Below are 72,089 nucleotides of genomic sequence, written 5' to 3'. Positions count from 1 at the left end.
TTGAAAGGGGATTTTCTATACAAAGGAAATGCACTAAAAATGATGCAAAATTAGTTTTGTTAAATTTAAAAGCTATTATTATAATATGTTGTGGACTATGTCGCAATGCTTTTGATAAAATTTCATCATGTACAAATGCAAAACATATTTGGACTAATTTTGAAAAATTTTATAAGAAAAATGATAGTCTCTCTTCAAATGATAAAAATATTGCTTTTGAACAAAAAGAGACGTTACAAAAATCTTTTGCAAAGGAAACTTCTTTCAAACATTCAATTTCAGATTTGGAAAAATAAATTGAAATTTTGAAATCGGAAGTTAATGAAAGTTTGGAAAGAAATGAAAAATTAAGTCATTTGAGCAAAATCTTGATAAACAAAAACGATGACTTAATTAAACAGTACAATATCCTTGGAAAAGAAAAGGAAAGCCTTACAAGCACAAACAATGATTTAAATGAAAATTACACACTTGTTTGTGAGAATGAAGAAAAATTAAAAGCTAATTTATCTCAACAAACAAATTGCCTTGAAAGTCAATTAAATGAGATTAAATTAGTTAATAAAGAACTCCCATTAAACAACCATAGATTACAAGAAGATAAAGACAAACACATATGTTCACATATGTATTCTTGTGGTTTTAGTTGCTCCTCATCTACCCACACTTATTCATGTTCATATTGTGGTAGTTAGGGCATCACAAATCTAGGTGCAAGCTTAGATTTGTGAAATCAAACAAGTTTGTTTGGGTAAGAAAAGATATACTCCCACAAATAAACTTAGTTGGAACCAAAGTAATTTGGGTTCCAAAATTCCCCATTCAAGCTATTTATTGAAAATGCGAATATAATGGGTTGTGCTTTAATTGCTATATCATATGAATCTTCTCTCTAGATACTATGGTTCAAATATTAAACTTCTTGTATATAGACTGTCTGTGCTTAAATGATACATTATTTTAATTAATAAACTTGGATACATACATTTGTATTTGTTCACTAAAGGTTGTATCCATGCTTTTATGTACTTAATGAGAACATCATATGCATGCTATAGTCTAAAAGTAAATCACTTTTGTATCTACATTAGACTATATTCTGTGCTATATTGAAAATCTTTTAGAAAAACCGATCTAAGTGCAAGAACACACACATATATGCACTTAGCATCCACAACTAGATGAGCTAACATGTCAAATATTGCTAGACATAGATCTAACAAGTGTCACATTTTGTATGTAGCAAAATTCATCAAAAACACATCCAGAAAGAACTTCATTGAAAACACATGTCCATCCATTATCTTGAGCTTAAATGTTAGAAAAATGGAAATGATTTTTTGATATCCTCACATAGCCTAGGGATCGGGTTTACATGTCCATTAGAATCCCATAAATGCAAGAAAAATAGGAGAAAATCGATTTGTCCACAAAATCCTTTTACAAATATCAAGAAATTGAAAACAGGGATGTGGCGGTCGACCGACCCTTGGAGGGCGACCGCGGCAGACAAATAGGAGAAAAATAAATTGAAACAGGTTAGTCGCGGCGGACGACCGCATGAACCCGGTCGACCGCGGGTAGTCGAGATGGAAAAAATAAAAAGAGATAGTCGTATCGCGGCGGGCGGGCGACCGCAATAGCCAGGTCGACCGCAACGGTCAGAAACTGAGTTTTAAAGGGAGACCGCGAGTCATTTCTAACTTCCGCCGCTCATTTCTTCTCCTAGGGTTTTCTTCCCTCTTTGCTCCCAAACCATGTTTTGTTGAAGATCATCAAGATTAAGGGTATTGAGTAAGATTAATCCATTTCCCTTCCGTCATTTCACATTTTCTCTTCCACTTTTTAGTTTCTCCCCATAGCTCATTGTCTCCACATTTCTCCTCGTATCTCACTCAAATCTTTCATTTTCTTTTGTTTCCACTCTTCTTCCATCCTCCATCATCCTTTACCTAATCCCTCATCTTTCACCTCGATTTCTCTCATCTCTCTCAAAACCCTAGAAACCAAAATATCTACCTCGGAGAACGAAGAACCTGAAAGAACAGAAGGAGAAAATAATAAAGAAGAAGTAGTACAAAATGATGAAGAATCAGAAAGTGATGAAGAGGACGAAGAAGATGAAGATGAAGAAACTGAAGATTCTGAGGAAGAAGAACAAAAGAGAAGGGAACTCGCTCAACAAAATATGGAAAGAGAAGAAGCAGGAGAAGAGGATGATGACGATGAGGATGAGGAACCCGTAACAGAAAGTGAAAAAGATAGTTTTAATTTTATCATCCGATACAACCGTCGAAAAAGGGAATCAACTCCTAGCTCCTTCGACTCATAAGTCTGTTCTATCCTATGGAGACGAAGACGCTCTCCTTAGTTCGCTTGAGAATGAAAAGCCTTCTTCTTTTTGCTCGTCGGAGAAGGAGTACCTCTTTACTTCTCATTACCTCGTCTTGCTGGGAAGAAAAACTTTTCCACTCTTCAGTCCTAATTTTGGAGTTGCATTATTATAATATTTTTTAGATCCTCTTTCATCCATTATGGGCCTCTTGGACTATTTTTCTATTTTCTGATGTTGTATGCCCGATGTGGGGTTTATATTTGATTGGCATGCCCAGAATGGGCTTATAACTATGTGGATGTTGCCCCAGATGGGCTTTTGAATATTATGGATGGTGGCCAGAGAGGCCTTGTGAGTTATTTTTCTTTTTTTTTTGGTTCATGATTCAGAGATTATATGACTCCATCCATTGTAGTGGTGATGAGTTCATGTCTCTCACACCCACCTGTGAATCTCTGATATTGTGGTAAGATGTGAAGATGGTGTGTCTCTTTCATCTCATTTTCATGTATATGGTGGCACATCTTGCCTTATATATATATATATATATGATCTGTTGATTGCCATGGATGTGCTCTTACCTGTTGATTCATTATTATGCATTCATGTGATTATTGGAATGTGTTCTATTCTTTATCATTCTATTGATAAAGTGATTTGTCAAATAATCATCCATTCATACTCAAATTGTAAATATCTTGTGAATGGAGCTTTGATTGATTGGTTAAAGGTGATTACATTCGTATCATAGGTTTTATGTGCCTTGCTATTACAGTTAGAATAGATGCACATAGTTAAGGGTGGCATGTCTTGTTTGGACATTAATATCTTATACCCCTAGAAGTCATACAATATAACCCAAGCATTCAACTCATTCACCTTTTTGCACCAATGTACTCTGTTATGCCCTATCACACAAGCTTTATCTAGGGCCACTAACAAATAGAAAGGGGGAGAGCTATATGATTTTATATCCATGTTTATATGGGCCCTTGTGATGTGCCCATATGTTTGACTACCCCCATATCTAGTATTCATCTATATGGGACATCTTCTTGTCTCATCTTTATATATACATGAATTCTCGTGGTTGTCATGGATGTGTACTTCTCTTGTCTGTCAGTTGTTCTATAATCCATGTATTTATTAGACTGTATTTGCTTCAACTTTATAATCCTATGTCTAATAATCATCCATTCACATTCAAATTGTGATTATTAAGTTGTGAATGTAGCATCTATTGAATGGTTTATAAGTGATTACATTCAAATCACTGGACCGATGTGCTTGATTTTTTTTTACATTTAGATTAGATGCACATAGTCAGTGGGAGTTTTCACTTGCAAATGTATAATCATCTAGGGTCAAACAACCTAAACTCAAAAGTTATTTTATAGTTCTGAGCATGTTCATGCCCAGGAAGAGACGTGTCTCCCTTATGACAAGAAAACCCCTACGTAATGCAACTTATGAACTTAAAAAGTTAAGTCATAAATCTGAGCATATCTTTGCTCAGGTAGATACTTATTTGCTTCAAAAAGTTGCAAATGAAGCCCAAGTATTCAAATCATTCACTTTTTTGCATCACTTTACCTTGTCATGCCCTACAACATAGGTTTCACCTAGGGCCAATGACAAATTCATAGGAGGAGAGCTCAATGATTTTATATTCATGATTATATAGACCAATGTGATATGTTCATATGGTTTATTGCCCCTATTTTTGTGCTTAACTTGCGTATCATTTGATAAAAAAATGGCTTATCATGCATTTCACTTTTATTTTCTCTTTGATAAGCATTACTAGAGCTTGAATGGTATATCATATACAAGGCACATAGCTTAGACAAGCTATTATTCATCTTGACACCCCACTTGGACTCTCACTTGTTTATCCCTACCTTTTTTGTTGCTGCCAAAAGGGGGAGAATTTTGGAAATTGGTTAGGTTGTCTAATTGTATATACACCATATGCTTTGCAGTCATTAATTTTATTTGTGCATATAGTGAGGGGGAGCTATGCACTATTATGTATATCATATCATGCTTATTCATTTATTTGTTTGATATATTCTTCCTCCCTAATCAATTTGTTTGCCATCATAAAAAAGGGGCAGAATGTAAGTTCTAAAAATATGAATGTAAGGCACAACTAATGGGCAATAGATCTTGTGAGCACATCACAATGATCTATATAGACATGAATATATAACTATTTAGCTCTCCCCCTATGTATTTGTCATTGGCCCTAAATGAAACCTATGTAATAGGGCATGACAAGGCACTATGGTTGAGAAGGTGATTGATTTGAACTTTTGGGCTATATTCTTATAAGGGTTCTCTTGATGAAATACAGATAAGTTTCTTCCAGAGTATGGATATACTCTGAACTATAATATAACTTTCGACTTTGCAGGTCGCTTACCCCTAGAATGCAAGAGCTCCCCCTGACTATGTGCAAGAATACTAAATGTAACATTATAAGGCACATAGGACAATTGATTTGAGGCTAACACCTTTAACCATTCAATTTTGCTCCATCAAAATTAGAAGAGTTACTTTAGAATACAGATGGATGATTATTAGATAAAGGATAATGACATTGTAGAGATTTCAGTCTAATAAACACATGGATACAAGAATGAAATGAAAGGATCATGTATATATAGGTAGAAGAGACAAAATACAGCTCCATATACATGAAATAAGATGGAAGAGACACACCCTCTTCTCATCTTAACAACATGTCAGAGATACACAGATGAGTGTGAGAGCCTAGTGCTACTCATCACCACTACACAACTAAAACACATGATACTCTGAACATGATACTAAAATGAAACATAGAGCCCCTCTGGGCAAACATCCTGTACATCCATAATATCCATGACCATGCCATACATGGCATGTCCATCCATAACTATCGAAAGATAAAAGCCCCTATTGGGCATGTACATCCATCAACATAAAGTCCACACTGGGCAACCTCCATCATAACATCCAAAAGCCCATCTAGGGCAAGATCAACATCTATGAAGAAAGAGGAATAATACAGTCCAAAAGCCCATGCTGGGCAAGAAGAAGTTGAATAAAAACTAGATGACCTAGCAGCAGCAAAATAAACTCTCTCTGGCATATCACTGCTATAAAAAAGATGCTGGACCATCTGTCACTCCTGAGGAGGGCCATGGTCACAAGGTGGAGTCCCTCTGTAGTATCTGCTGCCCAGTCTGCTCTATAGGCCTGTAGCATCTCAGCAGGCTGCTCATATCTGGCTCTCCTATCTGCCCTCAGGAAGTCCATCATCTTAGTGTGATATGTGGCTCTGTGACTCTCAGTTGTCGCAAAGCCAGTAGTGAGGTTCTCCAATCCGGTCCTGATGACCCCTATATCTCTGGCAAGCTCCTCATATGATCCAGTGGCGGGAACCTGGCGTTGTTGCTCCTCACGTGCTCGTATCTCAGCCTGTATCCTGGCCACCTCTTCCGGTTCTGCCATGGCCGCGTCTACCTCATCCACACCAACGGCACTAGGGCTACTGCCCCCTAGATTCTCATCTGAGTAATGGTAGTGTGATTGAGAATAGGATCTGGGTTTGTAGCAAACTCTTCTGACAGGTTGATCTTCTTAAGCCTCATAAGCTTAGGATTTGCATCCCATATGGTAGACCACCCTTTCCTCTTTTGACAGCCTCATCCATATAACATAGAATGATGAATCCTAGGTTTAACTTGATCTTTTTCATGATGCAATGGATTGGAGGGCTTCAAAAGGCTTTACAGCATCAAAATTTCCTGCCCTAGGGGTAATGTTGTAGGTTACTACCTTGTGAATGACTCGAGCGGTAGGATTCATCGAGTTGGCATTGATGTTCAGTTTATCTTGAGGAAGGGGGTGGTTTCTAAGGTTTTATAAACATCTGTCCTTGTAAAATATTCTTCAATCTTATCCTTTTCCCAAAAATAAATCCTCTTCCCATTGTTGGGCACATCAAGCCAATTGCAAAAATCCTTCAAGTTTAAGCCAAACTCCCCCTTAATGTAGGTGTTCATCACCACTCCACCATGAGCTATATCCAGATTTGCATAAAAGTATCTAACTAATTCTGGATAAACTAATGAGCTGAAAGAAAGGAAGAAAGTCCAACCTTGGAACTCGAACAGTGATAAGAGATCAAAATTCTTGAAGTCCTGAAAGATGACTATTCTCCGGGAAATGATGGCTCGACTCATGTAGACTTGGTAACAGTCCTTTGCCCTTTTGTTAAAGAAGTGTTCGGTAGGGAACACCTCCTCTTCCGGTTCATTACTCACACGTTTGCCCTTTTGTGTAGAAGTTTTTCTTAATGTCGACATTCTAGAGATAGGGTTTTATGAGAAAGATGAAGAAGTCAAGAAGAAAATGAGGGATTAAGTAAAGGATGATGGAAAATGGTGGAGAATATGGAAACAAGGGAAATTAAGAGATTTATGGGAGAGATGGCAAGAGAAATTCAGAAGATGAACTATGGAGTGATTTAATGGAGAAAACAAATGAGGACGATGAGGAAATGAGAAATGGAGGAAGGGGAATGAATCAATCTTAGCTAATACCCTTAATCTTGAAAGATCTTGACCGAAAATGGCTTTAGGCACGAAGAAACGCAAAAGCCCTAGGAGAAAACCGAGTTGCGGAAGATAGAAAATGAATGGCGGAAGGTGTTTAAAAAGTAGTTTTTGACAACCGCGGTCGACCGGGCTATCGCGGTCGTCCGCCGAGACCCTTTTGTCCATTTTGTTTTTTGCCTTCGCGACCATCTGCGATCGCCCGCCGAAGGTCGGTCGCCTGTCGCGATTAACCTGTTTCTTTTTATTTTTCTCCTATTTGCCTACCGCGGTCGCCTGCCGAGGCTCGATTGACCGCCACACACCTATTTCTAATTTGTTAATATTTTTCAAGGGATTTTTTGATCAATCGAATTTCTCATATTTTTCTTTCTTCTATGGGATTATGATGGACATGTAAACTTGATCCCTAGGCTATGTGGGGACATCTAAAAATTTATTTCTATTTTTCTTCCATGTTAAGCTCAAGTGAATGTTTGGACATATGTTTCTATTAAGATCTATGTAGATGTGATTGTGATGGATTTTGCTAGATGAAGATAATGACATAAGTTTGATCTATGTCTAGCAAAGTGTTGACATGACAATTCTTCTATTTGTGGATGTTAAGTGCATGAAGATGTGGTTTTGCACTTAGATGGATTTTTCAAAAAAAATAATCATTAAAGCACAATGATAGTCTATAGAGATATTTCCTTGTTTTCTTAATAGACTAATAATAGCAAATGATGTGATCATGAAGCACAAGTGAGCATGGATACATTCTTTCCTAAACATGTACAACAATATGTATCCAAGTTTACCAATCGAAATGATATATCATTTAAGCTCATGTGATCAAGATACAATGAATGCAACATTAAAATATAATATATAGAAAGAAATTCATATGAGATAACAATTAGAGCACAACCCCACGAATAAACATGTTCAATGAATTATTTGGATGGGGAATTTTGGAATCCAAATCACTTTGATTCCACTCAAGTTTGTTTGTGGGAGTGTATCTTTTCTTACCCAAACAAACTTGTTTGACTTCACAAATCTAAGTCTACACCTAGATTTGTGATGTCCTAATCTACCACAATAAGTTCAATAATAATGATTGGTAGATGAGGTGCAAATAGAATCACAAGACTTTGAATATAAACAAACATGTTTATCTTTTTCATCTTGTAGTCTTTGATTCTTTAAAGAGAGTTCTTTATTTATTAATTCAATCTCATTTACTTGATTCTTACGATGATCTATTGGATGAGAAAAATTAATTTTTGATTGTTCTTCTTTTTCACAAACACGTTTATATTTTTCATTTAATTCCATGTTTGTGTTTTCAAGGCTTTTATTTTCTTTCTCAATGGCATTACATCTTTGGATTAAGTCATCATTTTTATTTATAAAAAATTTTCTCAATTGACTTAATTTTTCATTTCTTTTCAAACTTTCATTTACTTCCAATTTCAAATTATCTATTTGACTTTCTAAATCAGAGATTAAATGTTTGAAAATGTTTTCATTTGCAAAAGATTTTTGTGAAGTCTCTCTTTATTCAAGAATTTTATCATTTGAAAAGTGACAAACATTTTTCTCAAAAATATTTTCTAATGTGGTACAAATATCTTTTGCATTTTTACATGTAGAAATTTTCTCAAAAATATTTGGAGTTAAACCACAACACATTAAAATCATTGCCATTGAGTTCAAGGAACATAATTTTAATTCATTTTTAGTACATTTCCATGATAAAGAAAACCCATTTTCAATGACATCTAACATGTCATAATCTATGAACTTGAGATAGCTAGCATTTGCACTTTTCAAGCTCCATAATTTGTTCCATCAAATAATGGAGGAATTAGAGCGAATCGGCCTTTCTCAAAATCCATTTGGATTGTCACAGATCTTTTCTCTTGTAGATTTTGAAATTAAAAAAAAAATCTCTTTAAGAGCCTAAGCTCTGATACCAAATGAAATTCAAGTGTGACAACCCAAGAGGGGGGCTGAATTGGCTATTTAAAAAATCTTGGCTTAATTAGGTGGATTATTAAAATTAATTTACTAATTAAGTAACTATTAGTCTAACCCTTGTTCAAATATGCATGATGATAAAAGCTAGGGTTTAGATATTACTTTAATCTTTATATGCCCTAACCCTTGTTCAGTAAAACATAAACATAAGTGAGGTTAGAGATTACCAATCACCACAAGTGTGTGGACCCCGATCCGAGAGAGGCAGGGGACGAGCCCCACACGAAGTCTCCCTCTCTACAAATCATCCACGTGAATGGAGAGCTCTACCAAGGAACTCTCGAAAGAAGTGCCCCTCACAGCATGAGTGGCGATATAAGGTGAGATACCTCTCGATTCAGGGTCTAGCCCGGATTCGAGGCATACCTTAAACAAAGAAGAGTCGACATCCAAGGAAGTGGGCCCTGGATCCCATACTATGCTCTGTTGCAACGGATAACCAGAGATATAAAAAGAAGGTTTGTGCCTGGTTACGAATTTGGAAGGTCCGAAGAGCACCTCGTCCGCCCAAGTGGAAGCACCTGGTCTCTTATGCCATTTAATTATTGATTTTGAAGAGTTTTGGGTGAAAGTCATATGAAATGGGAACGAATATCTCCGAGAAGACGTCTATCTAATCATGCATGTCTCGGAGATGATTAATAAACACACACAAAATAAATAAAAGAAGTGTCGCCTGAGAATAGCTAGGTTATGAGTGTCATACCTAATTGGTGTCTAAGTTCTGGTGTGCAAACACATGCATGCTACAGCTAAAGGTATAGGATCTGTACATGAAAGTAAGAAAACACAACAAAACACACAACACAATTCAATTCTTGAAATTCCAAGGGTGGTCCCGAGTACGGCAACTATGAGGAGTGAGAATTAATTAGGTTTCTAACAAGTTTTAATCTTTTGAAAACTCAAACCTAAATTGGAAATTAAGAGATCAAAATAAAATTCAAGCACACAAGTTAAATCTAGAGGTGCAATGCAAAATAAAGAGCTAGAGTTCAAGAGAGAGTGCACCCGAGATTTAAAGTGGTTCGGTCCTCAAAACGCGAGGCCTACTCCACTCCACCAACAAAGACCCGTTGATGGCTTCACTAAGTGATCTTCTTAACTTCGGCGAAGATCGGTGCCGATTACAAATTCCGATCACCTTTAACCTTGGTGGCAATCTTCACCACGGAGAGTGGGCTACGCTTCTCCGAACACTCGCCCGAATACAATTTCTTGAATAAGAAAGAAAGAACAAAAATCCCTCACAAGGGTTTACAACTTTGTAGAAGATGTACAAATATAGCCTATAGATCCGAATCCTAATCTTAGATGATGAGAGGCATAAACAAGTTTGATTCACTCTAAGGATGTTCAAGTAGGTTTTTAGAGTGTTAGGATTCATGGTTTGGAAGTTTAGAATGCCCATATATATAGGAAAACCAAAATATGACCGTTCAATGGTATTGTGGTAATTCCAGCAAAATTCCCAACGGCTCAAAATATGACCGTTATAGTGTTCTCGGAGTTCCGAGAATATTTCTCGGAGTTCCGAGAAAAAATCCCAGAGTTCCGAGAATACAAACAGAAGATGAAAAAAAGTCTACTGGACCATTTCTCGGAGTTCCGAGAAGCCTATGAAGAGCAGATTTTCACTTCATGTTTTTGGGCTTCCAACTTAACACCAAGTTGGGATTGCTATGAGGGTTCCAAGGTGTTGGAACACCACAAAGACAATCACATATAAATTTAGGGTGTGTGTTTATTTATTATGCCTCTAAAATCTAAAACTAAGATTGGATCTTTTACAATCTAAATATAACTTGATCTTCAATGGATTCTTCAAGTCTTCATTTGTCTTGGACTTCGTTGTCTTTGGCCTTCATGATGTGGTCCAATGAGTGCTTCTTGGCCTCAATCCAAGCAATGTTGTCTTAGCACCAATGTGATCTACAACTTAGACAATCAAACACATTAGTGATCATAAATCACTTGTGTATTGGAATCATCAAAATAAGATGGGAATGCCAAGGTGGAAACCATTGGGCTTACAATTTCCCCCTTTTTGATGATGACAAGCACAAGAGATTTTCCAATAAAAGCATTCATATTCTCCTTACACTAGAATTCTCTCCCCCTTTGGCATCAATCAAAAAGATTGGGGTAAAAGAGAAACAAAGGGATGAAATATTCAATTAAAAGCTCCCCCTTTTTCAAGGAAAAAGACAAACCTAGAACTCCCCCTATTGGAAAAATAATTTCAATACAAGAGGGGATAACTATAAAAAGATATTCAATTTTAGAGCATGCCCCTAATCTAAGCACATATGATGAAAATCATATGGGGGCTTTGGGAACCCAAGATTTCTTGGTTCCATGATTATCCCTAATCTTAGATGCACATTGGAATTGGTAATGACCATTAATTCCACAATAATGGCATCTAACATGAGGGTTAGATATGCTAGTCCTATCATATGCATGTTTAGGTTTTTGACTAGTCTTCCTCAAGATTATGTCAATAATTTTATCACCATTTAGGAAACCATGGAGACATAATCTTAACCTTTCATTTTCATTATGAAGATGGGTTATTTGATTTAGAAAATCATTAAATTCATCTTCATAAGATTTGGAAGAGCTTGCCACATCTTGGAGTTTTGCAATTTGGCAAGATTTCTCATCCAAACAACCCTTAAGGGTTTCAATCTCAAGTTTAAAATTTTCAAGTTGTATTTGAGATTTGGAAGAAAATTCAATTTTCAAAAAATTAAGTTGATTTTCTAATTTTGAAATGGATTTCTTTTGAACTTTATTTTTAGAAATTTGAGAGTGCAAGGTTGAGCACAATTCATCATATGATATTTTTTCACTATCACTACTAGATGAATAACACGAAGGGTTAGAGTTTACCTCGTCTTCATGGGTGAGTGCCATGAAGCAAAGATCGTCTTTCTTTTCTTCCCCTTCGCTTGAACTCTTTTCCGAGGTGCTAGTAGCATCCCATCCGGCGGCAAGAGCTTTATGTTTCTTCCATTCCTTCTTTCCCTTGTATTTTGAGGAAGATGACTTGAGAAGTGGACAATCCAGTCTTTTGTGTCCGGCCTTCTTGCAATTATAGCACCTTATTCCTCCTTCTACTTCACTTTCTTCTTTCTTCTTCGTTTTATCCTTTTTATGTTTCTTTCTCCATAAGCTTTTAAATTTCCTTAAAGCATCTTCTTCATCGCTATCCGCCTCGCTAGAGGATGATGAGTTTGCTTTGAAGGCTTTTAGAGCTAGAGATCGACTCTCTTTCTCTTTCTCTTTCTCTTTCGGCTTCTTCTCCTCTTGTCGGCTAGTGAGGAGCATCTCATGGGTGATGAGAGATCCTACAAGCTCCTCCATGGTTAGCGTTTTGATATTCTTTGATTCTTGTATGGCGGTCACCTTTGGATCCCAATATGGAGGAAGAGACCTAAGCAACTTACTCACAAGCTCATCAGTAGGATAAGATTTACCAAGATTTGCTAATTCATTAGAAATTTTAGAAAAACGGGTATACATTTCGGAAATGCTTTCGTTTTGATCCATTCTAAACATTTCATATTTGCTCTTTAACAAGTTTATTTTGGAATCCTTAACTTGAGATGTTCCCTCATGGGTAACGGCAAGTGTATCCCAAATAACCTTGGCGGAATCAAAAAGAGCAACTCGATTTAACTCCTCCGTAGATAAGGCGCAAAACAAAGAATTTATAGCTTTGTAATTTAAATTTGCATGCCTTTTTCTACGACATTCCATTCTTCAAATGGTTTGGAAGGCAACATGTATCCATTTTCAACAATGTGCCAAAGTTCCACATCTATCGAAAGAAGATAGATGCGCATCCTTGTCTTCCAATGTCCATAGTTGGACCCATTAAAGAAGGGAGGTCTAGTTGTGGAATGGCCTTTCAGAAGTCCGGTTCCATTTCTATCCGCCATTTCACAATTAGAAAGTTGCCAAAGATCTTATGATCTTTCCCTTGTTGAAATTTTTAAAGAAAAATTTTCCAAAGATTTATAGAAAAGAAAATCTATTAAGAGCCTTCGCTCTGATACCAAGTGAAATTCCAAGGGTGGTCCCGAGTACGGCAACTATGAGGAGTGAGAATTAATTAGGTTTCTAACAAGTTTTAATCTTTTGAAAACTCAAACCTAAATTGGAAATTAAGAGATCAAAATGAAATTCAAGCACACAAGTTAAATCTAGAGGTGCAATGCAAAATAAAGAGCTAGAGTTTAAGAGAGAGTGCACCCGAGATTTAAAGTGGTTCGGTCCTCAAAACGCGAGGCCTACTCCACTCCACCAACAAAGACCCGTTGATGGCTTCACTGAGTGATCTTTTTAACTTCGGCGAAGATCGGTGCCGATTACAAATTCCGATCACCTTTAACCTTGGTGGCAATCTTCACCACGGAGAGTGGGCTATGCTTCTCCGAACACTCGCCCGAATACAATTTCTTGAATAAGAAAGAAAGAACAAAAATCCCTCACAAGGGTTTACAACTTTGTAGAAGATGTACAAATATATAGATCCGAATCCTAATCTTAGATGATGAGAGGCATAAACAAGTTTGATTCACTCTAAGGATGTTCAAGTAGGTTTTTAGAGTGTTAGGATTCATGGTTTGGAAGTTTAGAATGCCCATATATATAGGAAAACCAAAATATGACCGTTCAATGGCATTGTGGTAATTCCAGCAAAATTCCCAACGGCTCAAAATATGACCGTTATAGTGTTCTCGGAGTTCCGAGAAAAAATCTCGGAGTTCCGGGAATACAAACAGAAGATGGAAAAAAGTCTACTGGACCATTTCTCGGAGTTCCGAGAATTTCTCTCGGAGTTCCGAGAAGCCTATGAAGAGCAGATTTTCACTTCATGTTTTTGGGCTTCCAACTTAACACCAAGTTGGGATTGCTATGAGGGTTCCAAGGTGTTGGAACACCACAAAGACAATCACATATAAATTTAGGGTGTGTGTTTATTTATTATGCCTCTAAAATCTAAAACTAAGATTGGATCTTTTACAATCTAAATATAACTTGATCTTCAATGGATTCTTCAAGTCTTCATTTGTCTTGGACTTCGTTGTCTTTGGCCTTCATGATGTGGTCCAATGAGTGCTTCTTGGCCTCAATCCAAGCAATGTTGTCTTAGCACCAATGTGATCTACAACTTAGACAATCAAACACATTAGTGATCATAAATCAGCTGTGTATTGGAATCATCAAAATAAGATGGGAATGGCAAGGTGGAAACCATTGGGCTTACAATTCTATACACGACTCGACAAGACAAATCTTAAAACTCTAATGCAAGACTTGACTCGGACCAGAATGGCCATCCATCCTGGCTGCTCTACGTATCCCGGCCTCGGGAAGAATCGGAGTCAACGTAGTTCGATGACCTATTCTAAACTACGATGCCTAACCATCTAGAACCACTATCCTAGACTCGATCCACTAAACTCGACTGATTCTTAAAGCTTTTGTTACGATTGCTTAAGTTCATGTGAATAGTAATTTTTAGGACTCTTTATATGCCCTAACTAATGCAAGTTGATTAGCCTTAAGCTAATGCAGGTGGGCCCTACATCCTATGTGTATTTAGGCTGTGCATTCTAAGGAAAACCATGGGCTGACTATATGCTTCCTAGTCTAGCCATCGGTTCGATTAAATGTCTAACCGACTAACTCGAGGCCTCCTAACTCTGGGGACACTCACACGACAGGACACACCATATCAATACAAATCAGGACAGACTCCTAACTCTAAGACACCTCAAATACCTAGGTTAGACTCCTAACTCTAAAGGGAGATCTTTTTAAAAAGGTTTTGAAGAATTTTTATATTTTGGAAGTTTTGAAATGCTTATTTTGAAAGGTTTGGCTGGACCTGGGATGTGGATCCCAAGCTGCACTACGTACCTCATGGAAGAGGATCATGCCAACGTAGTTCGGAAGAGATTCTCCTAACTACTCTGAATGACTCAAGATTTTTAAGATTTTTGGTTTTTGGATGTTTTTGAATTTTCAAGTGTTTTTGACTCGAGGACAAATTCCTATCATCATAAGAGTTGGACAGACTCTTGATATCCCGCGAAGGTTGGACAACATCCTATACTTTGCGGGGGAAAAGAACAGAATCACAGCTCTACAAGGGTTGGATAGCATCCTATACCTTGCAAGGAACTGGATAAAATCACATGACTTGACGAGAGGTTGGACAGAACCCTAACCCCTATGATGATAGGACAGACTCCTGAAAGATTGACTCTCTAACTAAAGACAGACTCTCTAGCTAAAGACTGACTCGTATACAAAAGGACTGACTCCTAGTACACAACCCTAAGAGGGGAGTGCTAATGAGACTAGGTTAGTCTCCTAAAAGAAATGGAGATAAAGAAGGGTGCTAGTGAGACTGGAAAAGTTTCCTCGAAGAGAGAATACTATGACCAAAGAGACAAAGCCTGTCTCCAGAAGGTTTGACCTCTCTGCTGAGACATAGCTTGTCTCCCTAAAGATGTGACTTTCTATGAGACAAAGCATGTCTCTCTAAAGGGTGTGACTTTTTTACATAAGACATAGCTTGTCTCCTAAAAAGGTTTTATTTTTCTGCATGGGACATAGCTTGTCTCCTAAAAGAGGGCTCTAGATGACTCTTTCATCGCCTTTGTAATGAACAAGGACAAATTCTAAGGGTTTCTAAAGACTATGCAAGTCTATAGAGAGAAAAGAAGAAAGAAGGGAGTACTACCACGACTAAGTAAGTCTCTCTAAAGATAGACTTGGGCTAACGCCTTCATCACCCTTTACCTTTACACTGAAAGGAAATATTTTGCTGCTAATTGAATACCCAAAAATATATTGTCTGATGTCTTGAATTGAACCCTATTTCATCACTTGTGAATCATCCATTTATTTAGGACCTGGGGTTTTCCTTTTCATCATATGTGTCCAAGCCCACAATTTTCTATACACAACAAGAGAAGCAAATCAAGTATTACATTGATAGGAAGCAAAAGTCAGATCGATTGCCAAATTAATTCAAGTGCTTTTTTTTTATTATCATTTTTCTTTTACTCATATTTTTTCGAGCCGAACAAGATGAGGGACCGAAAGACCAAAATTTGATTTCTAACCACTAGTGATTTGAAAACTTGACAGAGAAAAGAGAATGCAGTGTAAAGGATCCAACATATGATGAACAAAGAATATCAAGGATAATCGACAACGATTAACATCAGCAACTATTCAAGGTACTAACTATCAATGATAACTTCTAGTGCTAATATCAACTATTCCTTTTTGAAATAAACAATGAACATCAAAGGAGCAAATGTTTAAGATGGTTCAATAAATGGTCTATAGAATGAATGAATGCAGCCATTGGATCATAGATTGATGGGACTATTTAATCCCAAACCCAAACTTAGTAAAGGCATTCTATTTAATTAACAAAATAGAACAGTCAAGCCATAAAACTGATAGGAGTACTCAATTTTAATTCTAAGCTTAACAGGACAGTCCATAAAATGAAAGAATGAGACCATCGAATTGTGAAATGATGAGTTTACTCAATTTCCATCAAAAGCTTGATGCAGATAAACCATATAGTACGAATGCATTTGTTAGATCCCAAAGCTAATAGGATTAAACTAGAGACATCCATGTCCTTTATCTAAAAAGAAAGACAAAGGACAGTAGAACAACTGGGAACTTGACATTTTTTTTTTATATCTCATGGTCACTTAAGCAGTTGCCAAAATGGTTTACACATGAAGAAAATTCACTTGAATCATGGTCTCCTCTCTTCCTTTTTTTTTAAAAGAAAAATTGTTTGCATCATGCCATTGAACACCACAAGAACTGCTAAATCTAAATAAAAGTGAAGCTATGGACTTAGGCCTACCACCATATTACTCAAATGAACATAAACAAAACACATCATAAAAATAACATGAAACATATTTCGTGAATTTTATTTGAAAAATAAATTCGAAGACATGATTCGAAACAAGGATCAAAGGCCCAAATAGTCTATTACACAGCTGATTAGATGATCTGATATGATATTATCATATGTTTACCAAAAAGCTAAAAGCAAGCTGCTTATCAAAATCTAATGGAATCATATTAGCAAGAAGGAAAATTATTTTGATAGCACATCTAGAAACTTAGGAACAATGGTTACAGGCATATAAAGAAGGGGAATGGGCTCAAAAATTCAAGTCATGACAATGGAAGTTGAAAACTTATGTTCTCCATTTTCCGATGCAAAAACCAAAAATAAGAGAGCAGCAACAAACGAATTTGTGGACTCTTATTTTTTTTTTAAATGACTCAAAACTTCAAGCACTTGGGTATTAAAATCATAAAGGGAGGTAAAAAGGCTGGGTTCTAAATTGAAACTTCATGTCTTTACTTTATTCGAGTCATGTATTCGAAACCATGGGTTCCAGGCAAATTTGGATTTAAAAACATACTCCACACTTCGAGCCATATATCCAAACAATTCAAAGAGAAAATCTCGATTGGTTTACAAATACCCCAAATTTTACAAAATCAGTCATGACATTATCACTTCCTTGCTGAAAACAAACCAAAGAAAATATGGACTTTGAAATCTATGGAAGTTCTATTGAGAACCCTTGTTTATCTAGCGATTTTTACTCAAATTCAACATAGAACACATAAATATTGCAGCAAATGAGTTGATAGCCTATATTGACGTGCAGGATCACTTCAACTATAGCCACAACAAACAACAAGATCAATTTAGAACTATACAAATGACAGAGAGTTGAGGTATTGGTACTATTTCCCTCGTTCGAAACACAATAACAACCTTCAAGCATAGAAATTTTGAGAATCTTATTGCTATAAAAAAAAACTGATTGTACCAAAAATCTGTAGTAACAAATTGTAATAAAAGTTTTGTATATATAGCCACCTGCTAATTGAATCCCTAAAGTTAATGAAAGGAAATCCCAATTCAATTGTAAACATAGCAACACATGGATCAAAGCATCATAAACACAGAACTTTAATGGATCTCTAAAAAAAAAAATTTTGTAAACCATAAGTAGCAATAACCATTTAAAGAATCCGTAGGTCAAACTAGAAATCCATACCTACTGGGAATTGTTGATTTCTTTAATTCCTGTTGATTGAGATTTTCTCAGGAAATGAACAAATAATAATGGTTGCACGGTCAGATTGATGCCAAATTCCGACAAGATTTTCTCTGGAGAAGACGAAAGCTCTCCTTTGCTCGGCCAATTTTCTCCCTCTCTGTCTGAATTTCTATTATCTCTACTGATCTCTCCCTCTCTACAATTTTCCTATGAAAACCTTAAAAATTGTTCTAATGCCTTGGATCTCTGGAATCTAGAGAATCATGAGCTTTAAGAGATTTCAAAGAAAGAAAAATTGGCAATGGCAAAGGAGTAATCGGATTCCGGTAAAAATTGCCGGAATCAATGAAGGTTAGGGCTAGAGATCATAGATCTAAGGTCCAAGAGTATAGATCTAGGGTTTAAAGCTTTGGGATCTGAGGTTTGTAGGTCGAACATAGGACAGATCTAGCAAAAGAGCAGCTGGCCGGAGGAGAAATGTTGGCCGGAGGATTGCCGGAGACAATCGGAGCATGATCGGAACAAAAAATGGAAGAGCCAAGGTTAGGGTTTCGAATGAGGAATTAGGGCTTAGATTTGGGATTTGGAGATGATAGGGTTTGAGATGGAATAACACAAGAGGAACAATTAGAAGATCAAAACGTCTGATCAAAGAAGAACCTGGCTGGAAAATTGCCGGAATCCGATCGGATCTTGGCCAAAGAAGGAAAAGGGAGAGAGTTAGGGTTTGGTTTTTTCCTTTTGCTTTCTCTTTCTTTCTCTCCCTGATCTCTCCTTTTACAGGTGATAATGAGGCTGATATTAACACCCCTTAAGGTTGGTAATTGCACCCCTTGCTATCTTTTCTCTTTTAGATGGATTTTGCCTTCTTATTGGTATGATCACACCTCCTACTCAATAATGCACTCTCCTGATTTTTTTCAACGAGAGATTCTCCCCCCTTTTGTAGAATCCTTCATCAGGCCATATAAAGGGAATGACATATTCAGCCCCCCTCTTTCTTCCCTAGTCAACCCCTTGTTATGATATTTGGCCTCCCATTTCTCTCCTTGGACAACCCCTCTATTGTGTATTTTATGACTTCTCTTTTTACACTACATGGAGTGTAGCTTGGGTGAGAAAAATGGAAATGATACATTCAACCTCTCTTTTATCTAGGACAACCCCCATTTATGATAAATCACTCCCCCATTTCACATTTCTTTATGTTATGCTCAACTTGAACCCAAGACATGGGTTGGGGTGCGACTTGGGTCGATTCATAGGGTTCGGGCTTCAAGAATTTATTCCATTTTGGGAAATTAGGGTCCGGTCAAAATGAGGTGTCTACAAAGTGCAAGAGGGAAAGAAAGCACACCACAAGAACACACAATTTTTATAGTAGTTCGGTCTATCACAAGACCTACTGCACTCTTCTAAGTTTTCCTCCTTGGGTGCTTCACTAAAGTTGAGATTCTTCAATGGCGAATCTCCACGCCATACAAACTCCTTCTCCAACTCCAAAGGGGACAAACCCTTTCTGCACGAAGCATTGTGAGAGGATACGCCCGCTTTATAATGATTCTCCTTTCTTACCGGGCCGAATCGAAGACCCTCAATACAAATGAAGAAAAAATGAAAAGAACTCTCTCTTTCCCTCTTGATAGGCAGATTACAAACTTTGTAGGTCACAAACTCTGAAAAGAAAGATAAAATGTAAAAGCCTAATGGAGATCCTCTTGATATAATGTAAAATTACAAGTTCAAAGAGGTCAAACTTTTGATATGAAGGTTTTAGCTCAAAAGGATGGAATTTGTTCAAAAGGTTCAAAAGCGATATTACAAAGGTTTGGATAGTGTATATATAGCCCATTTGAAAATATGACCGTTTGGGGGTAAAACTGTAAAAAACTGGGTTGAAATAGTTAAGCCTCGCAAGCCCCAACGGCTAGTTTTTCAGGCCGCTGTCGACCGAGGTACGGTGGTGGCCCGCCCTTATCGGGCTCTCCTTTTTATTTTCAAAAATCAAACCGTCGCGGTCGACCGGCCCATGGAGGTCCCCCGACGAGAGCAATCTGTTTGAATTAAATTTCCGCTCAAAACATTATCCGCGGTCGACCGAACAATGGCGGTCGCCCGCTCCAAACCATGTCGGAATGATTCTGTTTCAACAGAACCATTTCCACGGTCGCCCGGCTCACCCCGGTCGACCGGCCCACCTTTGGAATGCAAATGCTGGATTTCCAGCACTGCTTCCGCAATCGCTCGGGACACACCCGGTCGACCGGCCCTGTTTGAAATTCCTTTTTAAAATTGAAACTTCAAGGGCTTTGGGCCATGGTCTTTGGGCTTTAATCCTACGTTTTCAAACACATTTTTGAGTCTGTGTATGGTTTCCAAAGATGTAAAAGTTTAAGTATGAAAACCATTTGAAAACTTATTGAAAGTGCAATTTACATAAAATCAAGAGGACTCTAAATACAATCTAAAAGTGTAAACCTTGAGTCTTCGTGGAATGTATTTGCTCCTTAGCACTTTCTTGGACTCCCTTGCTTGTGAGTGAACTTCTTGAACTTGTTTTGGCTCTTGTGACTCCCTCCAATCCTCAAAGCGTGTTGAAAGGTACACGAGGTGTTATCATGGCATGTTCATCTCCAAGCTTCTTACTTAACACTTGATAGGCAACTTGTGGAATCTTCATCTTGAGCTTCTTGACTTGAACATTCTCCAAATGATGATGTCTTCACTGTGAGTCCAAGCTTTTTGATCGTTGTGTGTGTGGATCTGCAAGCCATGTGTTGGATGAGTTGTGTAATGGTGATATAACATATCAAATTCTTGTATAGAGCACAACACCTCAAAGCAACATAGCAGTCCATAAATGATAATCAATTTGGATTTGCTAGCATCAAAATAAGAAGGTAAGGTGTATGTTCGAACCCATGGGAACCCTTGGGCTTACAGGACTGTCAGAATCAGAAATCAGAATCAACATCATATTCCAATTCCTAATTCAATTTGCCCTTAATGGAATGAGAAAAAAAATAAAAAATTTAATTTAAAAATTTGTAGAAATATTCCATTCCGAGTGACTGGTGTGGAATCAGAAAACACCTCTGAGGTGGGAAACAGATTCCAGCATTTTTCCTCCTCTAATTCCACATAAAATCAATTCCACCATCTTGATTTCGTACTTTTTTTAACCAAATGCCGAAATCAGATTGTTGGAATCTGATCCCAATTCCTGCGTCTGATACAGAATCCAAACGTGCAGCATAAATCAAAGAGAGATGCCAATGTCACAAATAGATTGGGAATATATTTTCCAATGTTTTTCATAGCTATTAATCGTATAAATGGAAGAGACAAAAGTGTCATTATCAAATTAGGGTTTGGAAATCTTTTGTAACAGTAATTGTATTAAGACAGTTAATATGTGGTGCCCACCTGAGTCAGCTGTTTTGGTTGCATCCAAATGCAGGTCCCACAATAACGGCATCTATCACATACGTGCAGTCCGTGTTACACGACCCTCTCTTTTAGTAATTACATACCCAATTTCATAAAAGAAAAACCCAGGTGTCAATTCCATTTCTACACCCGTTATATATCCATTGAAAACTAGAAATAGAACCTCCCCCGGGGCATTATACTAATTTCACTCGTCCTCCACACCCTACACTTTGCCCGAGACACGCTCGTCACCCGCCACCACAGCAAATTTTCTCGTTTATCCTTCAAAAACTACTGGCATCATCCGTAAAATTTTCAAATAGCAAGGGTGTTTCTTTCCTCCACCCAGTCCTTCATAAAAACTCTCCCCCCTTCAAAACCCCTCGAGAGTCGAGAGAAATCTAGAGAGACAAATGACGGTGCCGGAAAGATCCAGGGTCCGACTAAAGAGAATCCTCCGGGTAGCCTCACTGGGCTGTGGGGTCCAGTTTGGGTGGTCCCTACAACTCTCTCTCTTAACTCCATACGTGCAAGAACTCGGAATCCCCCACGCGTGGGCCAGCCTAGTCTGGCTCTGTGGGCCCATCTCCGGCCTCTTAGTCCAGCCTCTGACCGGACACATGAGCGACCGGTGCACCAGCCGGTTCGGTCGTCGTACCCCGTTCATAGTCGCCGGAGCCGTTTTGATCATAGTCGCGGTTCTGATCATCGGACACTCAGCCGACATCGGAGGTATGCTGGGGGACGCCGGAGATGGCTCTTTCCGGCCCCGTGCAGTGGTGGCTTTCGTGCTCGGGTTTTGGATTCTTGACGTTTCTAATAACATGATGATGTCGCCTTGTAGAGCTCTCCTAGCCGATCTTACCGGTATGCTCTCTCTGTTATTTTTTGGGCGCTTTTTTTATGTGGACACCCCTTATCTTTTCTTTAGTTGGAAAACTAGTCGCTTGCTTCCTGTCAAAGGCTGACCTTGGACAAACTACATCACACTTGGCATTCACGTTGAATGATCTGAGCAGTTGTTGTTGTAGTTTTTTGTAGGAAAATAATCATCGTATGGCATAGACATGCCAGGTGGACGTGGTTAAGTCGATGAATATGTAGGCCATACGAAGACCTGTGAGTCTTTAAGCCGTTGATTTTTATACACTTTAATTAATATGCTGCCAGTGAGATCATGGACTTAGACCTGGCAAAAGCGACCCGTGCCCGTGGGTCGACCCGGCCCACCCGCAAATTTGCGGGCACGGGTCTGAGTGACCCGTCAAAACTAACCTGCGGGTGACCCAACCCGCAAAAACATGGGTCGGGTCGGGTCATCCCGTGGGCACCCGCAAGTCACTTGACTTTTTTAAGAGTGGTGATTTTGTTATGCTAATCTAGTTAGATGGCTTTTTTTTCTAATGCAAAGGATGGTGATTTTGTCATACTAATCTATTTTTTAAGGGTTTGATGCCTGAATAGGTTATGGCTAGCACCATAGGTTGATCCCAACCCTCCGATTTGAATGTTAGAGGGTTGATCACTTGATCCTAACCCTCTATAGATCGGAGGGTTGGGATCAACCTATTGAAATGATTTTTGGGGCACAACCTATTTAGGCTGTGGGCCATCTAATGGACGGTTTGGATCATCCCACAGTGCCGGCCATACCCTACTTTTAAGTTTTAACATTTTCCTAAATTAAAAAAATCATTTGAATTTAACCACTGTTTGAATTTGCGGGTGACCTGCGGGTTGACCCGGCCCACCCGCAGGCTGCGCGGGTCACGTAAATTCTGACCCGCAAAAATACGGGTCATTTCCTGACCCGACCCGTGTGACCCGCACCTGCATCACCCCGGGTTGACCCGGCCCGGCCCACCCGTTTGCCAGGTCTAATCATTGTTTCGATACTTGGGCCCACTGATTGCCCTACAATGGCCGGTCATGATCAACGGTCCCGATTACAATGCTGACCGTCTTGCTAGTAGATTAGTGGATCCAATGACTTCCAACGTTTGTACACGTGAAAGTATGCATTCTTCGTGTGCGCATGGTTGTAGTTGTTTCTTAAGCATATTTCTCATGAGTCATGACTCCCCCTTTTTTATAACTGAAATTATATTAAACAAAATAAAAAAATTTGCCAGATTTGGACATTTTTTTGGTAGATAAGGTGGGCTGTGGTGGATCCCAGCTTGAGAAATTTGCAATAAAAATAGGCCGCTGATATTCGCACTAACTTATTATGATAATGGCACTTCTCACATTGTTTTATACTTTTCAAATTAGATGTTGATATAATCTTGAGCATTATAACTGCAGGTTAAAAGTTAATTAAAAAGGTAATTAAAAAGGTGTAAAATAAACAGTAGTGCTATTATCAAATGATAGTAGTGCGGATAAGAGTCCCCTAAAAATATAGCGAGTTTTTTTGTTTTGAAAAACTTGAGATCTTCTTTGGTCCTAGCTAGAACTGACTTATTTTTTGCAAGTTAATCGGGATTGTGCACACCACAATGAAGTCGAAAAGGACGTAGGCCTTTACAGATGACCGGGTTTGTAGTGGGTCGAACTCCCCTAGGTCCACTGACCAATTAACTTGATGTCGTGAAGTATTTGGCTTCCGAAGGACCCTCCTTAGTGGTTGATCAGCCAAAACATTGATGATGTGAGCTTGGAAATATGGCCTCAGCTTTCGAGCTACCATCACCACAACGTAATCTAGCTAGCTTCTCGATCCTCTAATATCTTGTTTTGATGTCGTTCAGGACCTGCTCACATAGTAGATCAACCCTCTCCTCTTCTTAGACTAGAACCATGCCCAAAGCTACTGGGCTTATTGCCAGATACAAGTATAGTTCCTCCTTGGCGTCTTGATTTGTGAGGGGCCGTGATGAGCCGAGGTAATGCTTTAGTTACTCGAAGAGTTCTAGCATTCATCCATCCGTTGAAACTCCCTTACATCCTATAACGCTTTAATAAATGGCAGGCACTTCTTGACCAATTTTAACACGAAGCGGCCTAGTGCTGCTATTAAACTATTGAGCTTCTACACTTCCTTGGTAGTTAGGGGAGGTAACACTACAACAAAACTGGGCTTTCCCTACGGAAAAATCCGTAGGAAAAAGTGTAAAAATCCATAGGGACAAACCTTTCCCTACGGATTTTGTTGTTCCCTCCTTCCGTAGTGTAGGTGGGGATAGGGAAAGCCTTTTCCCTACAGATTTTATGTTCCGTAGGGATAAACTACTTTTACCTACAGAATAATCCATAGGGAAAGTGTTGAACATTCCCTACGGATATTCATAACTCTGTAGGTAAAGGTGTGGTTATGCCTACTAAATATCCAGAAAATCCGTAGGGATAATGTGTTTTTCCCTATGGTGTTTCATAAAATCCGTAGTTAAAATGATGTTTCTCCATACGGAATGTCTAAAAACTGTAGGTAAAAGGTTTTTTCCAATTAGTTTTCCTTACTAAAATTTAAAAAACCGTAGGGTAAAGAGGGATTTCCCTACGGATTGGTAAAAAACAAGTAGGCAAAAGGAGTTTTTCCCTACATATTTTCAGGAAAAAAGTAGGAAAAAGGCACTTTTCCCTACAGACAAGTTAAACTCAGCCGTAGATAAAAGGTTCTTTCCCTGCATAGATGCAAAATAAAATTTGTAGGGATAGACTTTTCAATTTTTTTTTAAAATCCATTATAAATAACCATTTCCTGTGACCTATGATACCTGTACTTTCCACAAACAATCTAAACATATTATCAAAATTTCATCAACAAAATACTACAATGTTCCGAACCACATTTCAAAACAAAATACTATATTATTCCCATCCACATCAAAACAAAGTGCCCAACCACATCAAAACAAAATAGTAGCTACATTGTTCCCAACCATATCAAAACAAAATATTATATTGGTTAACATTCTTTATCTTCTCCTCTCTTCATCATCTTCTTCATCTCCTCTTCTTCATCTCCTCAATTCCCATTATCATTTGTGATTTAACAATTTAACCTACAAACACATACCATGTATAAATTAATGATAAATGAACAGATGCATATAAAGTAAACCCATTTTAAGAATTTAAATTGCCTTTCAAAACAAATTATACACTTACAAATGCACGAGGCCAAGCAACATTACTTCCTAAGACATCGCCGACGACTTGAAGTTTTCCATTCGATCTTGGCAACTTTGCTTTTCGGGATATACCTCCATTGATCGTTACTTCACACCATCCCTCACCCAATTTTTCCCCCCTACAATTTGGTTGGGATCTTCACTTTTGAGGAACCCTTTTGCCACAGCATCGCCTTCAAAATTCATCAACTTACAGGGAATACATACATGAATCTGAAAACAATTAAGTCATAAATATGGTGCCCATAAGAACTTCATTCATTCACTAATAAGAACTACCATATATTTAAACTTGGACAACAAAAAATATAAATACCTGGTTATTACGATCCTTAGTCTGAGGTGAAGCACGAGGAGTCTTAGCAGCAACATGAGTGTTATGCTGAATCTGAAAATAATTAAATCATAAATATAGTGCCCATAAGAACTTCATTTATTCACTAATAAGAACTATATCATGTACTTAAACTTGCACCCAAAAAAATATAAATACCTGGTTATTACGAGCCTTAGTCTGAGGTGAAGAACGAGGAGCCTTAGCAGCAACAGGAGTGGTATGCTGAATCTGGAAACAATTAAATCATAAATATGGTGCTCATAAGAACTTCATTCAATCACTAATAAGAACTATCATGTACTTAAACTTGCACAACAAAAAATATAAATACCTGGTTATTATGAGCCTTAGTCCGAGGTGAAGCACGAGGAGTGTTAGCACCAACAAGAGTGGTATGCTGAGCAATAGGAACATGAAGATTGGTAGGAAGAGCAATTGGAGAATTAGTAGTAGCAGCAACAAAAATAGGCCTTTGAAGAACAGAGGGAATACTAGAATCAATAGGAGCGGAAAGGGGAGCAATGTGAGTAGGAAGAACAATATGAGGAGTAATAGGAGGACTGCCCATAGCATTAGGCTGATCAATGCGACTTGCAACAGACGAGTGCACTTGATTCGGTGAATTATGTTCCCCTCCAATAATACCCTACCATTAATTAATAAAAAAATCATACATTTGTATGCCATATACATAAAACAAATATATATATATATATATATATATATATATATATATATATATATGCTTCATATATAAACAAATAGGTAAGTGATATGTCCGCCCCCTTTGATTACTTAGACACCAGGGACAGTGTACGTGGCAATCAGCCCCATTGACGAAGTACATCAGCCCCTCTGCAATTATTGATACACTACTATATACTGGGTGTCCCAAGTAATCAAAAGGGGCGTATATATCACTTCCCAACAAATATAAACCATAATATAACTATGAATACTTACATTTTGCATGAATATGTCTTTCATCTGCCTCATCTCCTCTTTCATCACGGCTAATTCCTTCTCTAATACCTCACATCTAGACTTACTTGTCTCACGATGGGGTTTTTTCCCCCATAGAGAAGATGGGGTTGGGCTCAGCCCTAAACAACGAACACGGCCATGTTTATCTGGACCCAAAGCTTTGCTGAGGATGTCGTCTTTGGAAGCCAGGTTACACTGCGAGCTCTCCATTGGTTGTGTTTCCTGAAGCTCGCGCATTTTTGCCTACAATAAGAATGCAAATAAATTGTTAAAGACTGTCTTATCAACAAGTGAGGAATGAAAGTGAACCGTTTGGTATACACATTATTAACATACAATATCATCTCTTGAATTTTCAACAAAGGTCCCATCACTCTGAGTACGGGTCATGATCCATAATTCATCCCGCCCATATGGTTTCTTCGTCTTTTCCTCCTATTATCAACATAGAAGAAAAATTAAGGTTTATTAATTAAGATCAATTGCAAATTCAAGAAAGAACAAATATTCAAATTAAAAGTTACCATTTCCTCGGTAATAACAGCGGATGCCTTAGACCCCCGGTATGTGGTGTCCAAGACTGATTGCGATTTGAAGTGTTTTTTGTGCTTTGAGCCTGCAATATCGAGTTCATAGTCTAATTAGTTGGGAAGGTCACCTTTCCAATATCATTAAGAAAATCACCCTTCCAATAGTTAACTAAGAACTACATAAATACCTTGAACTCATCACTCTTCCAATGTTCCCACAACTTAATGTATTGTGACTCGACAATCTTATTAGGCTGAGGTGGAAAAATCACTTCATCACTTGTTTCATTGAAGTATTTTCTTCTTAGTTGGTACTTGTGGTCCTTCCATTTTTCATTTAATCGCCCAATCTTTTCCATCTTTTGGAACATCAAACTTTTCCTACATATATCAAAATTAAAAGTGGCATGGTTAAGATATAGTTACAGCATAAGATAAAATAATATATTCACTATAGAAGGATAATCAACTTTATCTCCTAATACATACCAATAATGTACTCCATGCATCCTCTTTATTAGATTCCAGCATATTTTTCCAAGAAAACACGTCAATAGGTAGTAAAGTCCCAATCTTAGCAATAATACCCAAGAACTTTCCACATTTGCCAGTATTTTTTCCAACCACTTGGTTGTATGCATTTAGTGTCACAGTTAAGCGACCTTTCATCTTGTATAAATAGTCCAATTTTGTGGGTCCTCTCTTTTTCTTACTTTTCGATGAGGTCTCCTCTTGGGGTTCGGATGCCACCTGTTGCAAGTCCATTGAGTCATGCTGATGGGAGCCCTAGGCTTTGATGACCCCCTCTTCTTGATCCTGTGACATATTTAACTCCCTGCCTCTTTTCATACTGTGAAGCTGTAGTGGACAAAATTCATCATAACAATATGCATGCTCATTTATCATAATAATGAACCAAGATAACCATAAGAATAAAGAAAAATACGATAATATGTTTTTAAATCACTTACATAAAATGTGGATGGGGATATGAAATGCCTGCTTCCTCTTTGATTATTTTTGTCAATGTAATTGGCCAGGATTCAGTGGTCGAAATCTGTACTAAAAAATCTCAATAGTTCAGTAAAATTGGCTCAAAGGGAAAAGAAAATGCAAACAATCGACATATTGCCATAATAAAAAGTGTGCTTAAGTATTCCAATCAATTCCAACAATCAAAACAAGGCAAAAATCATAGCGTGAATGGGGTTCATTATTAAAAAACATTGCATGAAGCAAATATCGAAAAATCACAAAAAACATCATATTAGAACCAACTGTCATAAACATGTCTTAAGTATCAAACAAGTGTCTTCATTACAAAAGGATATAAACATCGCAACAATATATGCCCCATCTTCACTCCTACGTTTACCAAATATCTATAAGATCATTAGTAAGTGGTGCCTCGCTCGCATCGACAGTCTCAAAATCATCCCTACAGTCTTCCTCTTCTGTATCAAAGAAGTCCGTAGGTGTCGTCTTCTTAACCACATACCAATCTATATTTGTGGGATCTTGTACGTAGAAGACTTGATGTACTTGAGCTGCCAACACAAAAGGATCATCCTTGCGACAATGCTTTAAATTGACAAGGGTGAATCCAAGGGGGTCCTTCTTAACACCCCTATCAGCTTGATAGTCAGCCCATTCACATTTGAATAGCAGTCCTTTTCTGCTTCCACAATAGTCTAATTCAAAAATATCTGTCAAAACACCATAGTAACTTTTGTCCGCATGAATGGGGTTTTTGTCTTTTCTACTTGAATAGTTTGGGGTTCTCGCAACCAAAATGACGCAACTATTCTGCGTCTTCCTTTTCCTCTCGAGCATCTTGGTATGAAAACGAAAACTGTTTATGAGACAACCATTGTACTTCTTTACCCTTGGTGATGGACCACGCGCCAACCACCGAAGATTTTCCGACACTGGCTCATTCCCCTCATCCCGCAACTTCTGAACCTATTAATTAAGCATAACATTTCAATACTAAGAAAATTAGTTACGTGAATATTTACATTTGATTACAATGAAACTATTATATTATTTACTTACTTGGCCTTTAAACCATTCCGGAAATTCTGCATTATGAATGCGTTCTATGTCCCATTGTTGGCCACGGGGATGTTGCTCCCGAATGGCATCGATATGTGCACTACATATAAATTTTAAGGATGTCTAAGTTTCAGAGGTGATATAATCAATTCGACAACATTAGCTAGATTTGCTAAGTTGAGAAATTAACTCACAGATGGAATTCACTGATCTCATTGTAGTTGTCTAACACATATCTATGTGCTAGTGTCAATGTGGCTTCATCAAGATCAACAATGTTGGGACCACCAAACAAACGACCTGTGTGGGAAAACACACCCCACACATGTTCTTCAGCTACATGCGCCCTATTGCCGTCATTCCTCAATGGTCGGTTGAAACGTGTCTCAACACCTTAAAAAGTGCTCTGCTATTGGGACAAATATCAAGGGCATGCGCATTCACCATATAAAATTATGAAATTATATGATGTGTGGTCGTATAAACCCGTATTTTTTCAATTAAGTACTGTAAGGCCCACATCATAGGATGATCCAAACCCTCCATTGTTGGGCACACCATAAATAGATTATTCCCCAAAAATCACCTCCATAGGATGATCCTAACACTCCATTTCTCAATAGGAATTGATATTAGCAAAACCTTGTTTTAATTTTTTCACTAACCCACCATCGTGTCTTTTATAATTTAAAGAGGTGTCAAAGGTTATTACAGTTCCCAAAAAGCTCACACAAGCCCATTAAACATGGTTGTGCTGATATAATTTCCCTCTAAATCCATCAATAAATGCCCAATAAAAGGGGAATAGAAGCAGGGCAGATAATTGGAAGATGAAATGAATACTCTCTATCTACTAATCCAATAAAACTTATGATAAGAAATCCATCCAAACAGAACACAAGAAATAGAACAAGAAACCAGAAAAAAGAGAAACATTTCTTGCATCTTTGCCATCATCTGCCTCTGTATTTTCTTCAAGTCGGACTTGAAAATGTCTTGAGCTTCTCTCAGTTGACATTTCGTTCATTACCTCTCTAGTTGCTATGTGGGGATTCTTTGTATCTTTTGGATCCACTGAGTGGAAGTCCTTTCACAATTCTCTCACTAAATTCTACTTCAGCTGGGAATTATGGAATAGGTTGTCAGGATTCAAACAAATTCCTGAAGGGCTGGCCTTTGTAGTGGAAGCAAGGTGGAGATGGATTTTAGTGTTGGGTGAGAGATGAGCTGGAGGTGTGAGAGATATGTGTTGCAGTTCACTTCAAAGAACTAATACTCTTTGGTTGTTTTTTCTGGAATGATTTAGCAAAACCGATGTAGCAAAATTGTGTAGCTCATCTCTAGAGTCACAAAATCTGGATTTTAATGAGCAGAAATGATTGCCAATACTTGTTCCTTATCAAACCTTGAAGAACAGCATTACAGAAAGAGTTTATTCTTGAATGCACCTACTACCTGTATTGATTCTCAACACTAACACCTCTACCTGGAATGCGTCAATGCCTTTCCAATGTTGACAGAAACCAGAAAATGCACAAGCAGTAATTGAGGCTTGCTGTCCAAAACTTATTCAAACGAATTCTTACACACCAAAATTTCTGGGGCTAACTGCCTTCTCTAGTTTAGAGAATTTTTTTTTCCAAGCCTTATCAGAGAATCCAATCAAGACCCTTTGAAAATGATTATTAGATATTCGAATTGTAGTGGTCCCTGATTCTCAATAACATACCAACATCTGAGCATCAACCTAGCCTCTCATGAACTTGCACAACCCCAACAAGGAGATAACTGAATGACAATTCCCCAAACACTTGATGTATATGTAAACTCTACAAGTAATAAGACACAAAATCAGGCCACTTAAAACTTACTGAATGCAATCACAAGAGAGCTCTATGTTCTCAAATTCAATATCAGCTAACATTCAACACTCTTCCAGGACTGCAGAAAATTGGAGTTACTGCATAACCTGCTTTGATACCATTTATGATGTAGATGCGGATGCGACGATCAATGCTTAGCTCGGTGGGCACCCTTCTTGATGTGCTCTGATACCATTTATGATGTATCTAGCGTGGGAGCTCTGATGCCTTGGGTAACAATAGTTGGTATCGAAAAAATCAAAGAATTATGTTCTCAGATTTTACAATATCCTCAGCAAAAAATATGCATTAAATCTCTTTCAGAAAATCTGAAACCATCAAGTATCAGGAAGTTAAAAACTGAGAGTCAAAGTCAACTTAATCAACTATGATGAGAATACCCAGAGAATCAAAATGTAACCAGATATAATGCCTCTTGTTCTAAGCCCATAAGACTCTTTGAGAACTTTTTACAAACACATAAAATGCAAGTGGCAAATGGCAACATGTAGGGAAGCAAGTCACATTTTTAGCCTTCTCTCCTACAGTTTGTATCGGGGGTCGGCAGAAGTAGGCTTCCAAATACCTCTTGTCAGTTGGATCCATAGTGAGCTGAGTTCAATCCACCCGAACATTACCCAAAATGTTTTCTGAACCTACGTCGAACAGATTTTCATCCCTAATTTCTCAGATCTGGGTCAGTATGTATCCTTCCATGCAGAAATCAAATGACAATCGAGTTCAATACAAGTTGTCAAAATCCACTCTCACATTCAACAATAAAGAGACATCAAATCTTCATGAATTCTATTAAAATGGGGAACAATGAACTCTATTAAAACAAAAGAAATGTAGGTTTGAAAACTTAGCATCCTTGAGGGAATGATGTCATTGTAACATGATGTATATGACTCAGATATTAACCGAAATGGTAAGAGTGAACTTCAGTAATCTATAAATGAAGCATTAGCATGAACTACTAAATGTACTAGTAATTTCCCTAAGTCCATTTCAGTTTACATAGCTATACAATTCTCAAGATGATTATTTTTTTAACTCTAATGCATGAAAGAAATGCCTCTTACAAAAAACCAACAGCCACAAATTATCTTGAGAGTAAAAATAATAGCAATATCACCCACAAGTTGACAAGAACATCATTTGAATTAAGCAATTTAATTTTCAGACAATTCTATGGTATAAACCCAATCTATAGCTAAAGATATTAAAGCTGCGATTCTAACTTATAAAAGTAAAAATTACCAAACTAAAGACAGGATCAAGACTGATGTCTAAAGCAAATCATTGTCCATGCTTATATTTAGTAATCTAAAATTCTATCATGGACAATAAAGAGTGTGTTCAACTATTCCCTTTATCCCTGATCATCTAACCAAAGAAAATAACTGTGTCTACTTGTAAAACCTTACAAATGAAAACACCCCCATAGATTCATCTAATTAACAAGAAGAAGGATAGATTGGACTACAAAACCATTATGATTTAGAACTAAATAAGCATCCAGCTAATCTACATGACCTTTCTAAGTATGAGAATGACAAGCACAAATCAGTCAAACCCCAATCACACTACCAAAACAACCCATCCTAAACGCCACCTCTCCATTTTACAGGATCTATTTGCTGAGCAACATCTATATAGATTTCCCTGTAAACCCATTTACAAGATCAAGCTACACAAACATCAACACAAACACACAGAGAACCCAGTTTCATATTCTAATAAATATAAATCACAGAAGAACATGAGAAAAAAATCCACAATTTTATTGAAATAACACACTTAAAGGAAAGAACAAAAAAAACCCTAGTCATCGATACTTTTATCAACTTACAGTGGGAATATATTCTTCTCCAAAACCCTGCGAAATAAAGATCCGTGGCTTTGATGATTGGAGGCGGAGACAACGAGCGGCGTGGAATGGAGGCTAGCTAGGGCTGAGAAGATGGAGGCGATGAGGATTGCAGATTTAATGGAGGGAGTGATTGAGAGGGGTGAAAATGGAGGTGTGTTTAATGGATGTTATGCTCGGGTCTTTGGAAAGTAGCTGAAGAGGACAAAGGGGAGACAGGGGTAGGGATAAGGGTTTAGTCCAGATTTCAATGACAATGGGTTAGATCTGGTATAGGAAAGGGGTTGCCGGAGATGAGCCCCCTGGATTTGCAGAAATTGCAGGAACTCTTGATTTTGTCCGGAGAATGGGTCTATGGATGGGTTTTTCAAAATCAAGGATAAAGTAATGATGATTGAAGAGGTGTTGATTGGAAAGGAAAGGAAGCCATTGCTTGATTCGTGCAAGGCTGCCGAAAAAAATGGAGACGGTTCGGCTGTGACGGAGAAGAAGAGAGGAGTGGCCGGATTCGGGCGAGGACCACCGGAGAAGATGAACTTGCCGGTGGCAATGTCTCTCGCTCTCTCTCTTTCTGTATTTTGCCCTAAATGGAGAAACCCTAATCGAATCCTTCTCCTCTACTCTCCAAAACACTCGACGATATAATAAGTTTTCTAAACTGAAAACCCTAGCACGATGACTTTACCCCCTCGTGGTTTTTTGTCAATTGTTAAATTGGTAAGCGGGAAATTTGGAAAAAACCAGTCATTTCACTTTAAAAACCCGCGCGCCCTATCAATTTTTAATGCTAAATGTGTAGGGAAAAAAAGGAATGATATCCCTACGACAATTCTAACGTACCAGTAGGGAAAAATTAGTGTTTCTCTACGGAAAAATAGTGATTTCCGTATGGAAAAGTATTCTGTAGGGATATATACTAAGCTTTCCCTACGAATTAATACAAACCCCGTAGGTAAAAATTATATACCTACGGACAAATTAATACCGGTAGGGATATTAATTTATTTCCCTACAAATTCTAAATCCGTAGGGAAAAAGGGAACTTTTACCTATGGAAGCAACTAAAGTTGGTAGGGAAAGCCCAGTTTTGTTGTAGTGTAACATGCCCGGGATGGCCTTAATCTTGTTGGGATTTGGCTCTATTCGCTTATGGTTGGCCAAGTATCCGAGGAACTTCTCAACAATTTCCCTTAATGCACACTTGGCTGGATTTGACTTCATCTTATACCTCCGCAGTATTCTGAAGGCTTATTCCTGATTAGCTAAGTGAAGATCGCCCTTCATGCTCTTGACCAGCATGTCATCGACTTAGACCTCCATGTTCTTTATGATCTGGCCTTTGAATAATTTATTCACGAGCCTCTGGTAAGCCACCCCGATATTCTTCCTATCGAAAGGCATAACTTGGTAGCACTAGAGGCCCTTATTTGTGATGAATGTGGTCTTCGGTATGTCGGCCTCATGCATCCTTATCTAGTTTAAGCCCGAGAATGTATCTATTGTAAATACCCAAAATACCCCATTAAAATGTTCGTTCCCCCCTTCTAAAAGAGGAGCATTTTTGTCCGTTTATACTTGACTCAGATTAGGGCTTCCTAATAAAGCCTATAAATACATCGTTTTGTGGCTTAAACAAACCCTAAACGTTTTGTTCAGCCCTAGAGACAGAAATCAGAGAAAGATAAGAAGAACACCAAGGAGATCGCGACTTCAAAGTCGAAGCCGCGAACCAAGGTAAGATCTATGAACTATGAAAGATTTGGAATATTAGAAACCCTAAAATAAGGGTTTGATAAGTAGAAAGAAAGAATAATTGTGGTAAATTTGGATTAGAAATATGAAATCGTTGGATTGATCTTGAGTTCTTGGACCTAATATTATTTACAGTTCCAACAAACTCAAAGTCGATTGGTAAGAATATGAATTCAGAAATTTGTGTTTTGGGATTCAAATAAGAATCTTTAGCGATTTTTCTTAAATCTTATGTTTAAATTCAGAGTGTGAAATCGGGTTTGGTGGATTCCTCTCGTCGATACGAATCCATCGAATCCGACCTCGCGCAATTTGGAGTCCGAAGGAAGAAGATATGATGTATTTAAGTTTTGATAAAATCGGGTAAAAACCTAAGAAAAGCAAGTTTTCGAAGAGCAGCCGATTGGTCGGACCAGTCGATTGGCTCGTCCAAAACTAAGTTTTTCGTTAAAACAGTAATAGAGGGGCAGTCGACTGGTCAGACCAATCGACTGGCGGCCCAGAACTATGTTTAAAAAAAATTGAAACAACTGTTGACGGGCAGTCGCCAAAACTGCGTTTTGAGACCAAAACAGTAGTGAAACTTTCTTGGAAGCTTGGAAGACAAGTCTTGACCACTTTAGAATTATGTAATGCTTTTATTTTTCATGTAATAGGGTGTTAGTTGTGCTTGGGAAAGCTAATAGTAATTAAGAAAAGTTAATTTCAGATTTGTAAGGTAAGCCATATATTAGTCCATGTATCTTCTTCATATGTAAGTTTTTTTAGTGAAATTTGAACGTTTTTTAGTACAACAACTTGGGTTACTTTCTTTGTGTGTTTGGCATCAAGAGAACAATCTTCTTCTCTTGAAGCTCATCTTCTCCCTCCAACCTCGTTGGTTTCATTCCAACAAAGTGGTATCAGAGCACAGGTTGAAGGTTGATCATGGCTTCCAATATTTTGCAACCTCAACTTCCTCGATTCAATAGAAAGAACTACAACCAATGGAGCATTCAAATGATGGTTTTGTATGGATCTTAAGATCTATGGGATATTGTTGAGAATGGCGTTGAAGAACCAGCAGATCAAGCGGCTCTCACTCCACAACAATTCAATGAGTTGAAGGACAATCGAAAGAAGGACAAGAAGGCTTTGTTTTTTATCTATCAAGCGGTAGATGAAATCATCTTTGAATGAATTTCATCGGTGACTTCGACAAAAGAAGCATGGGATACACTCTATACATCATACACAGGAGAGGACAAAGTAAAGTTGGTAAGATTACAAACCCTTAGATGTGAGTTTTATGCATTAAGGATGAAGGATTCAGAATCGGTTGAAGATTTTTACAATCATATTATTTCTCTTGTGAATCAATTGAGAGTAAATAGTGAATATATTTAAGGTCGAAGGATTGTTGAAAAAATTCTTAAAAGTTTGACTCGAAAACTTGAGTATATTGTTGTTGCGATTGAAGAATCAAAGGATTTAGCTACTTTATCCTTAGAAAGTTTGTTGGGATCCCTCCAATCCCATGAACTACGAATGAAGCAAATTGATTATTCTTCCCTAGAACAAGCTTTTCAAACTCAAGTCTCTTTTAGGGGAGGCTCTAGGGCAAGAGGAAGAGGAAGAGGAAGAGGAAGAGGAAGAAATTCTTTTCGTGGAAGATGAAGAAATGGTGGAGAAAGAAATCAAGAATATGGAAAAGATAAAGGTGGTTCTTCTACAAGAGGAAGAGGGAGAGGAAGACCTCTATCTCAAATTCAATGCTGTCATTGTCAAAACTTTGGGCATACAATAAAGTATTGTAGAAATAATATTGCGAAAGAAAGCAAGAAAGAATCTACCTTCATGCATGAGAAAGATGAAAGTAAAGAAGAAGACACTCTTCTTCTTTCTTGTAATGTGCAAGAAGTTGCTCTAGATGAGACGTGGTATCTTGATAGTGATTGTAGTAACCACATGACTGGCAACAAAGGCGTGTTTGTAAACTTGGACGAGTCTCTCCAAAGTGAAGTTCAAACGGGTGATGACAAGATGCTTTTCGTAAGGGGAAGTGGTGATATTCTTGTTCAAACAAAGAAAGGCGTTAAGTGCATCTCCAATGTTTTCTATGTTCCCGGTGTAATGCACAATCTCTTGAGTGTTGGGCAACTTCTAATGAAAGGGCACGATGTTCATTTCAAGGAAGATGTATGTGAAATCAAAGACAAGAATCATGTTCTCATAACCAACGTGAGAATGACTCAAAACAAGATGTTTCCTCTAAAGTTTCAAAGTGTAGGTCTTCCTTGTTTCAACACCATTGTCAACGATATGTCATGGCTATAGCATCTTCGCTATGGTCACTTGAGCTTTAGCACTTTATCTCTCATGAACAAGAAGCATATGGTGAGAGGCATGCCGAACATCGACCGCCAAGATCAAGTATGTGAAGGATGTGCACTTGGAAAGCATCAAAGAGAATCTTTTCTCGTTGGAAAGGCTTGGAGGGCATCAAATCCTCTTGAGCTAGTGCATTCGGATTTATGCAGGCCTATGCAAACAACATCAATTGGAGGTAATCGATATTTTCTCACCTTCATTGATGATTATAGTAGAAAGACATGAGTTTATTTTCTTAACGAAAAATCAAAAATCTTTGGATGCTTTAAAATTTTCAAGAGCTTAGTTGAAAAGCAAAGTGGTTTCATGTTGAAAACTTTGCGTTCCGATAGAGGTGGTGAATATGTTTTTCATGAGTTTGTGAATTTCTTGAAAGAGAATGTGATTCGGTATCAACTTACCACTCGGTACACACCTCAACAAAACGGGGTTGCCGAAAGGAAGAATCAGACGATTATGAAATTGGCTATAAGTACGTTGAAAGCAAAAGGGATGCCTAATATGTTTTGGGCGGAAGCCGTTGCATGTGCTATCTATCTCTTGAATCGGGCTTCATCAAAAAGTGTTCAAGGTATGACTCCTCAAGAAGTTTGGAGTGGTCATAAGCCTTATGTTGCTCACTTGAGAATTTTTGGTAGTATTGCCTACTCTCATTTGCAGGATGAAACAAGAAGAAAGTTGGATGATAAATCTGAAAAATGCATCTTTGTTGGGAATAGCTTAAGTTCAAAAGCGTACAAGTTGTTCAATCCCATGACTAAGAAGATTGTCATAAGTAGGGATGTAAAGTTCAATGAAGAAGAGTCTTGGAATTGGAATCAAAGTGAGAAGAAGAAAGAAATTTTTGTAGATATGGATGAAAGCAAAGATACTCATGATGGTGTAATTGAAGAAAATGAACAAGATATGACTCCTCCTATCACTCTATATTCTTCGGCTCCATCGTCTTCATCGTCTTCAAGAAGCCTCGACTCTCCTCCAAAGAAGACAACAAGCATAAAAGAAATTTATGAAAAGTCTAGAAGAATTACCGATGAAGAGTTGGCAAATTTTGCTTTGTTTGCCAATGCCGATCTAATTAGTTTTGAAGAGGCATGTCAAGAAAAAAAGTGGAAGCAAGCAATGAATCAAGAAATGTGTTCAATTCAAAGGAGCAATACTTGGGAGCTAACGGAGCTTCCAAATGGGCAAAAGACTATTGGTGTGAAATGGGTATACAAGACAAAGTTGAATGCAAGTGGTGAAGTTGAAAAGTATAAAGCTCGCTTAGTAGTAAAAGGCTACAAGCAAAGATATGGCATTGATTACAAAGAAGTGTTTGCTCCCGTTGCTCGTATTGAGACAATTCATATGGTTCTAGCTTTGGCGACACAAAATAGTTAGAAAGTTTATCAAATGGATGTCAAATCGGCATTCTTAAATGGGTTTCTTGAAGAGGAGGTGTATGTTGATCAACCTCCCGGTTATGTGAAGAAAGGTGAAGAAAGCAAAGTGTGCCGATTGAAGAAGGCTTTGTATGGCTTGCAGCAAGCACCAAGGGCATGGTATAGTTGCATTGACGGATATTTCATGAAGAATGGTTTCAAAAGGTGTACTTATGAACACACCCTCTACATCAAAGAGAACACCCACGGTGAGTTTTTGGTTGTTTTCTTATATGTTGATGATTTGATTTTTACCGGTAATTGTTCAAGCATGTATGAAGAATTCAAAAGAAATATGATGTGAGAATTTGAGATGACCGACATGGGTCTTCTCCATTTCTTTCTTGTATTGAGATCAACAAAAGAAATGATGAAATTTTTTTTTTCTCAAAAGAAGTATGCAAAAGATTTGTTAAAGAAGTTTAGAATGGAAGGTGCTACACATATTAGCACACCTATGGAAGTTGGCTTGAAACTTCGCAAGAATGAGGATGAGAAAGGAGTTGATGCAACTCTTTATAAAAGTCTTGTTATTACTCTCATGTACTCGACGGCCACAAGACCGGATCTTATGTTTGAGGTGAGCATGATTAGTAGATTTATGGAATCACAGAAAAGAAGTCATTGGGAAGCCTGTAAAAGAATTCTAAGGTATGTAAGTGGAACAGTTGATCATGGGATACGCTATGGAAGAGTTGAAGATTCAAGTTTGGTTGGTTATTGTGATAGTGATTGGGGCGGAAGTGTTGATGATAGCAAGAGTACTTCTGGCCATGTTTTTAACATTGGTTCGGGTGCAATTTTATGGGCATCAAAGAAGCAATCAGTTGTTGCTCTTTCTACGGAGGAAGCGGTGTACATTTCATTATCTTTGGCGGGTTGTCAAGCTCTTTGGCTACGATGGATATTAGAAGAACTCAAACATCTGCAAGATCGTGGTAGAAGTTTATTTTGTGATAATAGTTCGGCGATCTCACTCACAAATAATCCAGTTTTTCATGGCAAAAGCAAGCACATAAGGATCGAGTGTCATTTCATTCGAGACTTGGTAAATGATAGAGTTGTCAATGTTCTCTTCTGCAAAACTAAAGATCAAGTTGCTGATATTTTTGCAAAGGCTTTGTAGACCGATACATTCATCATGATGAAGACAAAACTCGGCGTGGTAGTGGTCTAGCTTAAGGGGGGCTGTTGGAAATTAATCTTGACCACTAGATCTCTATCATCTATCAACTTGACTTTCTTGGGACTTAAGTTACTTACTTTCTTGGGGCTTAAGTTACTTTCTTGGGACTCAAGTTACTCACTTTCTTGGAAGCTTGGAAGACAAGTCTTGACCACTTTGAAATTATGTAATGCTTTTATTTTTCATGTGATAGGGTGTTAGTTGTGCTTGGGAAAGCTAATAGTAATTAAGAAAAGTTAATTTAGGATTTGTAAGGTAGGGCCATATTTTAGTCCGTGTATCTTCTTTATATGTAAGTTTTTTTAGTGAAATTTGAAGGTTTTTGAGTAGTACAACAACTTGGGTTACTTTCTTTGTGTGTTTAGCATCAAGAGAACAATCTTCTTCTCTTGAAACTCATCTTCTCCCTCCAACCTCGTTGGTTTCATTCCAACAGGTACAGTACTGTAGTTCAACAACCCCTCAGCTAAAAGATAAAAATTGTTGGTGAATTTCAGTTTCAGTAACTAATTAGTCATCACTTACCAATATAATGTACGTAAAAATGCTCTACTTGCAACCCTCACAAAATTTGAGAGACCATATAAGTGCATTGGTTGTTCTAACTTTGTCACACAGTGGAGGACGTAGAGACACTTACAAATGCATGGGAATTTATAAATTCAACTTAAATGAGTAAAAAACCACAAGCACAATTCAAATCATATGTAGAGAATTACTTAAAGAAGATACTTCGAATGTTCATAAACAGAGTGATACTGTAATTTTAATTTTTTAACATTGCTAAAAAGTCAATTACCTGCAACTTTTAAGGCATCATAAATTTGCTTATTCCACCAAGCACCAATTATTTTCCAGTAAGCTTTATTTTGACTATGAAGATTTATTCTATACACAAACTCAGATCATGTCAAACCCTCACTTTATCTGTAAATTTGATGATGAGGTACAAACCCTTTAACTAGAAGCTCATGGGTTTTCTATATACAATTCATTTTTCTCAGTTTAAATTTAAATTAATGGAAACGAAGCATGCATGATTTCATGGTGTTTCTTGGAAGAAACTTCATTTGGATGTGAAACAACCAATTACTCAAAAAGCGTAAGGTGTTAAGAGTTGGTGTTATTTACTCATTTATACTTCAAAAATAGTATCATATCAAGCAACCGTCCATGTTTTCTCTTGTAAAGAACACAAACAATGAAAGAAAGCACCAACTAAATTGTACTTTCTCTGTATAAAAAAAAACTGTTAAGATCACAGCCCATCACCAGCTCACAATTTCATTCCAATGAAATAAAAGACCTGAAATCATCATTAAACTCATAATTGTCTTATTTTGTAAATTTTTGCCATTTTAGGGAAGGATCACAGGAGGACTCGTGTAGCAAATGCATACTTCTCGCTGTTCATGGCCATAGGAAACATCCTCGGCTTTGCGATAGGATCCTACAGTGGTTGGTGGACCATCTTCCCCTTCACCATCACTTCATCTTGCAGCATTAACTGTGCCAATCTCAAGGCGGCTTTCATTCTCGACATTATTATTCTTATAATCACCACATATATAAGCGTCACGGCAGCTCAAGAACTCCCTCTAAATACCGGCAACATACTCACACACTCTTCAGAAGAAAGGCAACAATATTTTAATCATGACCCTGAAGCTTTCTTCTGCGAATCATTGGGCAATTTTAGGCACCTCTCGTTCCCGGTTTGGACAATTCTGATTGTTACAGCATTAACATGGATGGGATGGTTTCCATTTCTTCTCTTCGATACTGATTGGATGGGTCGAGAGATTTACGGAGGGAAGCCAGGTGAAGGGCTAAATTATCACACTGGAGTAAGAATGGGGTCATTTGCACTGATGTTGAATTCCTTTGTTCTCGGTTTGACTTCGCTGGCAATGGAGAAGCTGTGCAGGAAATGGGGGGCTGGTTTTATATGGGGGATTTCTAACATTCTCATGTCCTTTTGCTTTGGAACAATGGTCATAATACCCTTTGTGGTGAGGAATATGGAGCTTCCACAATATAGTCTTCCTCCCGATGGGATCGTAATTGTAGCACTCCTTGTTTTTGCTGTTCTTGGAGTGCCATTGGCAGTAAGTTGTTCAATTCTCTTGTTCTTCCTTGCAATTAACTGTCAGTTTGTAGGCTATGGTGTGAAACAACCAATTACTCTAAAAGCTTAAGCTGTTTGAGTTGGTGTCATTTATTCATTTATACTAACACTCCCCCTCACGTGTTTTCCCTCTTTGGGGTCAAAACCAAGGACATGCTGTGAGGCAATAGCTCTAATACCTTGTGAAACAACAAATTACTCCAAGAGCTTAAGCCCTTAGAGTTGGTGTTATTTAATCAATTTATACTTCAATATATGTTTTCTATAGGATAGATTCCTTTTACCTTCATGAATATTTTCTAAAGGATTCATTTAGCCGACCGCAACTTGTTTGGGACAAAGGCTTTGTTGAGTTGAGTTGAGTATACTTCAATATATGTTCTATTTTGAGAATTCTATTACAACTCGTTAACTCTTCTTTAAATGGCAAATTGCAGATTGCCTATAGTGTTCCTTATGCAATGATTTCCACTTATACAGAGTCTTTAGGACTTGGCCAAGGTGGGTGTTCCTCAGAATCAATTTATCTTTAGTTTTTTTTATGTTATTTATATTGGAGGTATGGGTGAAAAACTGTTGCTTTCTCTTGGGTTGCAGGGTTATCAATGGGTGTTTTGAATTTAGCAGTAGTAATGCCTCAGGTAAGATCTTTGACTCATTACATTCTTCTCTTGTTTCTAAATGCTGACCTCTATCAGTATTATATTTGTGTGTCATTACATTAGATAGAACTAACAGAATAGTCGTTTGTTTTCCTTATGAAATAATCTAGCATTCCAATCACGGTTTTAAATTTAGTAGACAAACTAGAAGTTTACAATTAATTCTTGCCGCAAACATATATAATACTATTTTATCAAAAATCGACTTGATTATTCTTTACTCCCTTGATTTAGTTTTGGATTTTACCAAATAAATACCTAATCTATAAAATATATTTCAATTAGTAATCAAGAATCATTTTTTAGCAAAATATTTCAACTTTTTATAACATATTTCTAATTATCTAGACGCTACTTATGTTAGTCTGCGTTTGACTCTAATTTTTTTTCGAGAAAAAAAAGTCCTTGTGGGACTATAAAAGTATGATTTTTGTCCTAAAATTAATTTTGTTTTTGCATTCTTATGAAAACTCCAATCCTTTTTAATATGAAAGCAGCAAGACTAAAATTTAGTCAAAAAGTCATGATTTACTGATCAGAATTTTGTCAACAAAAGTTAGGTGCAGTACTTAGGGAAATTTTGGAAATGTTTTCCAGAACTTTAGACTTTTTTTCCACTTTCATTATTTTATCATTAGTGGAAATAATTTTCAATGTAGAAATTTATGGAAAATTCTCCTTTATTTTTATCAGCATTGCTTTGTATTTATGTCCACTCTCTGTTTGTATGGCTTGTGCAACTAACAAATTGAAGTTTGGATTTCAAATATTGGTGGCATGAAACATTGAAATTACCATTATATAGGGAGTTATGCCTTACTATGTTAGTAGAATTTTCATGATATTTTTCTATCAATGGAAATCTTTAGTCTTTTTTGAAAGTCATGGACCATGGTGGAGGGAATTTCCACAATCTATCCTTATTTTTTAGTAGATTTTTAATGATAATATTTTCCATCATGAGAAATTTCTGGACTTATCAAATTTATGGAGGGAGTTCCCATTATCCTCCCGAATATATTTTGTGGGCTCTCATCTTTCTCTATTCCTTTCCAATTTTCTGTATTTTGTGTGAAGTACTACTGTACACTATGTTCCTGTTGATATTTGTTATCAGTGTTTATTCTTCTGGTATGGCCTAAATGTGACCATCTTATCTGTTTATTATCTGATATCACCCAACTTTTAAAGCAACTGTTCAGAACAATTAGAGGAAATAGTAAGAAACGAGCTTTGATTACTTTGTATACTTAGGTAATATAGTTTTTAAGTTTTGGATGTTTGAGATCAGGTGGTAGTGTCCCTCGGAAGTGGACCGTGGGATCAGCTGTTTGGGGGAGGGAACTCTCCAGCCTTTAGTGTAGCGGCATTCGCCGCCTTTTCTGCTGGCCTTGTAGCTATCTTCGCTCTTCCTTATTCCAATCTTGAGAAGCCAAGGGGGCGTCGTTAAGGTATTCCATATACTGTATGTACACAGACATGTATATATTTCATATTTACTGCATCCCATTGTTTTTGTTAGAGAAGCAAGTAAAGAACAATGTACAAAAGAAAATTTGTATAGTCACTATCAGATTGTGTTAATGAAGGAAATGCTTTTCTCCTTGCACTTGTTATCCCATCAAAGTTGAGAGGATCTTCTAAAGTTTTATCTTAGGTGGTTATCGGGGTTATCATCCAACCTCCTAGTGTTGCTAATGGAAACCCAGTGTTGCTAATGGAAATCTAAGCTTGACCACTTGACTATCTTGGAAATTGTTACATTGGAGCTTTGTTACATTGACTACTACACTGGGAGCATGCTAAATTGATATACTACATTGGAAATCTACACTTTTAGGAGTTAGTCTACTTGGGACTTAGTTTCTTGTTTTGGAATTGTACAAGGCATTTACTTTACATTTGTTAAGTGTGTTAGTGGTATCTTAGGGAAGCTTAGTTAAGAATTCTAATCTCGGATTTGACATGTATCCTATATTTTGGGCATTGTATTTTCTTCTTTTGTAAGTCATCTTGGTGAAATTTGAAGTCTCATGACTTGTGTAACAACTTAAGCCTCATTCTTTATGTGTTTGGCATCAAGAGAACTATTTTCTTCTCTTCAATCTCATCTTCTCCTTCCATCAAGTTAGTTTCATCCCAACAGTTGGAGCATTGAGGTAATGGGTTAAATTCCAGTTTATACAGATGAGGGAAGAGAAAGTTCAAGCAACTAAAACTTATTTATGAAACAAAACAACCGGAAAAATAAAAATCCATGGGCCGAATCTCAAGCAATTGTGAATAGTTGATATGAGGGGAGTTGGGGGCCTCTGTTATAAGGTCCAGTGAATATTAGAACTGTGGACTTTCACACATTACATGTACCCTCTTAAAAGCTCTACAAGCCAACCCATTCAAAGCAATGCTTTATGATGAGAAATGGAATGAATTTTGAAGTCTTGGGTCACACCTTTCACAATGAAAAGAATTAGAAAATATTTTCTACGTATATGTAACCACAACCCCCTTAGTAACCTTATAAACCAACCCATTCAGGGCAGTGGTAGAAACAATGAGAAACTATATGAATTGTGAAGTTTTGATTCACACCTTTCACAGAGAATAGAATTAGAAAGTAGTCTGTAGATGTATGTAAATACAACCCTTTTAGTAACTCTATAAACCAACCCATTCGGTGCAATACAGAAGACAATGAAAACTAGTAAAAACTATGATGTCTTGGTTGAAACCTTTACAATAAACTGAAATAGAAAGCACACACACACACTCACTCTCTCTCTCTCTCTCTCTCTCTCTCTCTCTCTCTCTCTCTCTCTCTCTCTCTCTCTCTCTATATATATATATATATATATATATATATATATATATATATATATATATATACACACACACACACACAGAGAGAGGAAAAACTGTTGGTGCCTTAAGCTCACCATTTTTTTTATGCGCTTAAGTTGTTATAACGCCTCCCATTCATTTAAATGTTTGGGTCCCACTGGGTCCCTCTTAAGCGCACCAGTGGGAGGTGTTATAACAACTTAAGCGCACCAAAATAATGGTGCGCTTAAGCTCACCAACAGTTTTCTCATATATATATATATATATATATATATATATATATATATATATATATATATGAGAAAACATATTCTGCACACAACTGTAGATAAGTTATCTACACACTAGCTTAAAATACAGTGGAGGGCATATTGTTTGGGTGATCCAAACCATTCATTTGATTGGCCCTCACATAGATAGGGTGTCCACAAAAAATCAGCTCCATAGGATCATCCCAACCCTACGATTTGTGGAGGTAAAATGGACGTGTATGAACCTTCACAAATCTGTCCATTTTTTGCCTCCACGGTTCGAAGGGTTAGCATGATCCTATGGAGCTGATTTTTTGTGGAAACCCTATCTATGTGAGGGCCAATCAAATGAATGGTTTGGATCACCCAAACAATGTGGGCCTCCACTGTATTTTAAGCTAGTGTGTTGATAACTTATCTACAATTGTGTGTAGATAAGTGACTTTTCTTAGAAATAAAATTTGCAAAAACAGCGAGAGAGTCAGTTGGTTGGGCAATTTGGGTTGATCCAAACCATCCAAATTAAAGGATCAATTCTAATGAAATATGGGAGGAGAGAAAATAGGGGAATTGGAAGAGATATAATCGATTGATAATCTTGCCCTATTTCCTCTCTTGGGTACTCTGTGAGATAACCAAATTGTCCCCATTTTTTTGTAACTATTGCAACTATGCCACATATTTTTACAAATGGCTAATCTACCCCTCCTTTGTAATGCACACAAACAATTGATAATTTCCTTATCCCCTCTTGATCTCCAAGGAACGATCCAAGCCATCCATTTGACGGTCCACTTGTAAAATAATTGCACCCATAAACAATTCCAATGAAATGATCTGAACCATTAAATTGATGGATCCAAATGTGAATTTCGATTTTACCAATGGTTGCACCTCTTGCATCATTTTTGTTGGCTAATCTTAACCATTCAATTGATGGTCAACAAATGTGAATCAATTGCCCCTCCAATCCCAATTCCATAGGTTGATCTAGACCGTTCAATCGATGGGCTACAATACAAATTAGTTGCACTCTTCAAAGCATTTCCAAAAGCGATTCCGTACCAACCAATTGATGAACCATAGGTGATCTAAACCCTTCAAATGATGGGCCACAATAGTAGTGTTCTCGTATTTGATCTTTTCTTTGGAATTTCATCTCTTTAGCTCAATTTTCCACGAAAATTCAAGAATAACCCTAAAACACCAAAAACAAGCAAAATACCGTAGCAGTACCGCTCTAAACATAAAATATGCATATTTTTCCTACCTACAATTCACACATAAATGTGCTCATCATAATATACCAAAGAGGTTTTTGGTTGTTGCCACTGATTGCTTCACCTAGTGGGTGGAGGGCGAGCCTCTCATCAAGATAACGGAGGGGCGAGTTCTGAACTTCTTCAAAAAGACAATTGTGTAGCGCTTCGGCATACTTAGGATCTTAATAATGGACAATGGCCGATAGTTTTCCAATAAGGGGCTGCGGGAATTCTGCGAAGAATTCTCCATCCATCAGAGATTCACGTCTGTCAATCATCTACAAACTAACGAACAAACTAAGGTCACTAACCACACACGACTGCAGGCTCTGAAGAAGCGTTTAGACGACACTAAAGGGAAGTGGGTCGAGGAACTACTAGGCATCCTATGGGAATACAGGACCACCCGTCGCACCGCTACGGGGGAAACACCGTTTAGTCTCGTATATGGGACCAAGCAGTGATACCGGTTGAAATCGGTCTCTCCTATCGCCTGGAGAACTACGATGAATCAAAAATTATGAAGGGCAACGGGAAAACCCCGGCCAATTGGAGGAGACTAAAGAACTGACACATATAGGGATGGCGGCCTACCAGCACAGGGTGGCCAGGTACCACAAGTCCCGCGTAAAAGAAAGGCGCTTTAGGGTCGAAGACTTATTCCTCCGATGGACTCAAATCTCAGACCCCAGGAACGTGGGAAAACTTGCACCGATATGGGAATGTCCCTATCGAGTCAAAGAAGTCATCCGCCCCGGGGCCTATAAGCTCGAGCAGCTCTCCGGAAGGCTAATCGACAGAACATGGAGCGCCGACAACTTGAAAAAGTACTACAATTGAACGGCACCACGACCACTTTTGTAAGCAGCGTTGTACGCTCTGGTTCTCCAGCTTCACCCACGGTATGGAAATTTTTGCAGTTTTTCCCAAATATTTCTCCACGCTGTGTATACCCACGGTATGGAAATATTTCTCCACATGGGCATGGACTCCCCGCAAAGGAACATCCTCGTCGAGTCAAGGGAGCCATAATACGTCCAGTGCATCGCCCGCTTCACCGGCTGAGTGATAACTCCAGTGAAAGAGGTCCACAACCTTCCCATGTGGGAGAGACACCCCGCATTCACAACCAAAGACTGGGCCATCAAGGAAGATCTGACATCATCCAAATTTTCACTGAAAGATGGTCAACCCTCTCCCGGGCAACAATCCATGTGTCAACAACGCGCCGGAGATGTCAGGGGTCAGGAACACGAAATCCCTTGCTGTCATCTTCCAAGCCGGGATGTACACCCCATCCTATGGACGAGGGTTGTCTGACGGGGGCATACCCCGAGGACTCGTGGAAGGCAGTCGTTCGCCGAGAAGACTGGACATTCTCGATGTCGCCTAATTACTGCTTGATATCACCAGCGCAACTGCAGGAGCCGGCACACCCGACGAAGAACCTGCACCACAACTGTTAGCCCAAGGGTTCCCATGGGTTCAACCATTCACCTTTACCTTCTTATTTTGATGCTAGCAAACCCAAATTGATTAGTCTTTATGGACTAATGTGTTGCTTTGTAGTGTTGTGCATTAGCCAGAAAACTCAAATGTCAAACAAAAGATAGCACATCTAGCACAATACAACTCAACACATGGCTTGCGGATCAATATGCACAATAAATCAAAGAGCTTGTACACACATGGGAGACATCATCCTCGGAAGATGTTTAAGTCAAGAGCTCAAGTCAAAGATCCCACAAGCATTCCCAGCAAAGTGCCAGAAGAAGCTTGGAGATGAACTAGCATTGGTGACCACCTCATGTACCATTGAAGATGTTTAAAGAATGGAGGAAGTCACAAGGCCCAAAGCAAGTTAAAGAGTTCACTCACAAATTGAAGATGTCCAAGAAAGTGCTAAGGAGCCACGACAATCCAAGAAGACTCAAGGTTATACATTTTATAGATTGTATTGGAGTCCTCTTATTAAATGTTTTTGCACTTTCAAAATGGTTTTCAAATGGTTTTCATAACAAACTTGACATATTTGGAAACCATCCACACTCCCCAAAATGGGTTTGAAAACCTTGGACAAAAGCCTAAAGCCCTAAAGTTTAAACATGTAAAAACAAGATTTCAAAAATGGGCCAGTCGACCGAGGTATCCCAGGCGACCGCGGGATGGATGCTGGAACTCTAGCATCTACCTGATAAAACTGGTCTGGTCGACCAAGGCTATACCGGTCGACCGCAGCTGGGCTCTTGAAAATTCCGGAGCCATCCAGAAAGGTCACACCAGTCCACCGCCATAGGGTCGGGCGACCAAGAAGGGTTTTTGGACAAAAATAAAAATGTTCAGAAAGGTCAAGGCGGGCGACCGGGACACCCCCGGTCGACGGCGGAGGTTCGAAATTTCAAATTACAATGGTGAGCGTCCAAAAGGGCAGGCGACTGTGACACCCTTGTCGACTGACCCCGTCTGGAGAAATAGCTGTTGGGGCCTGTGCGACTTGATTTTTTTCACCGAGTTTATTACGATTTTGCCCCCAAACGGTCATATTACTACTTGGGCAACTTATACCTCATTCTTGACCTTCTAAACAACCTTTTGCAAGATCATTTCACATCCTTGAGAGCTTAAACTAGAAAAATCTATGGTTGTTTCAAAAATCCTCTTTGATGCTTTGATTTGTGCATTTACATTCAACAAGAGGATCTCCATAGGGCTTTTATTGGTGTAATCTTTTGGAGAGAGTGTGAGCATTTTTATTGTTTGTATTAGCCTATCAAGAGGCATTGAGTGAGCTTCATCTTCTTCCATTTTTCATTGTAATCGGGGTCTATGAGTCGGCCCAACAACAAAAGTGAATCCGGTTGGCAAAGAGGAGTGATACCTTTGGAGGCGGTTTGCAAAGAGGGTTAATCTCCTTGGAGGCAGTTCGTGAAGAGTAGTTGCACCCTTTGAGGCAGTGGGCGATTAGGGTTGACTTCTTAGAGGCGGTGTTGCAAAGAGGGTTTGTTCCCTCGGAGGCGGAAAAGGTTCTTGTACGGCCCGGGGATTTGGCTATAGTGAAATCCAATCTTAGTGAAGTGCCTAAGGAGACAAACTAGGAAGAGTGAAGTAAGTCTAGTTGAAGACCGAACCACTATAAAATCATGTGTGCTTCATGTGTGGTATTTTCTCTATCCCATCTATCTCTTCTCTATAAATGCCTCTTTATCTCTAGTTAGTTCATAATCATCTTTGTTATATCAAATTAACTAACAAGAAAATCATCTTGTGTAATCTAGTAACTAAAATCTTAAAAGTGCTTCAAGGTCTCAAATCCACACAACTCAACTAAAACTTGATTAGCACAAGATTAGATCAAGGGTGAATCTTAAAAGGGATTTAAAAAGAGCAAATTTCTAAAAGGGAACCAATTCACCCCCCCTCTTGGTTGCCCACTTGGGATTTCAATTACCCTCGAGGTCGTCAGACTGACCTGCTTTCCCTTTCTGCTCTTTCTCTTTTTCTTCCCTCTCCCCCCTCACCTCACTAAACCACTTTGAAAACAACCTTCAGTCGCGGTCTCCTCGCGACCTCTCATGGTTTCCTAGCAGCAACACCACCGACTGTTTAATCGACCTCCGCAGAGGTGTCCCTTGCACCCTCCTCAAACTTTCCAGAAGGAACCTCCGCCAATTGCACCCTCATCAGCCTTGGTCCCTCTTATCTATGCCTAGTTCCTTCGTCCTCGACTGAGTTACCTCTCCAAGCGGCTCAATCTCCCCGCTAGGCCTGAACCTTCGCTCACTTAGACCCGCTAAGGCCAAATTTCCCTCACCCTGAAACTCTGCCATCTTAATTGGGCCTTTCTTTATGAGGTACTCTTCTATCCTCCGAAAAAATTGTGAAACTCTGTAGACCCCGAGTGAGAAGGTAATTCATTTACCTGAAGCTCCTCTGGAGATATCCTCTTTCACTTGCAATTCAAACTCCACTCGACACCCTCTATTTTAGGATTCACGAACGTGAACCTGCTCGTATACCCATGAATCGAAGACGGGATTTTCCTAGGATCTTCGGCCCCTCTGGTCTCTTTGCAAAAGTAAACCACCCAAGCTTCAAGCTCACCCTCAATTCAAAGCATTCCCGAAAGACATCAAGTGAGGTCGCCTTCTCCATCCTCCAAATGAGATAAACAAAACAGATCAATGCCCGCCAACCATTTGGCACGATTATGCGCCGAATGAACCTTGTAACTTTTTAAGACATATGAAATTCCACTTAGCAACCCAAGAGGGGGGTGAATTGGGTTTCTTTTGAAATTTTAAGGATTTTTAAAAGTTTTCTTGCACTAGTTTTAGTTTGATTAGAAAATTAAGAATAAGATTCAAAGACAAGAGTAAAGCACTTACCACAAGAGAGGAAGAGAAGAGATAAGAGGCTTGATACAAGATTTTTATAGTGGTTCGGTCTTAAACCCAAGACCTACTCCACTCTTCTCAAGTTGATCTGTTGATGATTCCATTAGAATCTTCTTCCAAGGAACTTAAATACGGCGTTCTTTCCGCTAAGTACAATCCGAGCTTCAAAGCTCCAAGAGTCTTAACTACGGTGCCCTTTGTTGCCAAGTACAATGAGAAGATGAAGGTGGTAGCTCACTTCCCTCTTAGTAGGCTGATTACATGTAGAGAACGCTCACTCTCAATCAAAAGGAAAAGTACAAATCAATCCTAGAGTTTCACAAATGTATTTCAAGATTTAGGCATAAAGAGAAGATATGATAGTGATTAAGGATCTTTAATAATGCTAAGGTAAGTGTATAATGATCCAAGATGGTTAGGGAAGGTGTTAGGAACCTTAAATGAGCTCTGGACCATCATTTATACAAAAGAGATTCAAATATGACCGTTTGGGAGTCTCTGTAAGCCCAAGGGCTCATCCTCTTACCTTGTTTTGATGATTAACAAATCCAAATTGATTAGTTCTTTATGGACTAATAGTTTGCCTTGAGTGGTGTGCTATGGATAGGAAAGTCACAGGTCAATCCAGGCTAGCACACACACAAAGATGGCCTATGCTTGAAAGATGAACCAACAAATGGACAAACGAGCTAGAACATACTTGGACAAACAATGCCTTGGAGGTACCAAGGAGAAGCTCATCATCATCATCTCAAAGCATCAAGCTAGAAAGGAAAAGATCAAAAAGGCCAAAGCTGGAGGATCAACAAGCAATGCAAAGGACAAAGGAGCTTGAACCAAATGGTGGCATCATCATTGGAAGGTGTCAAAGAAAGAATCTTTACTTTGAAGATCCCAAAGCAAGCCAAGCACCACATTTGATTCCCTTGCCCTTTTCTGTGCAGGTTCTTCGTTACGACAACCTCGAGAGGATCCTTCACCACTTTGTTTGGTTCGTGCCATGACGGTTTCGGTGAAGAAGATGAGGAACTAGGGTTTTGAAGCTAGAATATAAGGAAATGGAAGAGAAATTAGAGTGAGAGAGTGGATGAAAATGAAGAAAGGGAGATGGGTTACACAAAAACAGTAGAAAATAGGAAAAAAAGAGAGATTTCAGGGTTGGAGATGGAAGAAAGAAAAAAAAAGAAAAAAGTTGCAGATTTTGGGAGAAAAGAGGGTTTAGATGGAAGAAAAAGAGGGGATTTTGGGCTTTGGAGGGTTTTGGAGAAGAGGAAAGGAGAGAGGAGAGCTAGGGTTCCTAATGGAGTGAAAAATGAGTGAAAATGAGTGTATAACTCGTATTTTAAGTGGCCCCGAGCGTGGCTCGGGTGCCCTTTTTTAAAAACGAACAGGCACTTGCACGAAGCTCCGTGGGATCCCACAGAGTTCTCCCATGGAGCTCCGTGGATATTCACAGAGTTCCGTGAACAGGACATTAAAAGGGTTTTGAGGATTGAGTGGGGGGTGAGTTGCGAAGTGCGAGCCCTTTAATGTTTGAATGTATTTAAGTAAAATTAGGTCATGAATGTCCAAGCATGCCTTTAGAGGAGTTGGTTTAAGGATTAGATTGCCCAAGAATGGTGTTTGCAAGGGAGTGTTTGAATCTATGGTTGAACTTTCCATACCCACCCGATGATACGAAAAGGATTTAAACGTGTGAATCATCACATTATGAGTGACGAGTTTGGTAGGCATACTATGCTTATCCACTTGCACGAAGACACACAAGTATACAACAAGAATAAAAGAGAATTCCACCTTTTTTTGTGTGATATGCGTAGATATATAGTAACAAGTGAATTGCGAACTTCATATACAAGTTCATGATTAAGATGACGGCATGAAGCCAAATGATTAAGTGTCTTAATTAAAGGTGACGGTACCGAATCCCTCTTTGGTCAAAGTGGGCTATGGGCACCAATTGAGTGATTTTTATCAATTAGATTTGATTCTCTTGAATCATGTAGTAAATAGCAAAACAAGAGTGCTATATATATATATATATATATATATAAAAAGTACAATATCACTTTTTCATGCTTCACTTGCAAATTCTTTCACTTGATCTAAGCTCCAAATGTTAAGACTACTTCTTATATCACAAAATCAATCCTCGTTTAAGGGTTTTGTGAAGATATCCGCCAATTGATCATTTGTGTGGATATAATTAATAGAAATATCCCCCTTTTGAGAATGATCTCTAAGGAAATGATGCCTAACCTCTATGTGCTTGGTTCTTAAATGTTGAATTGAATTCTTTCTCAAGTTAATGGCACTAGTGTTATCACAATGGATTGGAACACAATTGAATTCAAGATTGTAGTCCATGAGGGTGTTCTTCATCCATAGAATTTGTGCACAACAAGCTCCGGCCGTAATGTATTCGACTTCGGTAGTGGATAGGGCTACAAAGTTTTGTTTCTTGATAAACCACTTGTGCCACTTGTGCTTTTTCTATCTATCCTACATCCGGCAAAGTCGGCATCCGAATAACCTATTAGGTTGAATTCATTAGATCTTTCATACCACAAACCTAGAGGAGTTCTTTTGAGATATTTCAAGATTCTCTTAACCGCATTTAAATGGGACTCTTTTGGAGCCGATTGGAATCTAGCACAAATACACACACTAAACATTATATCCGGCCTACTAGTGGTCAAGTACAATAAGCTTCCTATCATTCCTCTAAATTTCTTTTCATCGACCATTTTTCCAATTTTATCATTTTCTAATTTGGTGGATGTGCTCATTGGAGTTGGCTTGATTTGAGAGCTATCCATTCCAAATTTCTTTAGGAGTTCCCAAGTGTATTTCTCTTGATTGATGAAAATTTTATTTTTACATTGTTTGATTTGAAGTCGTAGAAAGTAGCTGAGCTCTCCCATCATACTCATCTCAAACTCTTTTTGCATGGCTTGAGCAAAGGCTTCACACATTTTATCATTAGTAGCACCAAATATGGTATCATCCACATATATTTGAACAATAAGCATATCTTTTCCATTTCTTTTAATGAACAAGGTTTTGTCAACCTTGCCCATTTGAAAGCCACTTTCTAATAAGAATGAGCTAAGCCTTTCATACCAAGCTCTAGGAGCTTGCTTTAGACCATATAAGGCTTTATCCAACTTATAGACATGATTAGGGTATTTGAAATCTTCAAAACCGGGAGGTTGTTCAACATAAACTTCCTCCATGATATAACCATTAAGGAATGAACTCTTCACATCCATTTGATATAACTTGACGTTCTTATGGCATGCGAATGCGAGAAGCATCCTTATGGCTTCCAATCTAGCAACCAGAGCAAAGGTCTCATCATAATCGATGCCTTCCTCTTGGTTGTATACTTGGGCTACTAATCTAGCACTATTCCTTTGAATATCTCCATGCTCATCGAGTTTGTTTCTAAACACCCATTTGGTTCCAATAACTGGGTGATCACTAGGCCTAGGAACTAACCTCTACACTTTGTTTCTCTCAAATTTGTTTAGTTCCTCTTGCATAGTAACCATCCAAAACTCATCATTTTCAGCTTCTTTTATTGTAAGCCCAAGGGTTCCCAAGAGTTAATCATTCACCTTACCTTCTTGTTTTGATGCTAGCAAACTAAATTGATTAGCATTTATGGACTGATGTGTTGCTTTGAGGTGTTGTGTTGTATACAGGATTTTCATGTCATAATCGCCATTACACAACTCTTCACAACACATGGCTTGTGGATCAAGGAGCAAAGGAACCAAGAGGTTGCACTTACATTGAAGACATCCTCATTTGAAGATGTTCAAATCAAGAAGCTCATCATGAAGATTCCACAAGTTCCTAGCAATGGTCAAGAAGGAGCTTGGAGTTGAACATGTCATGGTGACATCGCATGTACCTCAACATGCATTGAAGATTGGAGGACAAGTCACAAGAGCCAAGACAAGGACAAGATGTTCACCCAAGCTGAAGAAGTCCAAGAAAGTGCATAGGAGCCAAGACATTCCAAGAAGACTCAAGGTTCTTATTTTTAGAATGTATTTGGAGTCCGCTTGATTTTAAGTTTAAATGCACTTTTAAAAGGTTTTCAAATGATTTCTATACTTAACATTTTACATCTTTGAAAACCAACAACACACCCAAAAATGTGTTTGAAAACCTTGGACTTACCATAGCCCAAAAGCCCCTGGATTTTAAAGTTAAAAATGGAATTTCACTCAGGGCAGGTCGACCGGGCTATTCCGGGCGACCGCGGGTTGGAACCTGAAAATCCAGGCCATCTCGAATTTTATCGGGCCGGTCGACCGGGATGATCCGGGCGACCGCGAATGCACTTCTGTTTATACAGAAGCAATCCAATTTGGGTCTAGGGCGGGCGACCGCCGTTGGTTGGTCGACCGAGATAGGTTTTTGAGCCAAATGTTTTGAGCAAAGAGGTAGCCCTGGCCGGGCGACCGCCATGTGGCCGGTTGACCGCGATGGTAAGAAATTTGAAAATAGAATAGGGCACCCGATAGGGGCGGGCGACCGCCGTAGCCCGGTCGATCGCCGCGATCGAGCAAACTAGCCGTTGGGGCATTTTCTGCTTGACTTTTTCAAGCCAATAATTTACAGTTTTACCCCAAACGGTCGTATTTTCAAATACACTATATATACGATTAAAATCTATCTCCACATGCTTTTGAACATTTGAGGAAGATCAAATCCCATTTCTCTTTGAGCTTCAACATTTTTATTTCAAAAGCTAAAAACCTCTTTGATCTTCCATTTGTACATGTTATCAAGAGGCAGTCCGTAGGGCTTTTCTTTTGCTATTTCTTTGGAGTGATTGTGTGATTTTAAAGTTGTAATCCGCCTATTAAGAGGCATTGAGTGCTTTTCATTTTATTTGTTCTTCATTGAGGGTCTTCTCTTCGGCCCGGTAATAATTATGAAGAAGAGGGTCTTCTCTTCGGCCCGTGAAGAAAGGTGAAGACGAGGGTCTCCTCTTCGGCCCAACAAAGGTGAAGACGGAGTATGAGGGGGTGTCCTCTCGCTGAATTCTTCGTGCAAATGGGCTTCGCTTTGGCCCTTGAGAATGGAAAAGCAAGGGTTTGTTCCCTTTGGAGATGAAGGAGTCGGGTGTACGGCTTCATCATTTTAGTGGAGATCCCAATGAGGTAAACTTGGAAGAGTAGAGTAGGTCAAGTTGTGACCGAACCACTATAAATCTTGTGCCTTGTGGATGCTTGCTCTTTTCTTTCTCTCTCTCTCGCACTTGTGGTGATTGGTAATCTCTAACCTTCTTATGTTTATACTTTAATTGAACAAGGGTTAGTGAATGCACTTAAGTTAAATGTCTAAAACCTAAAGTGCATTATAATATCTATTTGAACAAGGGTTAGCTAAATGTGCATGATTAGAAAGTTTAATCCCTAAATTTTATTGATATACCTATTTGAACAAGGGTTAAAGTAATTAGTGCTTAATTAAATGGATTAATTTTTAATCTCCCTTAATTAAGCCTAAAATTTCTAATTGACCAATTCACACCCCCTCTTGGATTGTCACACCTATATTTCATTTGGTATCAGAGCCTAGTGTCACGGACCTTTGGTTTGGGATCGAGGTCCGTGCGGCACTTGCGTTGCCTCACAACAAGCAAGTAAGCCTAGCAAAGTTATGAGAATCAAACCTACAAAACAAACACAAATGGAGTGCTAAGTTTCCAAACACACACAAAGCAATAGGGCACACGAGTAGGCAAAATGTTTAGCTTTATTGATGATTCTAGAACAAGTTACAATAGGATCATGCCAAAAGGTCTATAACTCCTAAGGGTCCCCGATCACCCGTTGACTAGAATGGAATCCCTGCTAGGATATGCACTAGCAATGCACCACTTGATGGCCAACCAAGATCTCAGGGTAAAGAGCTTTAGCAACCAACTAGCTTAGCGGCGAGTGGCGACCAAAGGTGCTATAAACAACGACTTTTGAAGACGCAACGAGATGAGCGACGTTGGATTGTAATACCAACCACGTCCTCACTACAACATGTACATAGGCATGAGTCTTACATATTACATTGATAGACCAAGTCACGGGCCATAGGCCATGCGAGCAGCGCTGAACGAAATGGCCACGTGACACTCCCCCACCCAATCATGTCGACGCCCTCGTCGACATTGCGTCCGTGTAGGTACGTATTTCATCTTCACTGAGGTGGAGCTTTTCCCTTGGTTCCCAGCTGGCTTCTGAGTCTGGTAGGCCTTTCCACTTGATGAGACATTCTAGTGTCGGTCTTCGAGAAGTCCCTCGCGGCTTGGTGCGTTCAGCCATGATACCCTCAACTTCAGGTGTGAAGAAAGTTGCGTGCGGTTCCTCTCGAACTGATGTGTTTCTGGTGTTGTCTTCCTTATTGGCTCGATAGGGCTTCAAACAACTTGCATGAAAGACAGGATGGATTCTGAGCCATGAAGGGAGTTGGATCCGGAAGGAGACGTTACCAAGACGCTCAAGGATGGGAAGGGGTCTTTCATACTTTCGAACCAAGCCTTTATGCACTTTGCGGGTAAACTTGAGCTGGCTAGAGTTCAATTTGACTAACACCAAGTCACCAACTTTGAAGTCATCTGGTCTTCTATCCTGATCCGCCCACTTCTTCATTCTCCTTGAAGCTTTCTCCAAATACGCTCTGGCGATGTCTACATTTGTGTGCCACTCTTTTGTCATATGATAAGCAGGGGGGCTATTGCCGATATAACCAACAGCGATGGAGTGGGGGGTGGAAGGTTGCCGGCCAGTCGCTAGCTCGAAGGGGCTTTGATTAGATGCAGAGCTCTTTTGTAAGTTGTAGCAAAACTGCGCTATATCGAGCAGGTGAACCCAATTTCGTTGGTTGGCGCTAACAAAGTGCCTCAAGTATTCTTCAAGTAGGGCATTGACCCTTTCTGTCTGTCCGTCAGCTTGGGGGTGTAGGCTCGAGGAGAAGTTTAATTTTGTGCCCAACAACTTAAACACTTCGGTCCACAGGCGGCCAGTGAATCTTGGGTCCTTGTCACTAACAATATTCTGAGGAACGCCCCAATATTTCACAACATGGCGAAAGAATAGTCTAGCTGCCTCCTCTGCACTGCAATATAATGGCGCTGGTATGAAAGTTGCATATTTTGAAAACCTGTCCACGACCACTATGATAGAGCCAAACTCCCCAACTTTGGGTAAGCTCACAATAAAGTCTAGGGAGATACTCTCCCAAGGTCCCTTCAGCACTGGCAACGGGTCTAAGAGTCCCAAGGGCTTGTCCCTTTCCACCTTATCTTGCTGGCAAGTGAGGCACGTCCGAACATACTCTTCCACATCATCGCTCATTCGGGGCCAGTAGTAATTACGTTCAACCAGGGCAAGAATGCGATGAATCCCAGGGTGCCCTGCCCACAGATTATCATGGCACTCTCTCAAGAGTTCCTTCCTTAGGTCACCTGATCGCGGAATGTATATTCGACTCCGCTTGGTCAGTAGGAGACCGTTTTGGGTCCAAAACCGTCGTGATTTCCCCGCCTTCACAAGCTGCATGATAGTTTGGGCGAATGGATCTTTCTCAAGCCCTTCACAAATACGGTCTTGTAGGTTGCTCTTTATTTGACACATGGAGGCATGTTCATCCAATTTCAAGGTGGCCAACTCAGCCTTTCGACTGAGTGCGTCGGCTGCTTGGTTCGATCGGCCCGGCTTGTATTCTAGAACCATGTCAAATTCTGCAAGAAATCTTGCCATCGAGCTTGTTTTGGTGACAACTTCCTCTGGGTTTGGAAATAGCTTGTGGCTACATTATCGGTCTTGACAACAAACTTGGAGCCAAGAAGGTAGTGTCTCCAAACTCGCAAGCAGTGTACTATTGCGGTCATCTCCTTTTCTTGCACCGTGTACTTTCGTTCAGTGTCATTGAGTTTACGGCTCTCATAAGCAATCGGGTGCCCTTCTTGCATAAGCACACTGCCAATAGCATAGTCTGAGGCATCAGTCTGAAATTCAAATGGCAATGAATGGTTTGGCAGCTGTAGCACTGGCTCCACCATAACAACATCCTTGAGATTCTGAAAGGCAGTATTGCATTTTTCGGACCATAACCACTAGCGATCTTTCTTCAACAAGTCTGTCAAAGGAGCCGCTCGATTTGAGTATCCTGATATGAACCGCCAATAGTAGTTAACAAGCCCGAGGAATGACCGGAGTTCTCCCACCTTGGTTGGAATTTGCCACTCTTGGATGGCACGGACCTTCTCATTGTCCATGCAAATTTCTCCTCCACCCACTTCGTGACCCAAGAACATAATACGCTCCTGAGCAAATGAGCACTTCTCTAGCTTCACATAGAGTTGGTTATTTCTGAGTACCCCAAGGACCTTCTTTAAATGATCGCCGTGTTCTTCGAGAGTGTTGCTATATACTACAATGTCATTGAGGTAGACCACTACAAACTTATATAGAAATTCATGAAACAACCCATTCATCAAAGTACAAAAGGTTGCAGGGGCATTAGTAAGGCCAAATGGCATCACCAAGAATTCAAATGCACCATACCTTGTTACACAGGTTGTCTTGGCCTGATCTCCTTCTGCAATTCGCACTTGGTAATAGCCGGATCGCAAATCCAGCTTGGAGAAGTATCTGGCTCCTCCCAGTTGGTCAAACAAGTCAGCAATTAGGGGGATAGGATACTTATTCTTCACAGTCAGCTTGTTGAGGGCCCTGTTGTCAATACACAATCGTAGACTCCCATCATGCTTCTTTTGGAATAGAACTGGGGCACCAAAGGAGGCCTTTGAAGGCCTAAGAAATCCTGCTTCTAGTAGCTCATTGAGTTGCCTCCTAAGCTCTGATAACTCTGGAGGAGCCATTCTGTAGGGGGCACGGGCTGGGGGTATGCTGCCAGGCTCTAGCTCGATTTTATGGTCCACTGCCCTCCTTGGCGGCAGCTTCTTGGGTAGCTTCTCAGGCATGACATCTTTAAATTCTTCTATAACATCTTTGATGCTCGGGAGAATGAGGATCTCCCCCACCAGTGCCTCTCCCATCTTTAAGGTTGCCACGAAGGTGGGTTCCCCTTTCTTTAAACCTTTCTTCAGCTGAAGGGCCGTTAAGTGTTCGACGTCTTTCCTCTCTTGTCTAGTGGCAGGAATCATACAAGGTGCTTTTTCTCCAAACATACATAAGGAGTTTAAGTAGGGCATTGGAACTGCTTTGGCCTGGTTCAAGAATTCTATCCCCAAGATGACACGAAAATCATCTAAGGGTACTGCCATGAGATTGGTTGTTCCAGACCATGCCCCAATCTTGATTGGTACACTCCTTGCTTTCCCAGTGACGAGGCGGGCCTGTGAGTTTACTGCCTTCATTTTCCAGTCATCTTTTTCGAGCTTCAACGCCAAACGTTTTGCCTCTTGTTCCGAGACAAAGTTGTGTGTAGCACCTGTATCGATCATAGCCTGAGTCATCTTTCCATTGATGCATGCTTCAATGTACATCAAGCCTTTGGATGGGACTCCTTTAGAAAGAATTTTCTTAGCACCTTGTCCCTTGATAGCACTGCACAGGCTTAGAGCTATCATCTTTGGTTCCTCCTCATCTTCTTCCTCTTCGCTCTGAGCGTGGGGTGAGGAAGTTGAAGCTAGCAAAGCATTGACAGTCCCCTTTTTTGGGCAAAACCGAGTGTAATGTGGACCGATGCATATGAAGCACGGCCCCTGTGATGCAGGAGTTGATGCCTCATTGTATTGTCTGGACCCTTCTCTGGGATAGGTTCTCCTATCACCCCCTGAACCCTGGATTCTTCCTTTTGTGCTACTAAAAGACCGACTAGAGGTATTCATGTTGCTGGGAGGCCTGTTGAAGCTACTAGATGGCTTGTTGTTGAAGTCTTTCTTCCTATTTGTTGCATCATCCCCCACATGATCAAATAACTTTTCTGCTTCGATCATTGCCTTGGCAAGGTTCTGAACTCCTCTTCTTCGGAGCTCTGTCTGGGACCAAGGCTTTAGTCCCTCCATAAATTGAAATAGCTTGTCCTCCTCTGACATGCTCTTTATATCAAGCATGAGAGTCAAAAATTTCTTCACATATTCTCGAACCGACCCGGTTTGTTGAAGGCGCCGTAGGTTCTTTCAGGCAATGAACTCCACATTCTCAGGCATGAATTGTGCTTTAAGTTCTCGCGTCATGTCTTCCCAACTGTCAATAACACATCGTCCCGCTTCAATCTCTTCATAACGGGTTCGCCACTACAATTTGGCATCATCACTGAGGTACATGCTGGCCGTAGTGACTTTGGCCTCCTCATCAAGATGTGTTGCACGGAAAAATTGTTCTATATCGAACAAGAAGTTTTGTAACTCCTTAGCATCACGGGCACCGGCGTAGCATCGTGGCTCAGGCACTCGTACCCTGCTACCCTGTCCATCACCGTGACCACCTATGCCATTACCGATGGTCCTCATGAGTAAATTCACCTGGCCAGTGAGGGTCTCAACTTGCTTTCGAAGATCCTCCATCACGGCCCTATTCAATAACTCAGCAAGAGCATGGACTCGCTCTTCCACCTCTTCTATCATGCCCTTGGTCTCCACACCAAGGCCTTCTGTCAACTCGGCAAGATTAAACTGTTGTTGCTCTACCGCCGTCACCCTTTCCTCAACACCAGCAATCCGTTCTCTTGTACTTCGCACCGGTATTGGTTCTTGATCGTCACGGACCTGACTAGACTCCGGAGGGAGTGTTTGGGTGGCATTCTTCTTCGCCATTTCTGAATGTAGGTAGGAACTTCGGCTTTGATACCAACTGTCACGGACCTTTGGTTTGGGATCGAGGTCCATGCGGCACTTGTGTTGCCTCACAACAAGCAAGTAATCCTAGCAAAGTTGTGAGAATCAAACCTACAAAACAAACACAAATGGAGTGCTAAGTTTCCAAACACACACAAAGCAATAGGGCACACGAGTAGGCAAAATGTTTAGCTTTATTGATGATTCTAGAACAAGTTACAATATGATCATGCCAAAAGGTCTACAACTCCTAAGGGTCCCCGACCACCCGTTGACTAGAATGGAATCCCTGCTAGGATATGCACTAGCAATGCACCACTCGATGGCCAACCAAGATCTCAGGGTAAAGAGCTTTAGCAACCAACTAGCTTAGCGGCGAGTGGCGACCAAAGGTGCTATAAACAACGACTTTTGAAGACGCAACGAGACCAGCGACGTTGGATTGTAATACCAACCACGTCCTCACTACAACATGTACATAGGCATAAGTCTTACATATTACATTGATAGACCAAGTCACTGGCCATAGGCCATGCGAACAGCGCTGGACGAAATGGCCACGTCACACTAGGCTCTTAGATTTAAAAATCTACAAGAGAAAAGATCTGTGACAATCCCTATGGATTTTGAGAAAGGCCGATCTACCCTAATTCCTTTATTCTTTGATGAAACGAATTATGGAGCTTGGAAAGCACAAGTGCAAGCTTATCTCAAATCCATAGATATTGACATTTTAGATGTCATTAAAGAGGGTATTTCTTTTTCAAGGAAATGCACTGAAGGTGACATAAAATTATTTTTCTTGAACTCAAAGGCAATGATCTAATTGTGTTGTGGTTTAACTCCTAACATTTTTGACAAAATTTCAAATTGCATCAATGCAAAAGATATTTGGACTTCATTAGAAAATATTTTTGAGAAAAATGTTTGTCTCTTTTCAAATGATGAAATTCTTAGACAAAAAGAGACTTTACAAAAATCTTTTGCAAATGAAGTTTCTTTCAAACATTTAATTCATGATTTGGAAATTAAAATTGAAAATTTGAAATAAGAAATAAATGAAAAATTAAGTCAATTGAGCATATTTTTGATAAAAAAATGTTGGCTTATTTCAAAGATGCAATGCCTTTGAGAAAGAAATTAAAAGCCTTGAAATCACAAACATTAAACTTGTTGAAAAATATAAACATATTTGTAAAAATGAAGAACAAATGAATGAAGAACTCTCCATTTAGAATCAAAGACTTCATGAAGAAAAAGATAAACAACCTTCAAAGTCTTATGATTCTAATTGCTCCTCATCTACCAATCATAATTATTGTGGTAGAGTTGAGCATCACAAATCTGAGTGTAAGCTTGGAATTGTGAAATCTAATAAGTTTGTTTGGATAAGAAAGGTACACTCCCACAAACAAACTTGGATGGAACCAAGGGGATTTGGGTTCCAAAAGAGTTCATCTAATCTAATTAGTGAATGAGTTAATTTAGGGGCTATGCTAAATTATTTTATCATTCACATTCTTGCTAGATATGTTAATTCATTGAATATTGTTTGTATCTAGTTTTCATGAGCTTAATGATATATCTTTTTAATTTTGAGCATTAGATACTCATCATTATTCATGTTCTTAATAGTTTGTATCTTTGCTCATCGTGCTTAAAGGATCATATCTTTTTTATTTTTGAGCTTTAATGAATATCTTTCTTGATTAAGCCTATCTAAGTGCAAATCACATCACTTGTGCACTTAGCATCTACAAAGTAAATCCACATTAAAAAATTTAATGTGAACCATATATGTGCTTTCATAAAAATTAAACATCATTTTTGCCTTGAGTTCAAATTGATCTTTCAAGTCCATTCCTATCATTCTTGAACTCTATTTAGTACAATCTTGGCATTTGCTAGATCTCAGTATATTCAACTTAGGAAGAATATCATTTCTAGCAAGATTGACTAGTAAAAGCCATGTCTAAGGTATTCCACTCAAATCCTTCCTTAGACATCTCTTTTGCCCTAGGTGAGTAAGTATGTTTATTACTATCTACCTAGTTGTCCTTCTAACCCATTCTTATGTTCTGATATATTCCAAAAATGCCTAAAATGAATATCCTCTCATGACTAAGATAAAATTATCTATTCATAGTAGTTCTTTTTGGAATGCATGTCTCTAAGGTGTTCATCACTTGACATTCTCTAGAAGTCCTTGGATTATTCTCTACAGTCCTACATGAATATTTTTGTTTGTGTAGATAATTGAAAATGAGTCTAGATTCAATGTATGAAACTCAATTAAGTAAAATTGAAAATGTCATAGGAATCTAGTACCATTGATTGGGCTGTTTCTCAGTGTAGTGGTTATCATGTAACACATTGTGATGGAAACACCTGTATCCCACACATTTTGGTTTTCCATGAGCTTTTGTACTTGTGCTTAAATGCCCTATCTTTATATGGTAGTTTGTGGATATATGCATAGATGTTTGGACATGATTCTTGTGTCCAAACATGGTAGACTATCCATGAATGCTCTCATTGGATGAGCCATGGATGTCTTTCATAGACATGGGACTCTATTGATCCCTCTCATAATATCTAAGTTCTATAGATTTAAGCCTAATTGATAATCTATATAATCTATAGTTATTTTTCCTTGCATGCTACTAGGTACAGGGTAAAGATGGTAAACTTAAGTTTAAAAAATCACTCAATTAGTACTCTTAGTCCTCTTCTCTTGTAAGATGGAGAGTGTACACTCATCTTTAATTCAAACACTAATATCTTTGGCTATTAGCCAGCATCTTAACCATAATAAGCCATATGTGCCTTGTGTGTTATATATATATTATTTGCACATATTTAGGGGGAGCATGGTTTGCCAGGTTTTCATCTCTTTGGATATCATATGACTACCTATAACAATCATGCATTAGTGGCCCAAGGGTGGTTTGAAAATCATTCACCTTTAAATCCCTTGGTGTCTATGTGGTTGGACATCCCTTTGGATTCATACACTGTATGAGTTTCTTACAAAGGGAGAGCTATATACGCTCAATGTCTGTCTATCCATCTTATCATATGATGTGTGATGTGCATCACATATGATAAGTACACTCATGTGGAGCCACATTGCTCCATATGTGTTGCAGTTGGGTCTTGTCCTATTCTTTAAATTTGAGATCATCTCTCATCTTTTGACAAGATTCGTTTGCATGTGCCTCAATACCATATCTTCTCTGGCCTTATACTTATCTTGGATAGATTTATATGTTTCTATCTCTGCCAATGATAAGTATCTTGTTCTAGAGTTTGAAAAATCTTTAGAACCATTCTTCGTTGGACAATGCTTGAGATGATCATCCCATTGTCTATGAAGTAATCTCTTATCATGTGCTCTTAAAGATAAGAACATCTTTGATCATGATATGATCCAATGGCTGTGCTTTTACATTCTTACCTATAGCCATTGTGTATTGCCAGGCCTTGCATTATAAGAATTATCTAAGGCCAATGATAATTTCTTGGAAGAGGGATGTTTTAAATATTTTTGAGTTTGTCATGTCCCATCATCTCTTCCAAGATTTTAGCTTCGGATGATCCCACTCAAATCATGTCCTTCGTAGCTTATTAATGATACTTGTTTCCTTCCATCGTGCCAGATGTAATAAGATGGTAGATGTACTCAATTTTCCTCTGTCCATCTCTATATTCTTCCACTGAGAAGGATGAACAGAGACTAAGAAAATTGAAGACTCTGTCTAAAGGCTGGCATGTGCACTTCATGATCATCCTTTCAAGGATGGCCCTTTGTTGAAGGAGAAGATTTAAAACAAGTAGCCAATCTCTCAATCCGAAAAGATTTTTCAAATGATGCTCCCTTACATGGAAGAAAGCGTCAAGCATTGATCTGAGCTCTTCTAAACATTCATCAGTAGAAGAGTTCCAGATAGAAAAAAAGAAGTTTAGTTTTACTTCTTTCGAGAGATTTCTAAATACCACTTTTATCACTTCTTGAAGTAATAAAAGAAATGTGGTATTAATCTTCCATCTTGATCATGTATATTGAGCTTTATAGTCCTCATCTATGTATACATGATATTTTGGTTGCATGGATATGTACCTCATTGATTTCATTCTCTTATCCATGTGTTTATTAGACCATCTGCCTTAAACTCATATTCTATGTTTAATAATCATCCATTCATATTCAAAGGTTTATGAATGAAGCAATTCGAATAAAAGGTGATTAATTAAATCATGGGTTCTATGTGCCTTGATCTATTACATTTAAATTAGATGCACTTAGTCAGGGAGAGCTTTCACTTTGATATGTGTAAATCTCTATGAGCAAGAAACATGTCGTCCCAAAAATGTTATATTATAGTTCAGAGCATATCAATGCTCTGGAAGAGACTTGTCTGCTTATTGTCAAGAGATCCCCTACACAATGCAACTTGTGAACTTGAAAGTTATGTCTAATACTTGAGTATATCCTTGCTAAGGTAGAGACTCATCTTCTTACAAGTTGCAAATAAAGCCCAAGCGTTTAAATCACTTACATTTTAAACCATTCTGCCTGGTCATGCCCTATCACATAGGTTTCACCTAGGGCCATTGACAAATAAAGGGAGGGAGAGCCAAATGGTTGTTTTTTCATGTTTATATAGACCATTGTGATATGCTCGCATAGTCTATTGCACCCATAATTGTGCTTAACTTACATATCTTTAAAAAAAAAAAAAAACTCTCCTTATCATGCATTTCACTTTGTTTTCATTTTGATAAGCATCATATGAGCTTCATTGACACATCATATACACTTTTAATAACTCTTATGAGTTGTTCTTCATCTTGACACCCCACTTGTACTCACACTTGCATATCCCTACCTTTTTGTTGTTGCCAAAAGGGGAAGAATTTTGGGAATTGATTAGGTAGTCCAATTGTATATGCACCACATGCTTTATATTCATTTATTATACTTGTACATAAATTGAGGGGGAGCATTGCTTCATTGTTTATAGTGTTTTATGCTTATTCATCTATGTGATTAATATCTCCTGCCTCCCTAATCAATTTATTTGCCATCATTAAAAAGGGGGAGAATGTAAGCCCAAGGGTTCTCAAGCGTTAATGATTCACCTTACCTTCTTATTTTGATGCTAGCAAACTAAATTGATTAGCATTTATGGACTGATGTATTGCTTTGAGGTGTTGTGTTGTATAGAGGATTTTCATGTCATAATCGCCATTACACAACTCTTCACAACACATGGCTTGTGGATCAAGGAGCAAATGAACTGAGAGCTTGCACTTACATTGAAAACATCTTCATTTGAAGATGTTCAAATCAAGAAGCTAATCATGAAGATTCCACAAGTTCCTAGCAACTGTCAAGAAGGAGCTTAGAGTTGAACATGCCATGGTGACACCTCATGTACCTCAACATGCATTAAAGATTGGACGACAAGTCACAAGATCCAAAACAAGGACAAGATATTCACCAAAGCTGAAGAAGTCCAAGAAAGTGCAAAAGAGCCAAGACATTCCAAGAAGACTCAAGGTTCTTATTTTTAGAATGTATTTGGAGTCCTCTTGATTTTATGTTTAAATGCACTTTCAAAAGGTTTTCAAATGGTTTTTATACTTAACATTTTACATCTTTGAAAACCATCAACACACCCAAAAATATGTTTGAAAACCTTAGACTTAAGCCCAAAGACCATAGCTCAAAGCCCCTGTATTTTAAAGTTAAAAATGGAATTTCACTCAGGGCCGGTCGACAGGGCTATTCCGAGCGACCGCGGGATGGAACCTGAAAATCCAGGCCATCTCTAATTTTATCGGGCCGGTCGACCGGGATGATCCGGGCGACCGCGGATGCGCTTCTGTTTCTACAGAAGCAATCCAATTTGGGTATAGGGCGGGCGACCGCCGTGGGTCGATCGACCGAGATAGGTTTTTGAGCCAAATTTTTTTTCACAAACAGTTAGCCCTGGCCGGGCGACCGTCATGCGGCCAGTCGACCGTGACGGTAAGAAATTTGAAAATAGAATAGGGCGACCGTCGTAGCCTGGTCGACACCGCGGTCGAGCAAACTAGCCGTTGGGGCATTTTCTACTTGACTTTTTCAAGCCAATAATTTATAGTTTTACCCCAGACGGTCATATTTTCAAATACACTATATATACGATTAAAATCTATCTCCACATGCTTTTGAACATTTGAGGAAGATCAAATCCCATTTCTCTTTGAGCTTCAACATTTTTATTTCAAAAGCTAAAAACCTCTTTGATCTTCCATTTGTACATGTTATCAGGAGGCAGTCCGTAGGGCTTTTCTTTTGCTATTTCTTTGGAGTGATTGTGTGCTTATAAAGTTGTAATCCGCCTATTAAGAGGCATTGAGTGCTTTTCATTTTATTTGTTCTTCATTGAGGGTCTTCTCTTCTGCCCAGTAATAATTGTGAAGAAGAGGGTCTTCTCTTCGGCCCGTGAAGAAAGGTGAAGACGAGGGTCTCCTCTTCGGCCCAAGAAAGGTGAAGACGGCATATGAGGGTATGTCCTCTCACCGAAGGCTTCGTGCAGATGGGCTTCGCTTTGGCCCTTAAGAATGGAAAATTAAGGGTTTGTTCCCTTTGGAGATGAAAGAGTCGGGTGTACGGCTTCATCATTTTAGTGGAGATCTCAAGGAGTTGTGATCGAACCACTATAAATCTTGTGCCTTGTGGATGCTTGCTCTTCTCTTTCTCTCTCTCGCACGTGTCATGATTGGTAATCTCTAACCATACTTTTGTTTATGCTTTAATTGAACAAGGGTTAGTGAATTCATTTAAGTTAAATGTCTAAACCCTAAATTGCATTATAATATCTATTTGAACAAGGGTTAGCTAAATGTGCATGATTAGAAAGTTTAATCCCTAAATTTTATTGATATGCCTATTTGAACAAGGGTTAAACTAACTAGTGTTTAATTAAATGGATTAATTTTTAATCTCCCTTAATTAAGCCTAAAATTTCTAATTGACCAATTCACCCCTCTCTTGGATTGTTACACCTGTATTTCATTTATGGACTTGAGCTCTATTTGGGAGATAAATGTCATGTTAGCACAAATATTTGTATAATGAGATCTTGTCTTAACTCCTTGAGAGGTTTCACTATGATTTGAGTAGAAGAATGACTAGACAATATTCTACTATGTTTAGGAGGACCTTCTACTTCAACTTCTTCTATTGGTGGACCTTTTAAATCAACATTTTCTAAGAGTTGAATAAGGATATCTACTTGACTAGGAGGCTCTAAGAGATTAGCATCATCATCCTCATCAATCACTTTTGGAGGTTCAAAGGATTCATCATATTTAACATGGACGGACTCTTCAACAATTTGAGTTCTCTTGTTATACACCATATAAGCTTTGCTATGAGTTGAATATCCTTAGAAGATACCTTCATCGGATTTGGAGTCAAATTATCTTTCATGTTTAATATAAAGCAGTTACATCCAAAAACTTTGAAGTAACTAACTTTAGGGGGTGTTTTACTTCATAGTTCCAACGGGTTGCTCCACGGAGCTCCGTGAGGTTCCACGGAGTTCCATGCACGGAGCTCCGTGGAAACCCACGGAGTTCTGTACCCGTATTCCAGATTTCAGCACCAATCTTGTAAAATTCAGATCTCCTTCGTTTCTCTTCGGATTTTGACATTCTTATACTTGATTTGAATGAAAATGATGAGATCTTTCTGTTAAAAATATTTTTAAAAATATTTGAAATTATGTTGGACTAGTTATGATAGGTTTTAGGTGTTGATCCCAGTTTGGCCTTCAGAACTCATTTTTATACTATGTAATGGAATGCCATATGGGTCCCAACATGTTGGTACACCACCATGGTCATTCACTTATCAATTTAAGTCCTTTTTAAGGTTGTGAGTCGCTTTGAAAAATATTTTTGAGGGATTTTAAGATGTTCCCTGATCAAGAGAAAGTCCAAGAGAGAGAGGAATACATTCTACCATTTTGAACACTCTCTTGAATGAACTCTTGAGCCAATCTTCATTTGATCTTCAATGTGGTTCTTTCCTTACTTGTGGCATCTTCACTTGAGCTCCTTGCTTTGACATCTTCGAAGTAGGGCTACAAATGAACCGAGCCGGCTCGCGAACATGTTTGGGTTCGGCTCGTTAAAAGCTCGGCTCGGGCTCGTTCGTTTACTAAACGAGCCGAACCCGAGCCCAAAAATTAGGCTCGCCAAATAAATGAGCCGAACTTGAGCTTTGTATAGTTCGGCTCGAAAAAGCTCTCGAGCTTTTTAGGCTCGGTTCATAAACAAGCCAAGCCGAGCCGAGTCGAGCTTTAAAGCTTGTATTATGTTTGTTTTTTATATATAAAATAAAAGAATGTGGGTTGTTTATCACAAATGAAAGTTTGGCCGAGTGGTTAAGGAGTTGGATTTAGAGGGGTCTTGGGTTCAAATCCCACAAATGTATGTTTTTAACATTCTAGAGACAAGCCGAGCTTAAGCTCGGTTTGTTTCACTTAACGTGCCAAGCCGAGCTGAGCCCGAGCCGAGCTTTTTCAAAAACTAAACGAGCCGAGCCGAACACGAGCCTTCATAAAAACTAAACGAGCGGAGCCCGAACACCCCAAAGCTCGGCTCGGCTCGGCTCATTTGCAGCCCAACTTCGAAGGATGATGCCACCAATGTGTTCAAGATCCCTTGCATGTTGATCATTAAGCTTTGGCCTTCAATGATCTTCCTTTGCTTATTCGAATGCTTGAGATGCTTTATGTTGAACTTCTCCTTGGTTTTTCCTCTAAGGCATGATTGATTCAAGTATGCTCCAACTCCTTTGACTTGTGTTTCGTTCATCTTCAAGCACATGCCATCTATGGTGGTGTGCTAGCATATGTAAGCCTATAGAATACTTATCTATAGCACAACACTCTAAGGCAACACATCAGTCCATAAAGGACTAACCATTTTAGGTTTGTTGGTCATCAGAAAAACGTGATTAGTTGAACACATGGGAACCCTTGGGCTTGCAATCTCTCCCTTTTTTATGATGACAAACCAAATTGATTAGATAGGTGGGGGGAACCTCTTAAGAGGATTAGATATACATGATAAACATTACTAATCCCCCTCAACATATGTACAAGTTAGATTTAACAAAATATAGTATAAAATGCATATGGATTATGGACATCTAATCAATTGCACAAATTCTCCCCCATTTGGCAACAGCAAAAAGGGCAGACTAGCCAGTTAAGGACAATTCATGACATAAGAGATATTCAATATGCACTCCCCCTATCTACTTATCATGGATACAGGATTATTAAGTTAAAATATGAATGATAAGAGTATAAGAACGTAGGAATCGAATGAACTAAGACAAAACAATCCTATGTTGGAAAAAACAAAGAGACATATCATTTTAGTACAATTTTAGGGTATATGAGATTATATCTAATGTTAAGTAACCCTGTTACCCATTCAATTAGAATAGAATGACAAGTTAAAGTTCATTGTATACTTATCATGAGAGAAATAGTGCAATTTCAAGGTGTAGCATGACAAGCTCCCAATATTTTTTTAAGTATGTAGAGAAAGATATGCAGTTTAAGCACAATCAAAGGGTGTATAATAGTATGAACATTCTAAATGAAATCC

The 72,089-nt window shown here is 38.7% G+C and overlaps 2 protein-coding genes across 2 annotated transcripts; one reads left to right on the top strand and one right to left on the bottom strand.

Moving 5' to 3' along the window:
* The first annotated feature begins 21,740 nt into the window (after positions 1-21,740).
* SUT4 (sucrose transporter 4) lies at positions 21,741-44,450 on the top strand. The gene is made up of 5 exons (XM_077361217.1): positions 21,741-22,409; positions 41,414-42,159; positions 42,617-42,680; positions 42,777-42,820; positions 44,133-44,450. Exons 1-5 carry the CDS (start codon positions 21,956-21,958, stop codon positions 44,289-44,291), a joined length of 1,467 nt encoding a protein of 488 aa, XP_077217332.1. The 5' UTR covers positions 21,741-21,955; the 3' UTR covers positions 44,292-44,450.
* LOC143849424 (uncharacterized) lies at positions 25,385-27,426 on the bottom strand. The gene is made up of 7 exons (XM_077358426.1): positions 27,336-27,426; positions 26,979-27,242; positions 26,347-26,661; positions 26,172-26,243; positions 25,995-26,066; positions 25,656-25,891; positions 25,385-25,549 (listed from the first exon to the last, which is right to left on the bottom strand). Exons 1-6 carry the CDS (start codon positions 27,387-27,389, stop codon positions 25,763-25,765), a joined length of 906 nt encoding a protein of 301 aa, XP_077214541.1. The 5' UTR covers positions 27,390-27,426; the 3' UTR covers positions 25,385-25,549; positions 25,656-25,762.
* Positions 44,451-72,089: the final 27,639 nt, after the last annotated feature.

Source organism: Tasmannia lanceolata, unplaced genomic scaffold (assembly GCF_043159265.1).
Source record: "Tasmannia lanceolata isolate RefF3 unplaced genomic scaffold, GAP_Taslan_0.1 ptg000018l, whole genome shotgun sequence".
NCBI lineage: Eukaryota > Viridiplantae > Streptophyta > Magnoliopsida > Canellales > Winteraceae > Tasmannia > Tasmannia lanceolata.
This window is presented reverse-complemented; position numbering and strand designations above follow the sequence as displayed.

Bases quoted from the DNA above. Each gene is read 5' to 3' on its own strand.
- SUT4 (XM_077361217.1), top strand. From the start codon at position 21,956: ATGACGGTGCCGGAAAGATCCAGGGTCCGACTAAAGAGAATCCTCCGG. The intron at 22,410-41,413 runs GTATGCTCTCTC...TTGCCATTTTAG, and splicing joins TCTCCTAGCCGATCTTACCG to GGAAGGATCACAGGAGGACT. The intron at 42,821-44,132 runs GTAAGATCTTTG...GTTTGAGATCAG, and splicing joins TAGCAGTAGTAATGCCTCAG to GTGGTAGTGTCCCTCGGAAG.
- LOC143849424 (XM_077358426.1), bottom strand. From the start codon at position 27,389: ATGACCCGTACTCAGAGTGATGGGACCTTTGTTGAAAATTCAAGAGAT. The intron at 27,243-27,335 runs GTATGTTAATAA...TTCTTATTGTAG, and splicing joins AAAATTCAAGAGATGATATT to GCAAAAATGCGCGAGCTTCA. The intron at 25,892-25,994 runs GTATTTATATTT...AATTGTTTTCAG, and splicing joins CTAAGGATCGTAATAACCAG to ATTCATGTATGTATTCCCTG.